The 59,053-nt window shown below is 32.2% G+C and overlaps 2 protein-coding genes across 2 annotated transcripts; one reads left to right on the top strand and one right to left on the bottom strand.

Moving 5' to 3' along the window:
• The first annotated feature begins 3,391 nt into the window (after nucleotides 1-3,391).
• Nucleotides 3,392-33,175, top strand: LOC124371528 (trimethylguanosine synthase-like). Its single transcript, XM_046829880.1, is given in 11 exon segments — nucleotides 3,392-3,860; nucleotides 7,610-7,730; nucleotides 10,458-11,251; nucleotides 13,287-13,520; nucleotides 18,061-18,366; nucleotides 18,959-19,193; nucleotides 22,448-22,823; nucleotides 24,049-24,180; nucleotides 27,381-27,597; nucleotides 27,599-27,677; nucleotides 32,671-33,175. Coding segments are annotated over 11 exon segments (2,724 nt in total). The 5' UTR covers nucleotides 3,392-3,744; the 3' UTR covers nucleotides 32,785-33,175.
• LOC124371529 lies at nucleotides 32,428-53,632 on the bottom strand. The gene is made up of 4 exons (XM_046829881.1): nucleotides 53,581-53,632; nucleotides 52,950-53,077; nucleotides 46,051-46,256; nucleotides 32,428-32,865 (listed from the first exon to the last, which is right to left on the bottom strand). The coding sequence occupies exons 1-3, from the start codon at nucleotides 53,630-53,632 to the stop codon at nucleotides 46,059-46,061; spliced, it is 378 nt and encodes a 125-aa protein (XP_046685837.1). The 3' UTR covers nucleotides 32,428-32,865; nucleotides 46,051-46,058.
• Between the last annotated feature and the right edge of the window lie 5,421 nt (nucleotides 53,633-59,053).

Genomic DNA, 59,053 nt, shown 5'->3' with positions numbered 1-59,053 from the left:
CATGAATGGAGACTGGAAAACTACAAAACAATCAAAATGTTTGTTATAGGTTACTAACTAGAACAACAAACAGGTTGTATTACGAATGCAATAGGAGTGGTGTTTTTAAATCTAAAGGTTTAAACAAACGGCATTTAAAAATAACAGGTTCGTGCAGAATAAATGCTTACTGTCCTGCTAAAATTAAATGTATTCATCAATACAAAATGGTAGAATTAATGTAGAGTACATGCCTCTTCATGTTGGTCATAAAAATGAACTGAAGCATACAAGGTTGACTACCGGAGAAAGAAAGTTTATTGCAAAAAAAATTAGCTTGTAAAACTCCCCACCATGATATACTTCAAATGGTCAGAAGTACCATAACCAACCAAGAGCTGCAAAGATTGCATCTAATAACAAGAAAGGACATCGCCAATATTGAAAGGGAATTTAATCTAACGTCTGAGGCGCAGAAACACCCCTTTGACCCAGTAAGTGTTGAATGCTGGTATCGTCAACTGAAGGACTCAAAAGATACAGCTTGTGTATTTTATAAACCACAAGGAGAAACATTGAATGACTATCCCGAATTAAAAAAAGACGATTTTGTTCTGAATTTATATGTCAGAAGGCCAAAAGGTATTGCTTAATAAATATGGAAAGAGACCATATGTATAGACGGTACACACGGTATCAATAAGCTGAATTTTCAGCTCTATACTATTTTAACGTTGGATGTCCAGCCGAGAAGGGTTCCCAACTGCTTTTATGTTTAGTAATAGGGGAGATGACAACATAATGTCTTTATTTTTTTTTAAAATAAAAGATGTTGTAGGTGTTGTACAGACAAATGTTTTTATGTCTGACATGGAAGAAACCTTTTTACAATGCCTGGGAAAAGGTCATGGGTCCAGCGCAAGTAAGATTATTTTGTACATGGCATGTACTAAGAGCGTGGAAAAAGAATTTTTAAACAAAATACAGTTAAAAGAAAAGAAAGATGCTACTTTTAAAATTTTGCAAACTTTGCTACAAGAAAGGGACATAAATACTTTTCATACCCTACTGGAAGGAGCCTTAAAAAAGTTTGATAGTGAACAAGATACTTCTGTCTTCGGCAACTATTTCAAAGATTATTACGTAAAAAACCACCGTTTTTAAGCTTTGGGCGTATTGTTACCGCATGAATGCTGGCATAAAACACAAATATGTTATAGAGAGCTTCAATAAAGTGTTGAAATATTTTTATTTGGAAGGAAAAAAAGTGCAAAGACTGGATAAAACCTTATTTGCTTTACTAAACCTGATTAGGGACAAACTTTTTGACAGCCTAATAAAATTGGAAAAAAGGTTAAAGTAGTTACAAAACTAAAAATTCTACGTAGGACGCCATAAAGAAAGTTATGGGATTGCCGACTTTAACATCATTGCATTGGAAAATGAATGGCAAGTGTTATCTTCTAAAGCACAAGAATTTTATTCAGTGAAAAAAAGTTAAAGAATGCAACTGTTGTGTACTTTTGTGCCTACATTGTAATTCCTGTTTTCATGAATACATTATGCTCGTGTATGGACAATAGTATAAAAAACAACATGTGCAAGCATATCCATTTGGTGGCTCGCTCACTCTGTAGCAAAACCGATGACTCACCTTTGGAAATGTATGAGACTGGGGAATTGAAAATAGACATCGATGATAATACAAATTTAAAAGAGGAAGTATTTAAAAGGAAATTTCATGTGACAAAATCAACACTCCTAATGACGAGGCCCGCACAAAGAGAATATACGACAAAAATGACATCCTGATGCAATATATGACAAGAAAAAAACAACTACTTCAGACCAAAAAGAATATATTGATAAACATTTTTACACAAATGTTAACTACACTAGAGGCAATGGCCACTACTGCGCAGATACAGTTTAAGGTAAGTCCAATCACTTTATGACCAGTTTTTAATTAAACCACTATATTTATTGTTTAGTAGTAAAATTTAAAATTGAATTAAATTTAAAAACAAGTAATAGTAGCTCAAAACTATGCCACGGAAAATTCTGTCAAATTTATCGAATTTATGTTTTAGGAAGAAGAGTGTAACAGGCAACCAGGTAATGGCAATATTACCAAACAAAGGAGTTATGTTTCCACGAAGAAGAAAAAAAAATCCTCGCAGAGAAGCCTCACAGAGGAGAAAAAGTTTGGAGATTTGCCTGGACTTAAGCCTTCTGAGTAACAATGGCAGACTTCAATAAAATTGTATAAAATTTGTATAATTGTATCATAAATCTGTACAGTAATATAATATAATTAGGATAATTTTTGTATTTATTAATTATGTCACGTGCTATGTTAGGTATTTAAGTCAGGTAGTTGTCATTGATTTTGTCATATTTCTATAATTATGTTTTTGGTTAAGTAATTATTAATTTATTTACTACAAATTAAGGACTCACATTATAATATGTTGCTTTTGTCCTATTAATTTGAATATATTCCAATATCACAAAAAGATAACTGGATATGGTTATAATTTATATTTATGGCATTTTATGTATACTGAATTAGCTTTAGACTTTGAAAATTATATAATGTGTTTTTTATTCAAATTTGTTTTATTAAAGCTTAGTTTAAATGGTAGATTTATCGTATTTGAATTTATTTGTTAATTTCATTTGCTTGAGTGTTGTTTTCTTTTGTTTTTCTAAGAAAGTTGGAGCCTCTACACAGGCAGTTCCTTGCCTTTTGAGGTCCTATTTTGTTTTCTTGAATTTTGTTTATTGATGTACCCTAGCTGTATTAAAATAAAAAAAAGACATGTTCATATTTCTTTAATAAAAAGTAACATTGTTTTATTTTTATTCTCATGTAAATTGTGTCTACAAACTAAGGAGCAATGTTTGTGTTTGTGCTTAAGGTATAAATGATGTTTATATAATTTTACTATTGTACATATTTTCAAGAAAATAAATAATTTTTCTATTCTATTCTAGATTATGACATTTTTATTCGTTGTGCACCATCTCACATTTTGTAAAGTATCTTTGGAGTTATAAAGAAAGTTCAATATTAATATAATTAATTCGATATAATTTCTATGTTTTGCAGATATGTTCGGATATAAAACGACTCATTAATTCGGATATAAAACGACTCATTAATTCGGATATAAAAACGACTCATTCATTCGGATATAAAAACGACTCATTAATTCGGATATAAAACGACTCATTAATTCGTAAGATAATAGAAATCAGAAACCGTTCCGAACTGAGGTCGCTATCAGCCGCATGTACAGGGTTTTGTCAGGAATGTTCGGGATTTATCGGTACTGCTCGGCTCTGCCCCCCACTCTTTCTCTCCGCCTGTCACGATCACCCCATTGAAAACAAACTGGAGGAGCTCGTGTGTTGTTGCTGCCGTTGTGCGGATAGGTTGACTGGTTACAAAAACAACAATTCCATGAAAAATCAGATTTTTGTTTGCGAAATTGCTATGTTTGTTCTCAAACGTATTTAATTGTTGAAATTATCCTAAAAGCAACATGATTTCTTTTTAATCTAGACTTGTGAGTTTAATATGAAACAATAATTTTACTATCAGGTCTTGTTTATTTGTGAAAAGTGATTTTTGTGTTGTTTAGTCAATTTTTGTGTGTATATCATCTAATAATTGGTCACTTTCAAGTGTTTAAGTACAACCTGAGTTTTTCGTAAGTATTAAATGAAATTGGGAAAGCCCTAGTATTTAACTTTGAAATCATGTTTGAAGACAACTTGTATGAGCCAATAGCTGAACTTTATCTAACACTTAATGGACAGCCTAGTTTTGAGGACATTTATTGTTTGTGCAGCAGAGTGTTCGTTGAAGGTGCAGAGTAAGTAGTCTAATTTAGGCCTGTAGGTTCCTATAGTTTTTTTTTACTGGTGCGATCTTTAGCTAAAGCCAAGGTTTGGTTATGTGCTTGTTATGTTACGCTACTACCTTAGTTTGTAAGACTCACTTCACTTTTTTTCTGAATTTTCTGAACAGAATATTTCCTTGTTTTACATCCTTGTGGGGTGTCACATGTTGATCTTTTGTGACCATAATTCAATCTTGGGCTGCAGTATAATAACTTAAGCGGCCACCAACAAATCAGATTATGATTATCGAATTATTTGAATCATCGATATACCTATTCATGATTATCCAAACTACTAAAAACAAAATCTTTGACAAAATAACATAATAGATATTTCAAAGAACAATATAGTTTGGCTTGTTTTCAATCTTGGAAATTAACATATAAGTTAAATATTAATATAGGCTAGCCTAATTTACAAATTAAAATATAATATATAATTATAACAAAACAATAATATTTGGGTAGGGTACGATAAGCGGACCCGGTTTTTTATATCGAAGAATATAATCATCAATACCTAATATTCGCATCTCAAATACTACTACTCTAACTTATATCAATCGATATAAAAGTATCTAGCCTATAGTCCTCAATAACAATCACATTTTAAATTAAAATATGAATTTAATATTTACAGTGATCAAACAAATTATAACCAAAATTAGGATAACTGAAGACCATATTTGCTCCTCTCACAGTTACAGTTGTTTCTTTCCCACAAATTTCGCATAATGGGGTTTTTCGGTCCAACATGTTGAAGCCACAAAAAACATGTTTTATCATCTTTCAAAGCAATGTTGAGTAGTTTTCTAAAATTGACTGCCATTTTTAATAATAAAATGTTACTTATGTAAATTTGTAATATTACCTTTCGTTTATTATTTGAAAGTGTTTACAGCTGTTGATATAGCTATTATTTAAGTTCATTGTTCAAAATAATTAATCAGTACCGATTGATTATATCGATGATTATGATTAAGTAATATCGTTTACCAATTTCGATATAAAAAACCGGGTTCGCTTATCGTACCCTACCCTAATTTATTTAATTAGCCTACCTAATGTATTTTCAAGGGTAAATGTGACTGCACACAAAGCAAACAAACAGAACAACAAAATATTACAAAATTAATTATTTATGAATATAGGCTACCCCCTAAAACCATGTTATTTGTCATTTCCACTCTCTTTAACCGTATATGTTATTGTACAGAAGAATGAACAGAATACATTAATAAGGTTGAAATTTTGATGGGTTACTCTGGCTGTCAACCTGACTGATACCTCTTAACTTAAAAAGTGTTTACATATATACATATGTCCTAAGTTTAACTATTAAAATAATTCATCAGTATCAGTTGATTATATTGTTATCATATATAGCTACAGTATAATAAACGGCTACCACCACAATCAAATTATAGATATTTATGATTATCTAAACTACAAAAACCAAAATAAACAGAATTACATTATGCCTATAGGAATTTAAAAGTATAGTATAAATAAGCTGTTTTTATATTTAATATAGTAATCATTTAATGATGAATAAATACCAATTAGGCTATGTGTTTATTAAATGGAAACAAAGTACGTAGTGTAGCATTTTTTACTATCTTGAAGGATAAACGTGTCTGACAGCTTGTGACACAAATAATGTATGTTATCACCATTATTGTACTTCTAAGCTTACTGTGGTCATCTGTAATAGTACAGATGGCCATACCACTACTCAAATATCATGCAAGGTAGGAATACGTCAGACCATGTATCGTATGAACAGGCTTTGCTGGAGTTTCACATTCTCTAGGAGGCAAAAGAGAAATAAAATTGTGTTACCCTCCTGAGTAATAGGCCAACACTCAGTCAAATTCAACGCTTAGACATGCACCATCATAGAACTTTTTGTCTATGTAGAAATGAAGTTTCATTCAAAATAAAGTTAACAAATGAAAGCTTTCTCGTGATAGCCTATCTTGCCTCATGATATATTCACATTCTGTTTATTAAGTTAAGTATCAAAGCAATGTTCAAATAATAAAAGTTTTGGTGAGCTAGGGAGTGAGCTGTTATCAAATTGTTCTAACAATATATAGTTTCCTCTCTATTATTATTTCTTTCAATTCTATGAATAAACATGTCACGTGTTGAAACCGCATATGATCGTACTCAGTTTGATTATAAATTGATTTACTAGATGCTATTTTTTCTAGTTGCCATGGTTAACAAAAATAACCAATGTAAAAATATTTGCTAACCAAGTCCCATCGAGTGACATGCACCATCATTGAACTCAGTGTTCCTCATATAAAATGAAACTTCATGCAAACTTTCAAGTTTATATGGGTGAAATCCTTTTTGGATATCATGAGGACAGACAGACAGAAATGAAATTTTCCAGCCTTTCAAGTGACAGGCTTCGCTAATGCTCAGCCATGAAATTATTTTATTTTGTTGAATTAGTTTTGAACAATATTGCTATTCAGTACATTACAAACAGCTGGCAATTATTAAAATTGTAAATCACTTTTATTAGAATGTATTTTTTTTATTCTATAACTCTGGTATAATTTCTAATTTATAATTTTGTTCCCTGATTTAATTGTGGTGGTAGCCATTTACTATAATGCAGCATTTTTTGTTAATATTAATATAAAAACCAGGTCCGCTTATCGTACTCTACTCTTAGTTGTCTTCGTATTGTTCAGTAAAGTTTCGGTTAAAAATTTACGTATTATAGGTCTAATTAAGGAAGACTAAGGAATCTCCTAAGTACATGTAAAGATTTTTTTATCTTGATGGTCTTTTCTCCCTTTTTGTCTTGCACTAACATTAACACTATTTGAGTCTGCCACTAGGCTACTTTGCACTAAACAATTTTAAAACTCATATGAATTGGACTTGTAATTATTTACCCTAATTAATTTTGTGTGATTTATGATAAGACTTCCACTCTATTGTCTTTAAATTGAAACATTTTTAGTGATGTGTCTTCTGCACCAGTGAATTTGTTGGATTTTCTCTTGGATTTTAAGTTGTCAGCGTATATTAATAAGGTTTGCTCTAGGTTGTCATGTGTATTTCATCTGGAAAATAAAGAACAATACAAGGACTAGCCAATTCATTAAAACTAGGGCACGATTTAAAAATAAATACAAACAGAATATGTAAGAAATTCTTCACTACAAAATAAAGTTGGAAACTTTAAATTTATAAATAAAATACCAATAGAAAAAATATCCTCTAAAAATGAAGTTCAACAAGATCCATCACCATTAAATAATAATAAAAAAAGTAACAGAAACCATTAAGAAACTTCGGAAATATAAATAATAAACCTGAAACAAATTTTTCAGACTTACAGTTAAAATATGATACCCTGTTAATAGAAAATAAGTTTTAAATATTCCCTCTGGCTCCGTCATAAGAAAGGTAGATTTTACATGAGGCTGTCAACTAGAAGATGCATTGTTAGTTTATGAACTTAAACCTGTGGTCAAAAAGTGATAGATGAGGCGAAACATTGGTAGTTAAGGGTGGAGCATATTAATCTGCAATGGTTACTTCTTTAATAGCTCATATCTAATAAAGATTTGGTCGATTTCTGACATAATTTTATTATGTAAATTATGACATAGTGTTGTCATATTGACACTAATTTACAGTTTTATTCTGTAGCTGTCAGTAAAAATGTTTTAAGACTCATTGTAATTTTGCAGAGGGAAGGGTGAACGACGAGAGACAGTGGGCGAGGAGGAGGTGTCAGAGACAGTGAGCACGGTTCGGTTTTGCAACTCTTCAAGTGAATCTCAACCTGTCCAGACACCCAAAAAAAGTCATGTAAGGAGTAATAGTTAACTCATATATAATAAAAAATATCATTTAAGAATTAGGAGTAATAACTCTTTTACTTCCAATTGTCCTGAAGTCAAAAGATGTATTTATTAATTTGTATAATCATTGTAAAACAGGTGATCATATAAATTACTGTAATCCTAAAATATTAGTTTAAAAAGCAATAGCAAAATGTCAATAATTCTTTACATAGAAAATAATAACTATTATATATTCGAAATAATAGATCGTTAATTAATATTTAAAAATATTAATAAAACTTTGGAATAATAAGTAGTGTTCTAGTAAAGTTTAAGATAAATCTAATTGTCAAATTTCTTAAAACTCAATTCACTGTCTCTCATTGTTTATTTAAGGTTTTAATTCCATTTTTCGTGTAAATTTAAAATTAAATATTTTATAACTAATGAACCAATAATTTGTATATTATGCCAAATTATAGCAAAATCCATCAGGATGAATCCTGCATGTCTACTTCATATAATATACTTTATCCCACAGTTTTTCAGTGATTTTTAAACAATCAAGTGTTCTATTAAGTGCTTTTAGCAAAAACAATATTTTATCCATAACATTCTTTATAAATTAAAGAATCAGCCTAAAAATATTGTTTTCTTAAAACTGTGAAGTTAGAAATTTATGCATAGATGGGTTTATAATTAAAATTAAAAAAGCCAAATGCTATACCAGTGTATCTTGAAGACATTCTATTATTTTGTTTCTATTTCTGAATCACTGTAAATCGTTCTTGTGATAGCTAACAACAACTATAGCAATCTTTTAGATTTTTCTGCTTTATTTGTTTGTTGAGCTCTACATTTATTTACTATGTATCGCACCATAGATATTTGTGTTGTACTATAGGATTTTATACAAAAAGTCTCTCTCCGATTTTAATTTATGAACCGATGACAATTTTCAGATCTCCTGTGAGTATATGTAATTTTTTGATGAATTTAAAAGTGGCCCCCTCTCTAAAAATGGACTCTCCAGTTATCCCGTATTGTGGTAGAGAGAAGGGGTAATTTTGAAATCCATAAAAAAAACATCCTCATTAATAAATGCATTGAGTCTGTTTCTTTTCCCAATATTGCCAAATAGCGTTGGGAATTGTAGCTGGCAAACTATTTATAAAAAAATGTGCACACATAATATTTGCTTAAAATCTAAGATGAAAGAATAAAAGACGTGTTTTTAATTATTCATTTTGAACTAGATTTTTTCAACCACCTAGCTATAAAATATATTTTAAATATCACTGTTTTAACTGAGTATAGGTGATCATAGAATTTACATTTGGGAGTGCCGATGGCCGAGTGGTCTAAGACGTTGGTCTTTGAGTCTGAGTTAGAGATAGCGCAGGTTCGAATCCTGTCTGTGACCGTTGCACTTTTTATCAGTACCATCAACCTTGTACTGTATCGACTCTCCCCCTTATTCTGTTTGATAAGATCCTCGCACAGGCCAGTGGCCCATGAGGACGGACAGAATAAGGCTTGCAAAGGGATCGGTCTCTCCTTTTTTTTTTTTTTAAAAAAAAGTATAAATCGTAATCATATGTAATAAGGTAAACTTAAACATGTTCATGGTATTTGATTAATTTATTCACAGGCAAAACTATAGAAATTGATGATTGCTGAATCCCATGACAATGCCATAATCTAAGGATGAAAAGGTAATGTTGTAAGTATTAGTACATATAGCAAGCATGCTGTGAACGGCTGCCATTTTCTGCTCAGTTGTCTGTTTGAGGTTAGGTTTGCCCCATTTTAGTCTTACTAATAAATACCTTTAATTTGATGTGCAAACCACAACCTATGCCTACATTTAAAAGTTTTTTTCTGACTCCTTGTGAGTTGTACCTGTAAGGAAGTAGTGGTCACTGGATATGTGTTAAATTAGATTTATGTACAAGAAGGTATCAATTTTTGTAGCTCTATCAAAAATTGCTTAAAAAAAAATACTAAACCATTCCGGGACTTTATTGACCCTTCAAAGAAAATATAATTTTTCAGTATGTATTAGTTAATCAAGCCTTTGTGTTTTAGGTTTATGATTAGTTTGAACTAATGTTGAAGTGTCTGTGTAAAAAAAACAGAAATACATTCTATATTATGTACAAATTATTAATACCTACCATTAACAAGAATGGCCAAATACAGTACCCAGTGGAACACCAATTTCTTATAATTTGAAACTCTGATTTTATTTATTGCTACTTTGATCATTGAACAACCATCAGTTTCCTAAATACCTGTATGAATTCATCAGCTCCAACTCCATATTTGGTTTCTGTAAACAAAGCAGTTATGTTTGATGGTTTATTGTTTATCAAATTGCACATGGTCAATATTGATGGTCTGATTAATAAAGCTTTGATATAAGAATTATTTTTACTGTTCTGCTAGAAGTGTGCACTTAATATACCAAGTCTTCTTCTCAAAATGTACATTTTTATATATATAAGTAATTTACAAAGAAGAGAAAATGTGTACTTCTGGTATTCATCCCAATAGTTATAGTCTCTCGGCTTTGTATTAGGTAAGAGATATTACCTATACATTGGTCTTACAAGAAAACTAACTCGGTGACTAATAGGCTAAACTGACTGTTAATGTGCCAAGTGCGGGTATACTTATATTGTGTAAGGATTTATATAAATTTAAGAAATGTTCTTTGTTAGCCATTTCTTCAAGTTAGTCGTTGTTACAGGAGGAGACTGTGAGCTGCTATTGTAGTGCGTCTCACTACTCTACAGACGAGCACGATAGTCTACGAGACAGTGGCACTCTACATCACAGCGACAGTGGGGCAGACCTGTCGGAGAGTTCCAGAGATCTGGATTGGGAGCGGTACTGGACTTTGCATGGAGAGAGACTCATTTGGGAGAGCTGGATAGCCAAGTACGGCTCTTATGTGGACCCTAGCTATCTCACGGAGAACAACGAGCAGGGTCCTGCAGAGGGGGAGGACGCTTCTTTTTGCTGCCAGGGTGATGGCCGAGCCACCGATCCTAACAGGAGAACCTCATTCACTGGTCTGTTGGACAGTGTAAGGCAAGGTGAGAGCAAACCTGTCTTGGATGACCATCGGAGATTTGTCGATGCCGTGAAACCTGCTGAAGAGTCGACCCCACAAATTCTAGTTGAGAATGTCCGAAGTGATATCGATGAACTTTTGTCTCGTCGGTTCTCAGATATTTCGGAAACAGCAAAATCACTCTCGGGCAGAAGTGAGGACTCGAATTTGGATGAAACAGACCGATTGCGACTAAATGTATTTAGCCGATGTTCGGGCAGCAGTGCTCCACTGTCAGCAACGACAGACTCCATGACCAATGTCACCCGGATCACACTGTCCTCATCCGATTCAAGTTGTGGTGTAGATGACTCATCCGCTAAGAGCAGCTCTGTTCTGTCTTCAGATTCTAACAGCTCTGTGGACCAGCAGTGGCAAAGTCTCTGGGCTGAACACTTCAATGAGCAGTATTACTTCCACTATAACAGGTGCTATAAACTGTTTAAGATCCTATTTGATCTCTGGTTAGCTTGTAGCTATTTTGTATGAGAGATTTGATTTCAAATCTCAAGAAAGAACAAACTAAGTTCAGATTACTATCCTTAAAAAATGATTGTTTTCTATATCCCCAAATTAGTGGTTATTTGCTCTATACTGGTATTGGCATACATCTTTTAGCCATTTGCTAAGATTGCTGTAAAACTACGTTATTACTAAAACTTCAATTAATATATGACTCAGTAATGTGATTGTTTCTAGGCCTATTTAAAACCTCAAATTATTGTTTTCTAGGTCAAAATCAACTATTTTACTCTACAAACAAGGATCTGCAAGTGACTCCTGTCAAAACTAGGCATTGACTTAGCCTATAACAGTTGTTCTACCACTTGGTCTATTACCACTTTGGAATTCACTATCTTAGGTGGCAACACTTTATCGCCATGATCTCTTCATTTGTTATAATGATGAATTCAAATATTTTGTTATTTAGCAATTGTATTTGATTACATTAACTGAGTGTTATCTTGGAAAAGAATTGAGTAGACTTGGACTCTTGGCGATGTTCCACAGCTTTCATTTTATCTCTCCATCTGACAACACCACTGACACACATTGTTAATCTTTATATCTAATCCATACAAAGCTCCTGTTGAATTTCAGTTGCTTTGAGATTTTTGCTAGTAAAAATCTTATAACTGAATGTGTGTAAGGGAATTTCCTCCAGTTGTCTCATTCAATTAGATTATTTACTGGAAACAGCAACAAATGGTGTTATCTTCTCACACTTGTAGTCTGATTTGTACAGTACTAATCTAATATGTGCATTAATACAGTAGCATTCAGGTCTCCCCACTACTTTTTACACTTCAAGAAAACGAAGGTTGTTTTCTGTACCTACAGTAAAGTCTTTTTGTAAATTAAATAATGATAAAATTTTATGCTATAGTACATAATCTTAAATTATAGTTCCATTCATTGTTGCTATAGTCATATTTATTATAATACAGTATTCATCACAATAATGTAGAATAATATTTGTAGTGAATGAAGATTGTTGGAGCATTGGAATATTTTGAATTAATACCACTAGTGAATTACAAAACAAATTCCAATATTAATTTAATTTTACAAGGCCTCTCGGAATCATTGATTAAATTAATGTTGGAATTTATTTGGTAATTCACTAGTAGTATTAATATTTGTAGTTGTTTGTTACAGTTGTAGTTATTACGGTAAAACCCCGATTAACTGAACTCAGATTAAGCAGGTTCCATGAATGATAAAATGTATATAAATATCTGATCGAAATAGTTTATATTCAACTGCAGACACTACTCAAACCCTCTGCCTCTACCTCTGGACAGAAGAGTGTGTGCGTCGCATTGCTGTAGCAAAAAAAAAGAAACTGGGGTTTTACTATATTATAGTTAAATAGAACTGTCAAATTTTTATAGTGAATACAAAGTTTGATGTACTACAAATTCAGTTACTTTTATTTTTTAAAACATTACAGTTTTATTCTATACAGATTTGTTTACCACACAACACAATTTACATTGTGTTAATTTTTACCATTGTGTTTTTTGAGATTAAGTATAAGAGAGGACTTTGTAGTACTAACTGCACCTCCAATGAAACCAAGTTTAATGTAGTTTAATTTCCATGTCAATTTATTAAAAAAATCCTAAACATTTACCCCATAATTAATGTCATGTAAAGGGTGTAAAAGGGGAGTCTACATTAACAGGTTTTTACAAAGTTTCTTCAGTGGATTTAATGAAAAGAAACTTGCAAAATACTTGTATTACAGATAATTACAATTAAAAGAGTATACTAAAAACAATATATACAGCTTATTTAGTGAGGAAAAGTTATGAATAACTATTTCAGTAGTACAAAATAAATGATAATGTTCATTCAGGCTACCTAAAAGAGAGTTATTATTATTTTTAGATTGATGAATTACATAAATTTCTATTTTATATTTGACTTTGCCTGTAAGTGTGGTGTTTGTTTCGGAAGATTCACAGAGAGACATAAGAAGAAGGACTGCAGTGAGGAGGTGAAGAGTGATTCAGGGCTTACAGCGGATGACATCAAAGTATCACACGAGTTAAATGACATCAAGGCCGAGCCACAACACCAGGAGTCTATCGACGACGTTGGCAGCATTGACAGTGTCTCTGAGAGTGAACAGTCCCAAGCGCATCTTGCAGAGGGAGACAAGTCCATCAAAAAAAGCGCCCAGAAACAGAGGTAAGTCCTTCTTCTTAGAATGGAAACTTATATAACCTCGATTAACCTTCTCCCGGTTGAATTATCGCAACATGCCTCTGGCACTACCGGTTTAAATTGATTGAACCTTTCTGTTGTGAGAAAACACAATCGTGTTTTTTTTTTTTAATTTTAACAACATTGTTCTAACAAAATTGTTATATATTATACATTATTGTAAATGTTATAAAATATTCTATACTATTTATAGTGGTATTTGAAAAGTTATTAAGCCTATAAGGTAAACTAAATCGAAATAAATACTCGTTTGTACAAGAAATTTTGTTGCCATCTTTAAATAAAAATAAAACTATCTCTTATATGACGCATATCCAGAAAGTAAATGTACTGAGGCTCTTACGGCCGGAGGAATTTTTTCCTACATGTTGGCTACACCGCCATGTAGCCTGATTCCACCCCTCACAAATAAATGATAAATAATAATAATAAATAAATGAATTTATTTCCAATTCGTAACAAACAAATATAAAAATACATATACATTGATTGGAAATTAACTGGCCACTGTATCAAGTTATGTGACCAGTTTTGATAAGAAAAATATTTTAGAGAACACATATAAAATAAAAATGAGTCTAGCATGTACTTAAAAAAAAAAAAAAAAAAATAGAAACAAAACAAAAAATAAAAAAAAGAAGTAAAAGAAAAAAAAAAAAACAGACAAATAAGAAAATAAATAAAAAAAAGAAAAAAAAAAAAAAAAAAAAATAAAAAAAATAAATAAAAAAAACAAAAACAAAAATACAAAGAAAAAAATAAATAAAAAAAAAAATAAAAAAAAAAAAAAAAAAAATTTCAAAAACGAAAGAAAGAAAAAAAAAAAAAAAAAAAAAACGAGAAAGAACATAAAAGAATAAAAAAAAAATAAAAAACAAGAAATAAAAAAAAAGAGAAAAAAAAAAAAAAAACAAAAGGGCAAAAAAAAAAAAAAAAAAAAAAAGGAAAGGAATAAAAAAAAAAAAAATAAAAAAAAAACAAAAAAAAAAAAAAAAAAAATAAAAAAAAAAAAAAAAAAAAGCAAAAAAAAAAAACGAATAAAAAAAAAAAAAAAAAAATAAACAAAAAAAAAAAAAAAGAAAAAAAAAAATAAACAAAACAAGAACAAAAAAAAACAAAAAAAAAAAAAAAAGAAGAAAAAATAACAAAAAAAAAAAAAAAAAAAAAAAAAAAAAAAAAAAGAAAAAAAAACCAAAGAACAGAAAAAACAAAAATAAAAAACAAAAAAAAAAAAAACATTCGCCACCTCTGCGTGTTGATTACATATTCTAAAATTAAATTTTATGGAATGTATTCAAAATAATCTTAAAAACTTTACAAACATAATTCCTTTAACGGTGTAGTATAAAACAAACAGGAGAGAAAGCATAAAAAAGAAAAAAAAAAATCAAAATAGGGGACAAAAACAAAACAGCAAATTATTGTCTATTACATTACGTCTAAGAGTAACCTATGTCTTGTGCATTGAAAGCCAAGTTAATTGATTTTTTACAAAAAGTTTTCTAAAATTAGCTGCATCTTTTTATATCAAGTGGAAGAAAATTAAAATATTTCGGACCTAAATAAGTAATTGAATGTTTTTTTAAAAAATGGTTTTGTTCACTTTTGGTAGTCTGTAATTTCTATTATGTGCGAATCTTGTTGCGTATATATAAATTATTGGTTCCTAAGTACCACTTTCTGACAAAAAACAATCTTCAATACTTTAAAAATGAATAGATGCTGAATAGGCAAAATCTTTAATTGGCTATAAAGAGGGAAAAGAGCTTCTTCTTTTTGCCTTCTTTAAAATTGATTCCTTAAGAAAAAGTTTTGTGTTGTTCTTAATCTGTTATTAAAAAAGTTTATAAGTTCACCCCAACTCAGTATGCCCTTACTGTAATCTGGAATTAATTAGTGCAAAATAAAGAGATCCTTAACCAATTCAATGCTACAAAAATTTCTTAAAAAATAAAATCTTTCTAATAGTGATGTAATTTTCTTATGTAGAATGGAAATAGGTTCTTCAAAAGTAAATTTTGTATCCAATGTAATTCCTAAATATTTGAAAGTGTTTGCTTTTTCTAAATGGTTGGCAATTACAAAAGGAATCATGTTGCAAGACTGCAGTATGGAATGTTTACAGGACACTGGCAATTCAAAATTTTGAAAACTGAAATTTAAAAATTTAGATTGTTTACATTAACTTGCATTTTGTTATGAAGGCACCATATTACGAATAATAATTAGGTCACTATTTATTTGTTCGCTAATAGTTAATTCATTCTCCTGTGAGTAAAAAAATGGCTATATCATCCGCAAAAGCTGTATTTTCACGTTAAAAATTCCAATGATTAAAAATCATTTATAAAATATTAAAAATTAAGACAGCAGATACACCAGATCCCTGCGGACCCACAGATTCAACCGTTTCTAGTTGAGCTGAAGGTATCTGTGAATTCTTTACTTGTTGTTTTCGATTTGTAATGGAGAGTCCTAAACCAATCCAAGCAAAATTACTCTAATTCGTGCATATTCTAACTTGCTTTAATAGAATTTCGTGGTCAACCAAATCAATTGCTTTCTTGAATATCTATAAAAAGTCCTCTGTACATTTTAATCTGGAATTCAAACTGCTTTAAATGTTTTCTGTTATGTAAGTTAAATGCGTTCTGTAGATTTTCCTTTACGAAATACCCAAATGGTCGTTTACGAAAAAAATTCAAATTGTCTAATATTTTAGCAGTCTTTTGACCATTATTTTTTCAAAGTGTTAGAGAAACAGAAAGCAAAATAAATGGGTCTTATATTGTCCAATTGAAAAGAATTTTTTTTCTTTTAAAATTGGAAACAACTGATACTTAAAACTTCAACTTTTCAGGGAAAAATGCCCTGTGCTATAAATCTAATGTTGATTAAAAACCAGTATTGGAGCGATTTCATCTATAATGAATTTTAACAAGCCTCAACACTAATTTATCAAAAACCTGTTGATTTTTGTATTCTTTTAAATTTTTCACTGGCATGTATTATTTCATTTAGATCAGTTGGTCTATCAAAAATGATTTGCAGATACTGAACGGACAATGTGGAAGAGTAACTGTGGGTGACAAAACAGAACTGTACAATGGTCGGTCGACCTGGACAGAGAGAAGGTTATTTGTTTTACTCGTCTACGATGACGCTTGGTTCTGCCGTGAATGTTCCGTTCTTGGCAATTCAATGCGCTCTACTTTTTTGTTGGAGGGTCACTCCTGTCAGACTATTAATTACTTTCTCACTGTTGTGATTACATTTCCACTGCAACCTTTCAATTTTTCTTGCATAAAAAGTATTTTTTGTGGAAAGAAACCTGAGTGCTGAGGTCTGAACAAAATTTGTTAAAGTAATTTTTTTTTAAAAACGTGGTCATTAAAGGTCTACTTTTACAAATTTTGAATAGTTTCTTTCTCTTTTTGAATTTTATTCCAAAATTTGTGTTAATCCAGGACTCAATGACTTAGCCTTTCAATAATTTGTGACAAAACTATTAAATGTTTTACTACAGCTATCTACAATTTTAATTACAAAATCATGGAATTTTACGATAACATAATATTACATCTCTTTCTGAATAAAACTTCTTCCCAACTAGAGTACTTTGAGACAACGAGACCAGTTTGAGATAAGTATTTTGATAACAGTTGTGACAGTATATTTGGTGCACAATATCAATCCAATCTCCCTCCCAAGTGCAAAATACACATTGTTACCTTGTTTGAGAGAAATAAACTTCGGTTGTGGTTTATAATGAAGTAAAAACTGCATAATTCCAAATGATTGAGTGGAGAAATTATCTCCATGGAGTTTGTAGTGTCTCAAAAACTCTTTTTTTTTCTTTTTTTTCCTTTCCTGAGGGAAGAGGACAGTTTGTCCCCGCGCTTAGTCCTAAAAAGGACCTTTGCGCCTCCCTTACTTTAATTTTGTGCCCTCAAAAACTCTTGCCTGGCCCACACTCGATTTAACTTGTCAGCTGTTTTGGGACCCACCACATGGACAGTTTTCAATATCTGACGTTTTACTGTATGAAATGGTTTCGTGTAGCAGAGTTCTGGAGATTTGCGGAAATATTGCAAAAAGTCTATTCATGGTCAATCTTGAATTATGGAGTGCATTATACATTTTTTCCCCGAATTTCAATCACAAAATTATAGGTCTTCCACTCTTCTAATCATCATGCTCAGATGTACAACTGTTTTTAAAATCGCGCCACCACTTTAGCATACTTGTATCTCGTTATAAACCTTAACCAGAGTTTTTCCCTTCTAAATGAGATAACGAATTACACCACGTATTTCGCACTTGATGGGAGATTGAATTGAACATTTTCACAAAACTTATTGTCGCATTGACAGTTCTCAACGTAATGATCTCGAACCGGTGTCATTGCGGATGACTATTTTAAATGTTACTTATTAATTTAAACATATCTGTTGTTGAAGATTGTGAATAAAGATCATTTATTAATTGAAAGTTTGCACGATAGGCTGCTCTCAGTAGGGTACTTGCTGCAGCAGCTGAAGGCCATGTCTGTTGAACCGACGGAGAGGATACAGGAGGAGGACGAGACTCTGAATTCCATGTCCCGACCTTCCACTATGGAGAGTGTCAGGAACACAGAGGCCGGGAAGATCAATGACCTGGAGAACCATGCTGAGGGTGAAGAACAAGGTAACATAGAGAACCCTGTTGAGGATGAAGAGCAAGACAACACAGAAAATCCTGTGGAGGATGAGGAACAAGATAATGCAGAGGACGATTCCGTCAATGTCAGGCACGGGGTGAAGAGAAGGTAAGACTTAAAACGTTAACAGTGGTATTGTTTGTCACTACAATAACACTAACAGCTGAGTGGACTGATGTACAATTTTTGATTTAAATTTAAATATTACTAAATGTTAATGAAAACACTATTTTTCCAAATTGTTTTTTTTTTGGACAAAGCCTTTCGAAACCAAAGGTTTCATCTTCAGGCAACTCCACAAATAAATATTTACATATTGTTTGTTACAATTAATATTAAAATAACATATGGTGTAAATATGCAAATACAAACATTTTGGAAATATTTCAGCCAGTATGAAAAATTAGATTTGGCTACAGTTTAATTTTTGAATAAATTGAGAAGAAAGAAGACTGGAATTTTCAATAGGCCTATATATATTTATATATTGTCATTTCAGATACCTGGCAGAATGCACAAGTTTAAAAGTCAAAGCCATTGAAATATTATTTGTTTTACAAAGAAAACTCCTAAGTGAATTATTATTGATTTTATTTAATTGTTCAGATATGTTGTAAAATTATAGTATAGATAAGTAATAAGTCTTGCTGCAAGCTGTACGTGGAGAGTCTGCTAAAAGGATGATGGTTTTCTGTTTAAGCCATGAGAGGGAGTCAGACGAGGGGTGCACAGAGAAAGTAAAGAGTGCATATCAACTGATGGGACTGATGTTTGACATGGAGAAGACGGAGAAGATCCGCAAGGCCTCCATCTGGTACAAGAAACGATTCAGCCAGATACGATTCCAGAACCGGATCCTGCGGCTGCAGAAACCCCCCAATAAACACATCTACTTTGATGACGATGATGAAGTCTGTAAAGACAGTGCTCCCCAGGTAATTCAGTACATATCTAATTATTGATATCAGAACAAAGGTACTTCAGAATTTGTCTAAAACATGGCAAAGAGTCCAAAGTAACAGATGTTCTGGACTAGCTTAGCAGTGTGCAGGCTTGGGGTAAAAAGATTCCTATACTCAATACATATTGAACTGTAGTGAAATATATATATATATATATATATATATATATATATATATATCCAAATTATCTGGATATTTTTTCATGGACATCACTGACCTTAGAGAGTAAAAATGCTGCCCAGGTCACCTTATGTGACCTGAGTAAAGCATTTGACACAGTCAACCATGTAATTTTATTGAGTAAGTTGGAGTATTATGGTTTATATGGCAAAGATTTGGAAATTTTGAAGTCATATCTTTCAGAGCGTAAGCAATTGGTCGACCACAATGGCAGTTTGTCTGAAGTTTTAGAATTTAAGTTAGGAGTACCTCAGGGGTCTGTTTTAGGGCCTATACTCTTTCTAGTTTTAATTAATGACCTAAGCAATAATTTGTCCTGTTACTCTACAATATATGCAGATGATACAACATTGTTATCTTATCATAATGATATGGATCAGCTAAAAATAATTTCAGAAAACACATTGTTAGAGGCAACTCATTGGTTTGAAACTAATGGACTATTCCTAAATAAAGAAAAAACACAGCATCTGTTGGTAACCTTAAAAACAGAAGATCTCTTAGATTCATTAAGTACAGTGAAGCTTTTAGGTGTAAATATTGATTCTAATCTGTCATGGAAAACTCATATAGCCTATATTTGTAAGAGATTGTCTAGAGTAATTTATTTACTTGCAAACCTTAAAAATAAAGTGTCTCCAAGATATTTAAGAATGGCCTATTTTTCATTTTTTGAAAGTATTATAAGATATTGTTTGATTGTGTGGGGTAATGGAATAGGCATTCAAAAGGTTCTTATTGTACAAAAAAAAGCTATACGAATCATAACTGGCTCTAATCCGCATGATCACTGTCGACCTCTTTTTAGGCAATTAAACATTTTAACTGTTGTAAATTTGTATATTTTTGATGTATTAATGGTAATAAAGAAAAATCTGCATCTTTATAAAAGAAATGCCATACACTCTCATAATACACGAAACCAAGAAAGAATTGAGCTGCCTAGATTAAGACTTACAAAATCAATGAATTACCATAAAAACATGGGAATAAGGCTTTTCAATAAGTTACCAGTGTCTTGGAAAAATTTAAACCATCGTAAATTTTCAGAGAGATTACATGAATGGCTTGTAAATAATCCACTGTACAACCTAGAAGAATATTTTAAATTTAATTTTAACACTTAGTCTAGATTGTGTATAGGCTAGTGAGTACTATTGCTTAATAGAATTAAGTTTTTAAAAACACTCTTGTGACAAATTAGTCAACTAATAGTTTCTAGTATTGACGATGTCTATTGCTTGTTATGTGACTTGCCGAAGGATAAATAAATGTCTTTAATGTACGAGGTGTGTCCAAAAAGTATCTGACCTTGACGTCTGGCATGAACTGACATTACTCTGTGGCAACGGCAATCTGGTCTCCTTCAAAGTACAGTACTCCCCTCCACAAGCCACTACCTTATTCCAACGCTCCTCCTACTTCCGGAAACACTCCTTAAATTCATTTTGCGGAATGGCAAAACAAGTCCTTCATCGCATTTTGTTTTATTTGTTCAACATCGTCAAATCTTTTTCAATTCAAAGGAATTTTTAATTTCGGAAATAGCCAGAAGTCACATGGAGCTATGTCAGGACTGTAGGGAGGCTGTCGTAGGCTGGTTGATGTCGTGTTTGACCAAAAAACGCCGAATAAGATTTGAGGAATGAGCTAGCGCGTTGTCGTGGTGCAGGATCCAGTCACGGCTTGTCCACAGTTCAGGTGGTTTCGTTCGCACTGCATCTCGTAGCCGCCTTAGGACCTCAAGATAATACTCCTTATTCACTGTCTGGCCTCTTGGAGCATATTCGTGATGAACAACGCCGTCCTGGTAAAAAAAAAACTGTCAGCATTGTCTTGACATTGCTTCGACTTTGTCTTGCTTTTTTCGGCCGTTGCCCTTTGCGAGTTTTTGAAGATTGAGCCTTTGTTTCAGGGTCGTAGCCATAAACCCATGACTCATCACCAGTAATAACTTTTTTAAATAGCCCTGGGTCAATTTTTATCAAATTCAGATTGTCCTGTGTGATATCAAGTCGACAGTTCTTTTGGTCTTCTGTCAGCAGCCGAGGAGCAAATTTTGGCGAAACATGGTTCATTTTAAAATCTTTGTGTAAAATGTTACAAACTGACGATTTTGGTATTCCTAAATCTTTTTCCAGCTCTCGGACAGTCAATCGACGGTTTTCATTAATTGCTGCACGAACACGTTCAACATTTTCAGCGTTTCTGGCCGTTTAAGTCCTGCCAGATCGGTCATCACTCTCCACTGATATGCGGCCATTTTTAAACCGCCTAAACCACTCTTTTATTTGTGTATCGCCCATAGACACGTCACCATAAACTTTCCGTATCATAGTAATCATCTCTGATGCTGAATGGCCAAGTTTTTGGCAATATTTAATGCAGATGTGCTGCTCAACACGTTCAGTAATATTGAAATGCGGCGTACACACACGGCAGTACTGTACGGAACAGAGTGTTGTGACTCACTGAGTTACTGGATCGTATTCAATGCCTAATATGGGCAGGAGTAGGCTCGCCCCTCCCCTCCAATAACCGGTTCGAGCCGGTCGGTTACGCCGCGGCCGCCTAATGGTCGGAGGTCGGATACTTTTTGGACAGACGTTGTATATAATTATGTACTGAAAAAAGTGAGTTCTTCATAATCCTTTAATATTTCGAATAATTTATATTTTTTATCTAAAATACATTGTAAAGTATACAAACAAGAAATAAAAAGTAAACATCTAACTTTTAGTATCAGTTGAATTATTCCAATATCAATGGCACTGTTAATTAAAATTAAAATTTATACTCTCATTTTTATACTCCTTGGAACATTATGCAAAAAATCAGGGAACTGGCCTTATATATTATAATACAAATTATTAAAAAATGTGTTGTACTCAAGTTAAAATTAAACTTTAACAAGATTGTAGTTTTGGACATTAAAATTTAGAAATTTATATATATTATATATATAAAAAATCTCCAGAGATGTCCATGAAAGGATATCCGATAATTTGGATTGATATAGATTGATATAATTGTACTGTAATAAACAGGCTGACAATGCGGCCCCTGATTTGGATACCTCGGGTGAGCTGTACCATGATGCTGCAATTTCCCCATCAACCCAAGGCCCCGCTGAACCCCAAAGACTGGAAATGGAGGAGTTCTCAGAGAAGGATGACTCAACTGATGATGAGGATCAGGACGTATTTTTCTCGGCAGAGGAGGACAATGTGTCAGCTGCGGGTCTTGAGCGGCGGGAGAGCAGAGGACGAGCGCAACCCAAACGAAGAAGGAAGAGACAGCTGAAAAAGAAGTATGTAGTGAATTATCCAGAAGAAATGATAGCCAACCCTAGGATCAAGAAGTTCTGGCGTCGGAGGTACTCATTGTTCTCCAGGTTCGACGAAGGAATTAGGTTGGATACAGGTGAGTTTTCATTGTGGATTATGACTTAAATGATCTTGAAGAAACAATTTTAGTAAATATCATCTATTTATTGTATATTATGGTAGAAATCATGTTTAAAACTCTTTTCTTCAATCAAAATAAACATTTGAACAGAGCTGATATTGTATAAATTAAAATTATACTCAAGCCATAATAATATTTTTTTATTATATTTGATTCTCCAATTAACAATTTTAATTGTAACATTAATTTTATTTGAGTTTATTCGTAGTTTCTTAATTTTACTTAATGTGAAATAAATATTTTTGAGTCTTATGCATATTACAGTTTAATTATCTTAATATGAAAATAAAGTACAACTCATTAGATTTTTAATTTGTTTTTAGATTATATATATATATAATATAAACCTGATAAAAATAATTTATTTTCCTCCTATTTAATAATCCAAAAGGCAATTTTATTGGTATTTAAAATTTGACACATTAACGTTATTGTTATTTAAATTATACAATTTAAAGATTGTACACTTAGGTCTTTTATTATTCCAAAGAAACACTATGTCTAAAACGCTAAAATACACAAGAAAGTAATCATACTCTTCCGTAGTTCTGTTAGAGCATCAGATCGCATGTCATCCTCTAATTTTATAGCTCAACAAGTTTTATAACTCTGAAGCAATAAATATAGGGGTTTAACAGTGCAATACTATTGTTTATAGGCCTTAACTTGTTCGGGTTAATTCATTGTTTCTATTTTAACTAATATCAATAATTATTAGTTAAAATAGTATACATACAAAAAATAAAATAAAAACAATGTATTATTAGAACCATTGACAAATGTTACAGTGAAAAATATCTTCCTTAAAGGAAATAAAATTGTCAAAGTTACATGTTAAGTTGTTACATCAACTACTTGTTAAGCCTTACAAGTTATTAAAAACAATTGTTAGTTTGTACATGCAGAATTTTTCAACGGGTATTCCAATTATGAAAGATTTTTATATTTACATACTTCTCATTAAAAGTAAACTAACTCCAATTTAAAAACATATATTTGTTTGAACCATCAATAGATTTTTTCTTTATTCTCTCACTGAAGCGTTTGGACTAGATTCTTAGTGTAGTAAAACATATCAGAGGAACTGCATTGTAAAATACTAAGAGTCAGTGGACTGGTTTAGTAGGTAACCAGAAATGTACTGCGGAAAGAGTGCCTGATAAGTTGATCATTGTTACAGAGAGTTGGTACTCTGTGACCCCAGAGAAGATCGCCACAAACATAGCTGAGCGTTGTCGCTGTGACTTGGTTGTGGACGCGTTTTGTGGTGCTGGAGGCAACGCCATACAACTGGCCTTTACGTGTGAACGAGGTGTGTAACCCTTGAGCTGACAGTCACTTTTTTATGCTGTCACACATTTTAACTATTTTTAGCTTTCTGTGAAACTGTGAGGTACTAGTGGAGATTAAGTCAGTTTATTTGACTTATTAGACACAATATTTTCAGAAAATTGAAAGGAGTAAACCAATACAACGGAGTATCAAAGGATCGGACAGACATAATTAACACGCGAGAGATCGCGCCCGCGGCAGTTTGCCGCGCTTTTTTTATTTCTTTATATTTTCGTTTGCAGTGATGCCCCAGGATAACAGGGTCTCGTTTTATCCCTCCCAGTACATCCCTGCGTCTGACCTTGACAACCGTTAGTCTGTCGCTGGCTTTGTTTGCGAGTGGTGGAATTTTTGTTGTAGCTCTACACCTGCCGCGGCAATATGCCTTCGCGCGATCTCTCCCGTAGTGCATTCTGTTAAATCTGCGAATATTGGAAATTTTTCTAAATTTTCAATATTTTAATGTTCTTGTGTTTTTTGTAATGTTTTCGAATACATACACACTTCTTCAGTTAGCTTAGACGATAATGTCCACTGAAACAAAAATAGTAAACTTGTACTAATTTAGGGGTTTTTATATTTTAACTTTTTATGAAACTTAGAAAGAAATTTTAATTTTTCGTTAACATTTATAATTTTTCTTTGATATAAAATAGGTTTCTTCATTTGCACATTATATTTTATTGAATTAGTAATCTTTTGAATAAATATTGATTTATTATTATATTATAACGTTTTTGAGGCAATTTGTTTTGTTTTAAGGAAATATACATATTATAAAATTTATTTCTTCCTCATAATAAAATACTTTATTGTAATAAAATGTTTCATTTAAAAGCCTAATTTATATTATTGCGGCAAATTGCTCACACGCGACCTTTTCGTACCAAAAAGTCACCAATTCCGAACGAGATATACAGTGTATCATAATAATATTTCTCTTTGTTAGAACTTAAGTACCCAATTACTTTTATTAGTATATACTGAAAGACAGTAATAGATACAACACACAGTTTTTTTATTGAAACTTTTCTCACCAAATTAAAGCTGCAATTTGAGTAAAAGACGAGCGTGAGCAATTTGCCGTCGCGCGACCTCTCGCGTCCAGGAAGTGAGTGCGATCTCTCGCGTGTTAAAGTCTTTACTGAAGTACTGTAACTTTCTCCCTTGTAACTTTGCTACCTCTGACCTTTTGTTCCCAAAATCAGTTGAGTTCTTTATTGACTTGGACAAGATGAGGAACCCATGTACCAAATCTGTACGATTTTTCTATTAAGAATTATTGCACAGATGGACAGAAAAAGATATGATTTTTGAAGGACCACTCAAATTTTTAATATTAGTATAAAAGTCTAGTTGGTTTTTATGTTTTTAAATAATTAGAATTGTTTTGTAAATACTTAGCATTTATAAAAATAATTTATGACCTTAGTAAGTGCATATCAAGTTGGAAAGCTTTATTTAAATACCAAAATAGACAAAATAACCAGAATTTTGATACTAATCAAGTAAATTTTTTGTTATAATATACAATATTTTAGATAAAAATGTTATTATTGAGGAAATGTTTCAATGAGCCAATTTTATTGAAATTAATAACAAAGAGATGTATATTATGTAATATACTATGCAAATCATTGAAGTAATATATATATATATATATATATATATATATATATATATATACATAAAACCTGTATTATTTATTTAGACAGTAATAAAAGCCAAAAATTGCATTAGGTTAATTAGTGTGCTCTGTAAAATGGTTATTCATAACTACGTGGTCTATCCTATAAAAAAATAGATTACTTTTTTATATAAACAAAAAACAAAGTACAAAAGAAATTGTATTATATACATTTAAAAGTGACACTAAAATACTATTTTTAAACATAGTCACTGTACAAGTTTAGACACTTATCATAGCGGTGAACTAGTATCAAATTTCAGCGTTTTAAAATTCTGCTGCCTGAGATTTCAGCCAGGTATTCAGTCACACCCTCCTGCAGTCCTACGTCATCATCAAAGCGCTGTGCCGCAAGCCAGGTCTTAATTGCTGGTATCAGGTGGTAGTGCAAGGTCTGAACTGTAAGGCGAATGTGGAAACACCTTCCACTTAAAAGCATCCAGGACTTTTCGAGTCGGGTTTGCCATGTGTGGTTGGGTGTTGTCAAGGAAAAACAAAATATTCTAACTTAACTTTCCTCTAATCTTGTTCTATACTGCTCTTAACTTTTGCATACCTTCTTTCCTGGCCCATCAAACAATTGCCATAATCTTCCATGCCGACAATGTATGCAAGTATTTCCTTTCCTTGGCTTTTTGGGGAGTGTGTGTGCCCCCCATTCCATAAACTCTAATTTGGTTTCACAATTCACGTGTTTTACCCAACTCTTGTTTCCAGTAATGATTTGATCAAGTAGCGAGTCACCATCTTTTTCGTAAGAGTCCAAAAATGTTAATGAAGCAGCCATATGCTGATTTTTATGTGTTTCTGTTAAGATTTTTGATACTCATCTTGCACAAAATTTATGGTAATCTAACTTCTGCGTAAGAAGTTCGCGTAACAAACTTTAGAAATTTGAGGAAAATTTAAGTGGGAGCTTTGTTATTGTGAATCAGCGGTCTTCTTTAATCTTCTCATCAACTTTAGGGACAATTTCATTGATCACAATACTTGGCTATCCACTTCGTTCGGCACATGTACATTAGTTTGGCCATTTTTAAAACTAATTCATCCCTCCACCTTCAGTAATGACGTTGTTCCCATCAACTTCTCAGAGTTGGCGATAAATCTCAATTGGTTTATTGTGCTTAGCCAACATAAACCGTATTACCGACAGCACATCACAACTCATGGGATGTTCACTTGCATCAATAATTTAAACTGCTAGTGTAAAACAACTAGAAGCAATAGTAACCTCTCACTAGCAGCTTTAAAATTAAATGTAATCTACTTTCTGGATAGTCCTCGTATAAGAAGGTGGGAGAAGTTCAAAAATCCAATTAAAATAAATGAATTGTTATAGCAATACATTTTTTTTTTAATAAATAAAAAAAATATGATTTTTTTAATTTGTGCTTTCTGCTGTATATGTAGTAATTTCAACCTCAAGTATCAAGCACTTGTGTGCTTTGTCACAAGTATTTAGTATTTGACATAATCTGGTGTTATCACAGTGATTGCGGTGGATATAGACCCTCAGAAGATAGAGTTGGCCAGACACAATGCTCGAGTCTACGGTGTGGAGGACCGGATAGAGTTTGTGGTGGGAGACTATCTAAAACTGGCACCCACTCTGGTGGCAGACGTCGTGTTTCTGTCCCCTCCCTGGGGCGGACCCTCCTACAGTCGTCAGTCTGTATTCCCTCTGGCCTCGCTACAGCCGGTGTCGGGCCAGGAAACTGCTAGATCTCACTCTTGGAGTCACTGACAACATCGCCTTTTACCTTCCGCGGAATGTGAACACTCAGGAGGTAAGTCAAGCTAATCCTTCTCCTGTACAGGTTGGAATAGGCTATGTAATGATAATGTTCTGGTAAATTTTAGATAAAGTCCAGACTGAAATATTGACTTAAGTTCATTCATCAAGACAAAATTTAAAAGAAACCATCAAGATTCATATAAATAGATTATCAAATTCTTAAACAATAAATTCATATATTTCGCTATTAGTTTTCAGAAATCAAATGAGAGGATATAAATTTCATAACTCATGCTAGGTTATGCACTGTTGCCAACTGTTCCTCAATCATACAATATAAATGATCACTAATGGCAACCTATATTTTAAGTTCTTAGAATGTAAATTCTTGTTCTCCCACATTGTCAAAGCCATATATATATAAATAGGAATTTATTACAGTGTATTATTCTGATTTTACTTGTGACTGTCTATATTGCTCTATTTAGGTGAGCTTTGTGGTTTTATTTTAATTTCTGGTAAAACTCTCTAGCTAAGAACCTTTCCTCCATCTCTTTTTATCTCTGAGTATAAGAATATAATTTACTTGAAAATCAATTTCCTAATTCATTTCTTAAGTGCTAAACAAAAAATGAAACCCAATTGGTTGTTGACAGTATTTATGTAAAGACTCATTGAATAACACTGAATTAAAAAAAATATTATCATTTATCATTTTTGCTTGTTTTAATAATTTTCTTGTAATTAAGGCAAGGCACTATAAATGAATGTGTGTGTCAGTTATTACTATTTGTAACTGTTGCCATAGTCACAACATTTGACACTATATTAATCAATGTTACACCTATAACTTGATCAAGGTAACCTACCCTCATGTTTATAATAATGTATAAATTAAAATAATTGTACAAAATACAGAATTGTATATTGCAGACAAATAGCTTAAGGTAAACCATGTACACAAATAATCGAATTTTTGAACATCTTTTTTTTATTTTCCTATAAAATTCTCTGTGTTTTTCTGAACAATTTGATATATAATACATATACATTAGTCAAATAATAAGCTAGGAAAAATAGAAATACATTGTTCAGTCAGTGACAATTATTCTACTTTTCGAGTATGCACTAAGTGCCCAGTAGCATGATTTTATATAGTAAGCTGTAAGACAGGTGAACAGTTGTATTCTGTAGCCTTTGGATTTGTCTGTCTATTCCATCTGTCAGCATTATTTAGAACAGCTGATTGTTCAAGTGACAATACTTTTGTAATATTGTTTGTTTACGTAAACAGTGTTTGTATTTAGTGAGCTAACTGCAGTGTTTAGTGTATTTACAATGCCTAGAATAAGAAAGTTTGGAAGAAATAAGTATAAAGGGAACCAGTTTGATTCACAATCAAAATCAACAACACCTAACATATCCAATGTTAGTAGTTCTCCAGTTTCTAACCCTGTCTCAAATGTAGGCTCTAGGCCTAGTTCTCCTGATGATGGTGAGGTAAGATGTTTTGATCTTTCTGCTTCTGAGAATAAGCTTCGATATGTGAAACTGTGTGGCAATAAATGTGATTACCTACCAGATAAAAATACCAAAGGGAATTTCATTATTGACTTGGAGGTGTTGAACAATAACCTATCATTATTTGTAAAATGCAGTGAATGTGATGGCACAAATTGTGTTGAAATCGTTGAGAAACCTATACATAGGAAAGGTCTAGCTGTTATGTTGGTTTTGTTTATGCAGTATCTGTGGATCTGAAAAGCCTTTTTACAGTAGTAAGATAACACCAAAAAATGTATTTGACATCAATGTGCGCTGTGTTTATGCCCATCGTTCTATAGGAAAAGGTAAAGCAGCAGCGGAAACATTGTGCGCTGTAATGGACCTGCCACGACCACCTACCAGATTTCAGAAATATAATAAAATAATTAGTGATTCAATTGAAGAAGTAGCGGAAAATATAATGATTGAAGCTGCTCGTGAAGCAATAGCAGAAAATGACGATGACCAAAATATAGCTGCATGTTTCGATGGGACATGGCAGAAACGAGGGCATAAATCACTGAATGGCGTGTTTACCGTTACAAGTATGGACACTGGCAAGGTATTAGATGCTGTTTGTTTATCTAAATACTGTTGCTGTAGTATCAAAAAGAGATTGTCTGATACACATGATGAACAATGTACCAAGAATTTTGAGGGTTAGCTGGAGCAAAACAAGATTTTGAAAGGTCCCATACTCGAGGTTTACGCTATGTAAAATATTTGGGTGATGGTGATAGTAGTGCTTTTCAGTCTGTTATTGAGTCCAAACCATATGGTGACGATGTAATAATAAGCAAATTGGAATGTGTTGGACACATACAAAAAAGAATGGGGAGTAGATTGCGAAGGCTCAAGACAAAAATGCGAGGTGAGAAGTTATCGGACGGAAAACCTCTGGGTGGAAAAGGAAGATTGACAGATCAGGTGATTGATAGCTTACAAGTGTACTATGGTAAGGCTATTCAAGACAACACTGATAGTGTAGAAAATATGAGAACAGCAGTTTGGGCCACTTACTTTCACAAGATCTCCACTGACGACCTACCCCAACATGAACTGTGTCAAAAGGGCGTACAGTCCTGGTGCAAATACCAAAGGTCAAAAATTACTGGTGAAAGGTACAACCACAAGCACAATGTACCAGAAGCTGTGATGAATGTAATAAAACCTATATTTCGAGACCTCACATCATCAGAGTTATTGAAAAAATGTGTTCATGGCCGAACCCAAAACTGCAACGAATCGTTAAATAACGTGATTTGGACCAGAATACCAAAAAACAATTTTGTAACCTTATCTACACTAAAAGTAGGTGTATGGGATGCCATAATAACATTCAATACAGGAGCCCTAGGAAAAGTTCAAGTGTTACAGAAACTTTGCAATGAAGCTGGTAGAAACTGTGTTATAGGCCTACAACATATCGACCAAATAAGGATTTTGGAGGCTAAATATGCCAATAAAATTAACAGTAAGACCAAGAGGAAAGCCAAAAGAAACCTAAAAAGGAACAAAGAAGACAAAGAAGATGAATCAACTGTGCAATATGGTGCTGGAAACTTTTAGTTTATAAGGAACCACATAAAGACAGTTTTTTGCCTCTAGCGAAAAATCAACTTTTTTTATAGGTAGGTACCATTTTTTCCTAAACTAATAGTTTGATTTACCTGATTTTTTTTTACAGAGTTACTGGATACAATTTCAAAACAATGTTAACCTAGTTTTATAACCAAATTAGTCCACAGTTATTAATAAAAAATATATAAATTTATAAAAGTGAAATTTTTTTAAAGTTTTTAAAACAAATTCTTTTACAAAAAATTATTATTATTTTGAATTAGTAATAGGTTAACATTGTAGATACATATATAAATTATGACAGGAAAAAATTTCATTGCTCTACTATTTATAGTTTGTTTTTAAATGGTACCCAAAGTTGTCCAATTTAACATTGGCGGGATAGGGCGTACATGGTTACCTTAAGAAAATTGAAATATTTATTTTGATTTTGCATAAAATTCCAACTTTGACACTCCTTACAATAGAATATTTGATTTTAACATAAATCTTAATTACAAATTATGGCTATAATATCATAAGCAACAGGAAATGTAATTCATTTTGAGATATTATAAAAACTCCAATTTTTATATGGAAATGTTCAAGTAAAAAATAGTATACTCACAAATACTGTTTTAACCCTTTTAACCCCGACGTCCGTACTATACGGACGTCATAAAAATGGCGTCAACTCCCGACGTCCGTATAGTGCGGACGTGTACTTTTTACTATTTTACTGGCCACCTATTTCACCAAATGCTTTGAAATTTCACAGACTTGTGCACAAAGGTATTTTGCATCGAAATAAATTAGTTTGTAATGGTTTGAATTCGTATTTTGTCAGTCTGTGACTGAGCAATTGCAGTTCGTCTTGACTGACTGCTCACGCTTGTTGCAGACAGCTGTATATCACGTGGTTGTGAATATTCCGTTTTCTTCACAGTTTTAGGTTAAAGCAGTGTAAAGTACGGCAGTTAAAGTTTAGTTCATTATTTGTTTGATTTTAAAATGAGTAAAAGACATCGTTCAAAGTCTCCCGTAAGTGAAAATACACTAATTAGTAACCTAGTTGCCAGAAAGGAATTCACCCCAATTGTTTTGGTGACCACAAGTGCTAAAACATTTTGTAGTGATGTACATATTGTTTTAAAACTTTTTTAAATTTAGATTATGAACAGTTTTAGTTATTTTGTCAGAAATAACTTTGGTTTTGTGTTTATTTTAATTACTGTGAATTTCAAAGGTCTTGTTACATTGCCTTGCCCAGAAATGGCAAAAAGAAAAATGTACACGGCTTTACAAAAATTTATGTTACTCCACTTGTAAATAAGGTAGGCCTATAATTTTTGTTTCCTTTTATTAAGGATTAAATATATCATAAAGTAAATGGGTGTTTTTGTGTCAAATATTTTTTTATCTGTATGGTTTCTATGATCAAACTTGAAATTTTTTCATTTTTATTTATTTTTTATATATGTATATGTATGTAAAAAAAAATACTTTCAAAATAATAATTTTATTTGTATATTTCTGTAAGTTACATGTATAAAGAAGTAAAACAAAAAAAGAATTACCTAAATATCTTAAAAAATAACTGAGTTATGAATATTTTACAAAACCCTTACATTTTGTCTGAAAATGGCTTGGGATTTCTGGCACATCACTTGATTTAATGGCCGGGGTTAAAAGGGTTAACAAGGAATAGAGTTGTACTTAAAGTCAAATGTATGCTTAAATAGCTAACAAAATGTATAGTTGTAGAAAAAATCAATAAAGACACAACATAATTAGATCTTTAGATAAATTTTTTTCCCAAAACTACTAAAATGTATTGTAACACTTTCATCCATTTACCCTCCAATTATTTAATTATTACTATTATATAAAACGCTTATTTTGTTTCTGTAATTGACTAGATAATTGCTTTTGTTGTGCAGTTGGTAGAGTGTGCTGGTCCGGGTGGTTGTGTGGAGGTGGTACAGAATTTCCTGGACAGGGAGTTGGTAGCAGTGACTGCGTATTTCGGCGAACTGGTCAACTCCTTAGAGTAATGACGGTCCAGTTAGACACAATTCCCACCCCCTCTTCCTTTGTTGTGTTCATTAGAGAATCGAGTTGCGATGCAATATCTACTGTAAACATTAAGTAATCATAGTAAGTGGAGTGTTACAAGTAAAATATCAGTCATACTGCAGAAATAGGAAAATGTTATTTTGTTAGCTATAGTTCTTTTACTGCTAATTCTGGACACTTCAACAATGACAAGAACTGGCTTGGACAAGTACCAAGTGGTATTTATTCAACTTTTATTTATTTTAACTTTTCGTCTCAAGACATTTTGTTTATACATAATAAAATGTTGAGACCTCTATCAAATGGTAGCTTTAGCAATGCATATTTGCTACATAAGGAATGAATCAAACATAAAAAATTCTGAGTTGATGTATTTGTTTTATTGGGAACATTTTTCAATCGCTTTTGTATGTTAAATTGATTTCTAGGCACATAAAAAGATTTTAAGAAGAAACCCTGGATCCTAATACTGAGGAGCATAATATTGGCAGGGGTGAGGAAGGTCATCATGGATTTAACCCATTGGCCTAGTAGTTATTCTGGTGCTGCATGGACCTGAACTAGCAATTAATTTTGCTGAAAGTGTAAAGGTTTCGTATCATTTTTATAGAAACCTAGCTAATTAAGTTATTACCATGGTTATTTTACCATCATGTTTCTAAGAAACTAGGCTACATTTTACAACTATAAAATTAATTTTTATTTAGTTTTAAATTTACTAATAATGTTAATTATAACAAGAATGTTGGGTTTTTATTTTTTAAAAATTTAGTTTTAATTTTTTTCACTATTAAAATGATTTATTATCTAAAAACTGAATATATATATATATATATATATATATATATATATATATATTATTGTTCAGTAACTCTTTGTCATGAAAAATAAATTATATTAAAATTTTTATTTGAACATTTATTATTAAAAAAAAAATTATTTTCCATCAGTTTGCACGGGTAGCAGATGTTTTAGCATTCACACGCAATTTGCATATAAAAACAGAACTACACTAAAAAAATACACTGTAAAAATAAAATAAATAAAAATAAAACTTCACAAACAAACGACGACGTTGTTTCTATTTTGCAGGCTAGCCTTTAGCCTTGCATCAAAATCAAATTTTACCGAATATCACAAATAAATATTTAAATGGATTTTATAAAACTACTGTAATAAACTTTCAATAATACTGTCAGAAGTGCTAGCCGTAATTGTAGGCGTAACATGATCCTAGTATCAACACAAAATAAGCACTGGTAATAGATTACAATTATTGAAAAAAGTAATATTTTTCTGCCATAGTTGGCAAACCTGAACTCACCAACAACTCAAAAGGTCTGCAGAAAGCGTATTGGCATACCATCTAACGGGAAAAACTATAAATATTTTAAATAGTACATCGCAACGTCACCAGATCGTGCTGCGCACGTGAGTCCAGGTTCGGTCCATGCATCACTGCACGTGGTATTTAGTACGTGAGTCTAGGCCAATGGGTTAAAACGTAATCTGGCTCTAACTCCACTGACGCCCATGCTGGCAGACACATTTTTGGCTGGTTTGCTAAAGGTTTCAATCTGTTGTGAAATAAAATAAAAGTGTTAAATGTACACTTTTATGGATATTTTTAAACACAAAAGCGAACAACTTGAATACAAAAACACAACAAAATTTCTTGACTTGTGTGTACAAAAAAACTTTTGAAAATTATTTGCTACTAATTTTATATAGTAATATAATTCTTTCAACTGGCTTTTACTCCTAGCATGCCACATTGAACAGTGTATAACTTTCTCAGAGCCATATTTTATACGAAACTTTCAGTTAAAGATAAATACTTTTATGTTGGTAATATGAAAAAGCATAAGACAATATGTGTAACACTGTTTCTACTATTATCCACATACCAGTCAAAGTTTGAAAATTGAAGTTTTAAGTTCTTAGAAAACTAGATAATAGAATATTTTAATCCCAAAATAAAAATGTAATAAATAATAAAAAAAATTACTTTATGAGTTTAAAACAAACCACAATATGACTAATTCCAGAAGGAGTATTTGAAAACAAATATCTTAGACGCAGGTGCTGACTCAATGAGTTTGCGTAGGGAGACGTCCTTGTTTTTGTAACAGGCAAAAAACTAGTGACCCTCCTCATAAAAAATGTGATTCCTGTCACCTCCTCATTACATTACTAATAAGGTTTGTATAAAGAAAAGAAGAATGTTTTATCACACCAAGTGAAGTTAGGGATAAGGAGCCCTCTCTGAAACTTTAAGAAATAACTTTTTTCTCTTAACACTATTGTATGCACAAAGGTTACACAAATTTTGGGCTCACAAACAGTTAATAGGAGAATGAAGAACAAATGCACAATACTTTATCTATCAATGAAAAACAATTCAAAATATTGTATAGCAAAGTATATTATTATATTGAACATTGTGTTTTTAATCCAGGAAACAAACAAAACACTAATCATGTTCTATTAGGTTAAGATGTATCCATAGTAAGTTTTGGTTATAAAGTAATTTTTAAAATTTTAATTAAAGAGGTATCAAAAGATACTTTAACATGTTGAGTGTGACATACGCCGTAGTGTGCTTGCTTTCTTATTGCAATACTAATCATCACTCAAGATAGAGCTGCAGTGAAGGTGTTAAAGTGTTTGTATTAATGTATTTTTTCATTTTGTTTTTTTTTAGAACCAATTATTCCTTTTTAATACTTACTATACATATGTCAATGATTTTTATGAATACATATCATAATTCAAGAACACTTTTATTCATGTTAAGTTAGAGAAAAACATACGAATATAACAATATAAAATTCTGTGATTATATTTTGAGAAGTTTTAATACTTCATACAACACATGAATTGAAAAACAAATATTCCTGATGGCACAGTGGATAGAAAGGTAAATTTTAAATATGGATCATGTTGAAGTATCATATTCTGTATTATTAATATAGCATGTTGATTTATACAGTGATCACTTTATTAGTTGACATATTAATATAATACTTTCAAGAACTTAATTACTTCATAATCTTGAAACCTTATTGGTACTGTATAATAGTTACTGTATAAGCATATCAGTGGTTAAAAAAAATGTGGACTTTGTTTGGTTACAATAATTATGTACAACAAATTTTTGGCCTTTTAAGAGCATTCTTCTAGCATGGTGGCAATGCTGATTGCACAACTATATTCGCTTTACCATTTTCAGATGACAAAATTTATTTAAAATTTCAGTACCTAAATTTGGTTATTTAGTTGATTGGATTCTTCATACGCTGGTACATACTTCAACTAAACTGATGTATCAAACAGTGTGGTGTAATTGTTCCAGAAATAAGGACGATACATTGAGTGAACATCAGTTTACATACTAACAACAAGGACTCAAAGTGAGTCGTGGTAACCATTAAGAACATATAGCAATCAACTCGTAATGAGTTAATAACCAGTTGAATAGCCAAACAAATACTATTTTCTAGTGTATTTAGGGTGTAAGCATTCTTTTTAAAAACAAACATGAACATTTTCTTACAATTTATTATAAAATATTAACACACTAAATTACAAAGATTCTCTTTTTTATCAGATGAGAGAACATTACAATGTATTCACAGTAAAGCCTTATTTAGAACTTACCCACAAATAACTACACAAGTCTTGTTACTGCTGCTTCTATAGTTACTGAGGCTTTAGATTTAATTGTCCGACCACTCTGAAATTTTTGTCTTACACTAAAAACTACCTGTGCAAACATTGTGGTTTTCTTCTACCAATTTTTGAGTTCAAACGGGCGGTTCACTAACCTAAGGTAGCTAATGATTGTTAAATAATATGAATTTTTGAGAACAGTTCCGTATGAATATGTGAAGAGAAACTGGAGTTATTATGAAATTTTAAAAAACAAGTAAATCTAAAATCCAGCATTTGGACCAAAACAGCTGTTACTACACAATTTAGTAGCTTAATCTATTAATTATTTGTACAGCCTAGTTCTATTTGTTTTACACACGCAACACAAAATAATAATTAAAAACATACAAGCATAAAATACAGTAACGCAAACTTATAACAGCTGGGGACTGCAATAGCTGAATTGAAAATAAATGCATAGATCCATAATAGCCAATGTTAAGTTGTGTCTTGGTTCTTTTGTAGTCAAAATCCTTCAAATACGTTAATTTCCCGCCTTAATTTTTTCAGGAAATGCCATGTTATGAATTTATGTAGTAGAAAAGCCATTATGAGTAGACCGTTGAGTCATTGGCTCTTTTCACATATTGTAAAAGTAATGTCTCTGATAAGGGAAGAAACCGAAGTTTAAAGTAAAATCTGAATCATGCAGATATGATTATTTTTCATACTAAAAAATGAAATACTTTATTTTTTTAGTTTTTCCAAAATACTCTAGATTTATTCTCTTCCTATCATAAAACTTCTTTTTGTCATGTTGTTGCATCAGCCTTTCTACAGTCAATTAGTAGAGTAGCCAAGGTCTATAGTAGCTAGTCAGTGACTATACAGTGTAGTAGTCCTGCCCTATCCTACCCTATCTCATTGTGGGCAATGTAAATAATGTAAGTTGTTTATTGTACATCTATTTATCTGGTGTTTGGTATTTTTGTCTTGCTCCTTTCATGCTTAAATTATTGACCTCATATTGTAAGAAAAGCTGAAAGATTAAAAAAATGTTTTAGGATTAATTTTTACTAGTGAATGTTAACTTTTATTAGATATAATGTGATATCCCGTTTGATTTTAGGGTTTCAAGTAGGCATAGTATTTATTTGAGTAATTACTCTTTTGAAGACTGATTTAAACACGGACATGTTATAAACATATGCAGATAATTAAGTAGTTTAAACAATTTTCACATTTGGTAATTTTTATTTGCATTTTTCTAGCTGGTACATTCTGATTTTTCTTTTAAGTCATTTTTATTTCAAGAATATGAGTTCCTAACTGATGTGTCAAATTTTTCTGTAGTAACTAGGTTTTCTACGAACTCTCTATGGAAAGTTCCCTGAGTTAATATAAACAAGACAATTCCAGCTATGAATTATTCTGCTTTGTTGAACATCTGTAGTTTTTGATTGTATATGCATAATTCATCAATATTTTTAGTTACAATATTGTCATTTTCCATTACTTTAATTTATAAGTATCAAACTTAGTGCAATAAAGTTAAAAATACTTTTACTCCTTATAAAAAGGTGGTCATTTGGAAATTTGGAGTCCACATCCTAAAAACTTAAGTAGAGCACAAAGGTTTTAAGACTTATACAAAATGTACATGTTGTAATAGCTTTCATAGCTGTCATGACTTTGGGAAAAAAAGTTCCAGCAAACTAAATCAGATGAGCAGAATGGGGGAGGCAATCAGAGGTGTGTTTCTTTGTAATAAATGTGTTTGACAAGATGGATGTAAGATGGGACATTGTCATGGTGGAGGATACTTTTACAATTGGGCCTTTTTCTCTATATGCAGTGGACTCATTAAAAGTTGCTATGCATTATAGACATGTTGGTTTTGTTGCTTATACAAATAAACACTATTCTGAAGCTAGAACTCCAGTTTACCAGAATAATTGTACAATATCTCCAATGTTAGTCTCTGTTTCGTGTTCCTACAGTCACTTTTAGTAATCTAAACCACTCAAAAACTTGTGTACAATATATATATAAATATATATATATATATATATATATATATATATATATATATATATATATACATTAAATTGTATAAATGCCAATTGCCTTATTTAATTTCAATAAACATTGAATCGCAAAAAGTACTTATATATTTTATATATATATATATATATATATATATATATATATATAAACATATAAAAACACAAACCTAGTGTGTGTATATTGAAGACCAGTAAATAAATAATGTCTCAATTTGTCATTTTTCATCCAATACCAGCATGTAAGATATAGAACTGTTTGTATTTTCTGGTATTAACTTTTGTGTGTTTCTTGACATTATTTTCTGTTATGTTGGTTTTTGTAAAATTTCATATTCAAGTTTTAAAAATACTGCCATTAACATAGGCAGACTTTCTGGAATCTAAGTGGGGTCACCTTTAGGAACCTAAACCACTCAAAATATTGTGTAGTATATATATAAAATTTTGGGTGTGTTGCAAAATGAAAAGGAGTTTCATGCTGATTTTTAACACTCCAGTGGGCGCGCGGAGTACAGGTGTCCTCCAGTGATTTTGTTTTGTGTGACTACAAGGGTTGGCAACACTCGTGACCTTGAGCGACCACATACCTTTCCCCCCACTCACGCTCCACCCGCCAGTGCATTGTCAGCGTCTATGCTCGCTAGTTGTCGCTGTGACCACGTGTTTATTTGCACGGTACAGTAGTGGAGGACAGTTGTCCTCCGCGCGCCCAGTGACGTTACATTTTTTTGACATATTGGTGTAGTATTTTATTTTTAATCTCGTATTGTTGAAACAATAATGGCCAGTGAAAGTGACCGTGAACAGTTACGCCGTTGGCTAGATGAGACTGAGGATACCGAGAGTGTTCTAGGTATAGAGGACGAAGATGAAGGTGAAGAAGACCACGTTGAATACCACACAGAGAATAGAGATGATGTAATCAATGTTGAAGATAACCCGGATGATGTTCCCGACGAAGCCGAGGAAATGGAAGTGATTGAAGAAGCAGTCCCTCCTGGACCTTTCGTGAACCCAGAGTTTTATTTGGGAAGAGATCGGACGTCAAGATGGTACGTAGAACCTCAAGTTGCTCAGACTTCTCGTACACCAAGGTATAACATTATACCAGTTTTTCATCGCCCAGGACCTCAAGGGTCAGCGAAAAATGCTATAACTCCAGAAGCTGCCTTACAGTGTCTTATTGATGATGAAATAGTGAAAAAAATTGTTGATTACACCAACATTTACATAATGAAAATTCAACCTCAGTTTGACAGAGAAAGGGATGCTAGGCCCACTGATTGCCGAGAAATTCGTGCGTTGATTGGTATAATATACCTTGCTGGGGTTTTGAAGGCTGGCAGAAGAAACGTATTTGAAATGTGGGATAATTCACAAGGAAAGGGAGTAGAGGCTGTTTATCTAACCATGAGCGCCAAGAGGTTTTCGATTTCTTTTACGTTGTCTGAGATTTGATAACGTCCACAACAGAGATGAAAGAAAATCTGTTGACAACCTTGCTGCTTTTCGTGAAGTATTTGAGATGTTCGTGTTCAATTGCAAAAATGCATACAAACCAACTGACTACCTTACCATTGACGAACAGCTAGTTGGATTCAGAGGAAACTGTACCTTTCGGGTTTACATGCCTAGTAAACCTGCTAAATACGGGATAAAAATCTTTGCTATGGTTTCTACAACAAACTTCTATACTACAAATCTTGAAGTGTATGTACGGAAGCAACCAGTAGGCCCTTTTAGAATAAGCAGCAAGACATCTGACTTAGTTTTGAGATTGGTGCAGCCTATTTCAGGAACCAATAGAAATATTACCTGTGACAATTGGTTCGCATCTGTACCCTTGGCAATAAAGCTACGGGAAGAAGAAAAAATAACAATGATAGCTACTCTGAGAAAGAACAAAGCTGAAGTTCCCCCAAACTTTTTAACCCTGATAACTCAAGAGAAGTCAAAAGCAGTTTGTTTGGCTTTCAAAAAAACTGCACATTAGTATCGTACGTGCCGAAGAAGAAGAAGGCTGTGTTAGCAATATCAACTATGCATGGAAACATGGCTATCGATCCAAATACAGGTGATGAGCGAAAACCCATGATCATTACATCCTACAACGAAACAAAGTACGGCGTGGACATTCTAGACAAAATGTGTCGTCAATACGACACTTCGAGGAACTCACGAAGATGGCCATTAACACTCTTCTTTCATATCCTGAATGTAGGAGGAGTGAATGCTCTTGTAATATATAAAACAAATAAAAAACTTGACCATGTGAGCCGTTGTGATTTTTTTGAAAGAAATGGCCTTCAACCTAATTAGACCACAAATTGAACATCGCATCAGTTTGGAGATGATACCACAGGAAATAAAAACAAGAGGAAGGATCCTGCTGAAACTGGACAGAGAACTTCCACCTCAACCAGCAGCCCGAGGAGTCGCTGGGAAAGGAAGATGCTACCTCTGCGGCCGAGCCAGGAATAAGACCTCAAGGAAAAAGTGTGTCAAATGTCTTGGGTGGGTGTGTGCTGACCATATGAGACAAGTTTGTGAAAGGTGCATTGAATAAGCTATTTTTTCCAAAGTTTCAACATTCTGTTTGCGTTTTTTATGCTGTACTAAGATAAACCTTTTTTTTGTTTATACTATGAAAACAATTTGTATTTTAAAACTAGAAAGTATTATAAACCTTGAATTTTTATTTTTTCTAAAAACATAAAACTTATATACTTATAGGCATTTTTGTAACGTTTATAGCATAACCTACTACACTTATTCACGTTTTTGTTTGATTTACCATAATTGTATATTTCCTACTTAAATTGTTTTGTAGAATACACTTTTTTATAGAAAATGTGATTCATATATTTCTTCTCAACCCAAAAACAAGAAAAACATGATCGCTAAATATACATTTTCATAGGTTAAAGTCACATAACAAAGTGGAGGACACCTGTCCTCCGCGCGCCCACTCGCGGGACGGCAAACCACGCGCCCACTGGAGTGTTAATCATAAACTTCTCAGGCTCAGTACTGAAGAATTTCAATTTTTAAAACATGAATTAATTTAAACAAGCATTAATAGTGGGCAACTGGGAATACGACAATATTAATAGTGGAGTGGGGGGGGGATGGTCAAAAAATTCCACTTTCACTCCTGTTTTTGTTTTGTCTGTTACAGTATTAACAGTTCATTTAATTTACCCTTATCATGTTCATTACATCCTTTTTTTACTCTTATATGATCCCATTGACTTCACAAAGTTTCTGTGGAGAGTTCGTGGTAGTACATTTTTATATGTTAACATATTACATCCATACAAATTTGATTGTTTCCACTAATTATTCTCAACCAAAGTTTTGTTAACCTCGAGCAAAGTTTGACAATATTAATTACATATTGTTACACCAACGTCAAGCAATATCTTACAGATTTTACTTTAGAGTATCTGCAATTGTTGGGAATTTGTTCTCTATAATATTGTTCTAATTTTAATTATACATTTTACAGCTTGGCTACATAATGATAGTAAAGAATACTAATAATAAAATTATGTTGATAGTAAAGAGTATAGTGCAATAATGTTTATCTTTTACTTTACACACTATTTGTTTTTTATTCCAGAATTTTCTCAATTTGGTGTATTGATATTTGTTATGTTAATTTTCATATAGCCTATAAGTTTGATCAGTTCTAATTCATAGTTAATTACAATGTTTAAAAAAAATATTTTAGAGTGTGAACATAATAGCTATATTAAGTCTTATATGTGTTTGATATTTTAGGTATATTTCTATAATCGTAAATCAGTTTCAAGTGACAAAAATATTTAAATAGCTATTAAAAATCAATTTTAATTTTAGCTAAATGTGTGTTTTCATCTTTGAAGCCTTCATAATCTTACTTTAATTTATTAAAACTACTTAAAATGAGAGAAATTAATAATTTTATTACTAATTAAATTTTGTGTTTATTACCATTCCACAGATAATTTTAAGTTTATATTAACAGTAAAATAAGTACTGTCATAGTGTCTAAGTAGTAATGATGTTTTATGCTTAAAAATACCTAAGAACAAGATCTCTCACGCGTCTGATCTTATTTCCTAATGTATTGTGTTAGATAAGATTTTGTGTGTTTTTAGAACTATATTTTGTTTTGTATACTACTGTGTAATTTTATATTTGAAGTTTTTTTGTAAATAAAAGTAGTTTATTGATTAAACAATTTCTTCACCCTTAACCCAGCCTTTACAAAACTTGGGTCATTTAAACATTGATAGTAGTAAATCTGTTCATTTGGAAAAACACGTGGGCTTAAAGTTTTGGTTTGTAAAAAATGTAGTAAAATGGAGATAAAAGTAAAATTTTGAGTAGTAACCTCTTTGCATGCCACCAACTTTATAACATCTTGTTAGAGGTAGAAAAATAGTAAAAGTTTTAAGTAGAGAGACTTTAGAGAAGTTTAATCCATCTAATTAAACATGCATTTGAATTTTACCTTTGTTCAAATGGAACCCATTTTAGATACAATGGTCAGAAATTAGCTTTCTTCTGTATAGAATTGTTGTATAGCAAAATACATTGTATTTAAATTCTTTATTAAATAAGATTATTTAAAGTTCATTTATTTACAAAATAAAAATTAATTTAATTTTAATGTTTCAAAAATTAGTTAGAGTTAGAGATTGGGTATAAAATATAACACTTTTTCTTGTTAATGTAAAATCTTTCTAAGTATTGAGGATAACAATCTAATGCTGACCACCATAGTTTATATTTTGAAAATAAGTTTTAATCTGTTTTATGCAATTAAGAAGAACAAAATATTTGGGCACTTCAAAATCTATTGTAACACAGTTTTTTTAAATGGTAAAAAAGCTGGTTGAAATAACGGTTTTTGTGTTGAAATTTCTGAAAGAAAAGTTTGCATCCTAGGTGAACATTTATTGGACAGGAAAACGTTCACATTTCATCAATGATAGCATATAAATTGGTGAATTATGGAAAATGTGCAATATTAATGTCGCAACTTGCATGTTCTCTATCTTTTTAGAAATATCTAATGAGTAGAGGGCAACTGGGGAAACTACAGAAATGTAGGACAAGTTGAAAGGTTTTTTTTTAAAATAACACCAGTATTTAAGGTTTTAGTTCAAATACAAAAAATAGTAAAGCTATTTTAACAGAGCCTCTTTTTGGTATACTATTAGCTCTTTAGGCATTTTGAAATAAGTCCATATTTATCATGGAATTATTTTATAATCATGCAGATTATTTAAAAAAATCAATCAACTGTGGATTATTATTAGTATGTTATCCATCAACTGAAATAAAATAACTGATATCACATTCAAGTGTACATTCTTTTCTGGTTTATACTCTTCACTAACGAATTAATAAGATTATTAATAAGACAATTTTATTAAATCTTACTATGCTGAACAGAACCATTCTTCTGTACAACATTTTTGTTGTATAACGGTGTTACAACCAGTACTTGAATATGTAACAAAATTACTATTGCAATAATCAGTATAGAATAATTTATTCCAAATAAGTGTTTTGAGTATTAAATTTAATATCATAGATTATTTCAAGGGGAGTGGCCTTCTCCAAAGTAGAACATGTATTATTTTGTTTGATCACAGTCTGTATTAAAATCACTCTTTCTTAAAGCCAACAAAACACAAATGCTGCATCTTATCTGTCGTAACTTTGGTTGTACACGTAATATCGCATTGTATAAACTTTTGAAAGGACGGACTTTTTTGTTCGTTGTAATTCTTTTCTTTCAGAATTTGAAAAAATTAGCATGATAGTAACCAATAGCAAATACTCTGGGATTAAAGAAATTAAAAGGCGTTGTTCAACAGATAAGGGATGGGTGTTCTTGCTCCAAATGGCATGTGTATCTAATCTATAAGTTAGATAATTTTATAAACTTTATTCTAGTTGACCATTATTTAAATTTATGGGTTTATATTTATATTTTACTTTACATTCTAATGTATGTTTTTTGGGCATATTTGATCAAACTATGACTTTTTCAATACATTTTTTATGACAATGAAAGGGATGACAATAAAAGATTCTTGATTCTTGAATATGCGTAGGGTTTCCATCCAGTCTTTCAGGGGTATCTTCAGTGATGTGATTATTGGGCAACCAATAGTTAAGGGTTTTACCAAAAAATTGATGGCTGTGATAATTCAAGTAAAATTTGGCCAGTTACCATGAATATTTTATTTTATATAATTTTAAACAATTAAATAGCCATTTGAGTATGAATAGTTTTCTATTCTTACAAGTACAGAAATGATCTTCCCCAGATGTCTTGGGTTGCTTGGAATATATAGTTATCGACAACTATAATTTTAGGACAAGTGTTTACTAAAATAAATATTAACACAATACTCACTTTTGTAAAGACAGTTTTGTACTAAAATTCCCATAGCATAAGTACTGTAGAGTCCCGCTAATCGGAACTAATTGGGACCGTACATCGTTCGGATTCACTGGAATTCAGAATAAATGGATTTGAATAGTATCGACATATCAACGTTGATCAGCTCTTGAACAAGTGAAAGTCGGAAGTAAAGGGAAGTTTAATAACACTCAGACGGGCAAAATGCTCAATATTTTCGCAGCAATATTTTTTTATTTATTATAGTACTTTTTCCGAACTCTGTTCAGAATAGGCGGATCTTCGGTATAGCAGGTTCGGAATATCGGGACTTACTGTAATTTATAAATATTAAAAACAAAACTAGACTAATGACCTTGAGGTACTCTGTACTAAAATGAACTAAGCTCACTAAAGGAATTATTTATTTACTTTGACATATTACACTCTATTATAAAGGCAATCTTAAAACCAATTATAAATATTTCCTCAAAACTCCCCAAGTTGTATATTATTTTGTTAATCGAATATGATATCCTGTGTTGAAAGCTTTTCATATATCTTAAATCAGCCCACTTACAGTTTTCCGTAAGTTAATGTTACCAGAAATATTTTTTGTAATAAATTAAATCATTTCAGTCCCTGTTCTCATATTAGATCTAAAATCAAACTAATTTGGATTAAAAATGTATTATAAATATTCTAATAGCCTTTTTAGCATATTTTCTCATTATATTAGAGAAAGTAGAATGGGCAAAAATTACTACAATCATTTGATTAGTCCTTTTTAAAAACTGGGATAACCACAGCCTGGTCCGTACTTAGATCGGTTTTTTTCGTACAATTTTGCCGGGGCCTGGCTTTCAGGGGGTACGCCACACGTCTATTTGAAGGGACTATGTCGAATAACAGTGCAGTGGTGAGGCATGACAGGGATCGACCAAATATCTTTTCCGGGGGCCGGCGAAGCTAAGTACAGCCCTGAGCTGTATTTAATTTATATGAAAATTTTTATCTTTTTCCTGAAAGTGCCCAGATGTAATCTATATGCCTGTGTTATTATTGGTATTAATGTGTGCTAAATTAAGAACACAACATTTTCAAAAAGTTTAATCTATTACCATTACAATCAGCCTGGTGGGCGAGTCTCTCCAGCATATCTGGGTCCCTGACGCCAACAGTTTGGCTGAGTTGAAGCGAAGTCATACATGTGGCTGCACTGGTAATGTTCCTCACACCAGGATTCCATCCCACAGTAGAGAGTGTTCAGTTTGCCGATGTCGAAATCCGAGAGTTTGCCATCACTGCGACCCAATGTTAGATTTTTCTTTAACATCAATCATATACATAAAAAACATCGCTGAGCATCAACCAGTCACATTACATTAGAAAATTTGAAATATAGATATTCCAACAACAGAATTATTGCATATCATATTAAGAGAAGAATTTCAATCACAGATGCTATACAGGAAAATGGAACATACGAAAGTATACATGAAAGGCGAAATGAAAAAACTAGGTGGTATACATAAAGTGTTATTTCTACGGAATTGTGCTCACCTATGCACACACTCCTATTAAATGTAACACAATCCATGACAGCTATTAATTTATTGTATAGGATCTGAGATCTAAGTTATATTGTACACAACTTGGGTTTTCTTGAAATCAATAAATGAATATTTCTTAAGAAAGAAATCGGTCATCAGCCACGTTAGTTATGGTGAAAGTCGAAATGGGAAGATATCAAGAGTTAAAAACATAAAATGATAACTCTATTCTCAGTTTTTATTTTTCCTAGCTGGACATATACAAAGTAGAGTTTAACACAAATACTTATATTAGTGTCAAGAGAACTAAATAAAGGAACTGGAAGTCGTTTAAGTGTAAATAGGAGAGTTCATTCAAATATTATTTCCATCTACAGAACTACATCTGCATTATTTAACCTTAAAGTCAGAGAGCAGATCAGTGTCTAATGATAGCATGAGACAGAGTACTTATATAAAACAAAACGATTTACGGAATTTGTTAACAAGTCAGGAGCCAAAAGCTAATTTGTTTGATATAATCACACAACCTGGTTTCTCTGAAATTGGAAGAGAAATCTCACCTAATAAGAAAGGAATTGATTGTCAGCCACGCTAGTTTTGGTAGAAAATATCAAAATGGTTAAAAATGTGAAATATATTTCTTAAAATAATATTTTACTGTGATGAGTCAGAGTTCAAACGGAGCGGACGTATCGCAGTGCGGATCTCTTTTCTGTGTTCCCGTGTATTAGTGGCTATCGTTACTTATCCTCGTGTCCCGCGCTATTGTATACTATCAGTTGATAATCTGAGACTTTCTTATATATTTCTTAAATATGTCTAACTGCCAAGTGTGCTTGTCTAGTTTCAAAAAAAGTCAATCAAAATTAACGTGCAGTGACTGTGCAAAATTATTTCACGCAAAATGTGTTAAAATGGCCCAAGCGGATTTAGCTTATTTAGAGGAGCAAAACGCCGTTTGGAGGTGCGGCCAAGCGCGGCGGAAGAGTATGAGATTGGAAACTAGTGCGCAAGAAGGTACGATAACGCTAGAGGACTTTATAAGGCGCTGAGTGAAATACGAGATGAGCAAAGAAAAATGTAAGTGATTTTAATGAGTCTTACGGTTTACTGCATAGTAAACTTGAAGAGAACACTGAAACTGCAGATCGGGATTGGAAAAAATGAAAAATTTGTAAAAGTGATTGATGAACTAAAATCTGAAAATAAAGTTTTAAAAGAAAAGGTACTTAATCTGGAAAAAGAGGTAGACGACTTAGAACAGTATTCGCGGAGGAATTGTGTTGAGCTGCAAGGTATTCCTGAAGCTAATAATGAATCGGTAGTGCAAATTGTAAAAGACGTCGGGAAGGCCTTAAATGTAAACATTGCTGATGGCATGATAGACGTGTGTCATCGCGTCGGCAGTAAGGACAATCCATCTCGACCACGCGGCATTATCGTTAAATTCGTTCGCCGTACCGATAAAGAACTTTTAATAAATAAAAGACGAGAGAATAGGCAAGAATTTTCTACGAGGCATATTGGACTAGCAGTTGATAAACCGATATTCGTGAACGAGTCTCTATCTCCAGCTAGAAGACGACTCCATGGACAGGCTCGAGAGGTGAAGAAGACACGCAATATTAAATAACTGTGGCTTCGAGGCGGCAACATCCTCATGCGCGTCAGCGACGGCTCGCCGGCGATCGAGATCAAATCTGCAGCCGACTTAGAAAAACTGTAAACTGTTCTGACGACAAAAGCGGTTTTTATCTTCGGAAAATGGCTGGTATAATTAAGCTACATTTTGAGTTTAGCATAGTTATCTTTTATTTTTGTAATTTTAGCAAATTAAAACATTCAGATGGTATAAATAATTTATTGTTGCTTCAAAAGATTTTCATAAGAGTGTAGTAGGTGATAATTGTATTTATGTGTTTTTGTAAATTATAGGAAATTTTTAATATGGAAGGAAATAGTTGTTATATAATACATCAAAATATTCGTAGCTTGCGAAAAAATTTTGATCGTTTTGTAGCTGAGCTGAGCGTAATGGACGAGTATCCAGAAATAATAATTTTAAGTGAAATTTGGATTATTAAGGATGAAGCCATGTTTTATAGGCTACCTAATTTATGACTTGACCGTATGTTCAAATGAAAGATATCGTTTTGGTGGGGTAGCGGTTTATAAAAAGAATTCTGTAATTATTACATGCAGTGAACAGTTAAAATTAAAATCAGATGATATTTTAATACTACAAGTGTGTTTTTCAGGCAATGACTTTATTTTATTTACTGTTTATCGTTTACATAGTTGTACAATTAATACTTTATTAATGAATTTAATACATGTTTAAACAAAAATGATAAATCTTTAAAAAACTGTATTGTGATGGGTGTTATAAATATTGATTTATTAAAGATAGATGATAATGATGTTGGCAACTCTATAAATTAATGATGGCTCGTTATGGGTTTGAAGCTCTTGTAACTCAACCGACAAGAGTAACTGCTACGACACGATCGTGTATCGATCATGTCTACTTGAGGATTTCATGTAGAGACAAGCGACCGTGTGCGGTGGAGGCCGATGTGGCCGACCACTACATGACGTCGTTGCGGCTACGGTCGGCCGGGCGCCCCGCAGCCGAGCCCGCCGCTGCTACTCGTACTGTTATAAGTTACGATAAGCTGGACGATATGTTGGCTAATATGGACTGGACTGACATCTATAGGCAGAATAACGCTTCTGTGGCGTATGATTTATTTGAAACTAAAATACAATCTTGCATTGAACAATGTAAAGTAGTATATAAATTAAATAATAGAAATCGCAAATTAAAGCCTTGGTTGAATGATTACATTTTGTAATCAAACAAGAAAAAGAAATTGGGTATATACAAAATTAAACATAGGTCGTTAAATAATAGATTTAGGTTATATTATAATTCTTTTGAGAACAGCTTGGAGCAAAAAATTTAGTTAGCTAAACTATTATAGAAATAAACTGGAAAACAATATTGGTAATCATAAAGCTACTTGGAATACTATTAAGAATATGACTGGTCAGAACATAAAGAATGATATATTTTGTTTGAAAATTAATAATACAATGATTTCAGACCCCGAAATACTTGCTGATGAATTTAATGATTTCTTTCTGTCGGTAACTAATCACATAATAGAGGATAACTCATTGCCGAATGGTTTGGAGAACTGCTAATACAAAAATAATTTTATTCTAGTTCAAGAGAAGTCATCAATGTTGTTAGGGCCGGTGTGTTGTGATGACATTGTGAGAGTATTTAATTAAGTCTCTGAAAAATGGAAAATCGCCTAGGATTGATGGTTTGAACTCTTTTTAATTAAGCATATCTGCTCAAGGATAGCTTAAGTTTTTACGTTCATTACCAATTTAAGTTTTAGCACGGGAATTTTCCCTGAGAGTCTTAAAAGGGCTGTTGTAATACCAATTTATAAAGGTAATTCGCCCAACATTTGTTCAAACTTCTCAACCCGATTTAATTGATTTAAACATTTTCCAAAATAATAGGAAAAGTAATGAAAGAAAAACTTATTAGCTTATTAAATAGGATACAGTTTTTTAGCATAAATCAGTATGGGTTTTAGAGTGGGGATGAATACAGAACGGGCTCTTTTAGACTTTGTTAGCAAATTAAATGAAGGTATTAATTCAGTGGTAAGTGTGTGAGTGGACTTTTCCTAGATATACAGAAGGCATTTGATACAGTCAACCATGCCATTTTATTAGAGAAATTATATAATTGTGGGGTTCGTGGGGTAGCTCATGCTTGGTTTTCCAGCTACTTACAAAACAGAAGGCAATGTGTTACAATCAAGGGTGTTTTAAGTAAAATGGGTGTAGTCAGGCACGGAGTCCCCCAGGGATCGGTCTTGGGAGCAACTTTGTTTCTTGTATTTAGCAATGATCTTTGTAATACTTGATTAAATGGCCAAATCACCGCATTTGCGGATGACACGGCCCTCTGCTATTTAAATAAGACGTGGGAAGAATCGGAAAGAAAAATTTTAACTTATCTGGAAACTTTAAAATGGTGGTTTTAAGAGAATAAATTGGTTCTCAACACACAAAAAAAACTAACTGCATTAATTTTAATTTAAGGGGGTTCATTGAATTTAATAATCAAATTATATATAAAATGTTTAGTTGTTTAAATACGTTTAATACCTGTGTAAATTGTTCGGAAATCAGTCCAACCAAAGAAGTAAAATATTTGGGTGTAATTCTAGATAGCGAATTGAGCTGAAAAAACGCATATAATTAAACTAAAATCAAAACTCATAACAGGAATTAGACTTTTTTTATCACTTTCGGGACGTATGCCCAATCCAAACTCTGCGTTGTTTATATTTTGCCTTAGTAAATAGTAGAATGTGCTATAATTTCTTGGGGTGGAACGTATAGATCCACAATAAAACCTGTGGAAAAACATTCAAAAATGGCATGTTAAATTAATTCTAAAGAGAAGATTAAGAGAACCATCTCATCCATGTTGTATGAATATTTTTGCCGTTACGTTGTATTTATATATTTAAGGTTTTAAAAGCTTTTTATTTGATTAGTGGAAATTTACCATCAAATGTTAACTCTTTTTAGACAAGGTCTTAGAAATGCTAGTAATTTTAGAGTTTCTAAACCTAATGTATCTTTTTATACAAAAACATTTAATTATACAGGACCAAGACTTTTTAATAGGTTGCCGCAAAATATAAAAAATATTACAAAATTAAATAAAATCCTTAGAAGTGTTAAAACTTGGCTTTTAAGTATGGACAGAAGCAACGTTGAGTATCTGTTAACTATTATTCAAAAGTAATTTGTTTTTCTCTTATAGTGTATGCTTCTGTGGTACGTAAATATGATAGTGTACTAAGTTTCTTTAAAATAGGCGTGCTTCAGTGTATAAAATAAAACCTTTATTATTTTGGTTTGGCGGTTTGTGGCAATGTTTAAACATATATTTTCTTTAAAATAAGTATATTCTGTTTATTTTTAAATTCACAAAGGGTAAGTTTAAGTTTCCTTAATTCTGTTTGGTAAGCCATACAAAGTGTAACAATAACTTAATTTATGGGATTAGAAGATATAAATAGTTATATTGTCTGCAACCGCAAATGAACTTTTATCTAAATAAACTTATCTGACGGAATCCCTCATCAGGCTTTGCCTTTGGGACCCTATTTTCCTAATAGAATTGTATTTTATTTGTCATAATAGAATTTTATATTAGGCTATGTCAGTATACATTTGTAATACTCATATGATTTTGTCTTGCTACTAATATATTTGTGTTTTGTTAGGAAATAAATCATTCATTTATTTATATTTGAAGGAAACTAGATTTATCGGGACATTTTCCATAGCTCAGTGATACATAAAATCAGTAACACTTTGTTTTGAGATCTGCAATCTGATATTTTCCTCAGGTGAATAACTATTCTAATACACAACTATAATCTAGGAAATTATATTTGTACAAATCATAGCAGAGCGTGTAACACATTTAAGTCATGAGTCACATCAACCGTATTTTGTGCCAACTCAATGCACAGTATCTTTAAAACATGCTCTTAATAAAAACAAGACATTAAAAACTAAAGAACAGAAGTCATAATAGGTCTGCACTCACCGACCAACCAACAGAGAACTGACCAGCGGCCAAATTCAAAAAATCTGTTCAGTCTATTTTGAGATTAACCCTGATGCTAGTTAGAATGAATAGGTAAAAATTAAGAATGGAGAAACACTATTCAAATTCTACAGTAAAATAGTGGTAAAATGTGAGTGCTCAAAGATAAGTTTCATTCAACATTTAGTTTACTAATAATTAGTTGTTGTTACCAGATCCAGAATATTAATTTAATGTCACCACAAAAACTTGTATTAAAGATTAATGCCATTTATAACTATAGTTTGATCATTGTGCTATGCACCCATGATTGTATAAATTGAGAAAGGTGTTAAAATTGTACTAATGCGAAAAAGAGAAAACAATTGTCACAAAAATTTGTTTTGTTTTCAGAAATCCTAGTGTTAAAATATAATTAATATAACACTGTTACAACAAAGTTACAAGGCACCTAAAGGCAGTTGTGTATCCAAAAAAAGTTTTGCCTTTGTTGGAATTAGTTACATTCTATTTTGTAATACAAAAATTTAAAACATGAGATATTAGTTTGTATTAGAAAAAAGGTTGGCTAAATTTAGAATAAAATGAGACATAATGTTTGACTTATCAAAGGATTTGAAGTTAGTGATATACCAGAATATGCTTCAACCTGATTTGTCATGTGTATACCTAATACTTTGATATTTACTTATTAGATTATAATTTATTAACATGATTTTAATTACATTCAATACTGCAGATTGATTTAAATATAAAAAAACCTTGTGGCATTTCTAAAGATGTAAATTGATTATGACTTTCTACTTACTCCTGCATGTGCGTAGAAGATTCTGAGTGCATCATCGTGGGCATAGTGAGTCACACTGAGAGCATCGTAAGGGAACTCTGATAGAAAGCTGCGTCCGGGCAGTTTCTCTACACCACTTCGGTAAGCAACTGTATAACATGAAATTATAATACATTTTATTTATTTAAGGACACCAATTAATGTGTGATTTCTTATTGCATTTCTGATATACTGCTTGCCACAGCAGTGTATCATGTTACGTAACATTTTCATGACAGAAGGAAACAATTTCAAATAATCTTTATTTTTATTTGTACATTAAGATACACTAAATAGTGTCACAACAGACTAGATACAACAATTTAAAACACACATAGATTTACAGATACAAAAGATGTGACACACATAGATTACAAAAGGGTGTCACAAACTTCATTTTTTAAATAAAAAATAAAAAATGCCAGCTAGTGGCTAAACAAAACATTTCTTGACCTATGTTTATATGACATTTTTTATTTGAAATGACTATCACCCACAGAAGTTTGTGAACACTTTTTACATCCGACTGGTTAGTCTAACACTGAAGACTATTCGTAGATTAGCATTACAATCACGAGTTGAAGGTACTAATATTTAGTCTGTTCTTACTTACAGTTGGGTGCCACATACACAAAACAGTCTCTGTCCGGGTCGCTCATGCTCATGCTGGAATCCCATTACGTGCATCATTTCGTGTAGTAATGTGTTCCTCATATCCGCTCGTGTCCTGGCGTAATTCTTCATGCAGTAGTGGCCTATTCTAATAAACTGTTGGTTGCCTTGTCTGGCCTAATACAGGTGAAAATTTGGTATTAGTATTTTTTCACACATATTTTTAAAATTCAGAGTTTTGGGACTGTTAAGAACTAGGTTTTGGTTCTTGGTTAAGAGCTAAAATTATTTACGGACTTTCCCTTGACGTCTTTATCTGACAGCTGATATATAAAGTAATAGCAGATAGGTAACTACAAATGTAATAGCAATAGCAGATAAGTTGCCCTAAAAATGTATAATTAATTATTCGTTCTACACCAAATGAAGTCAACTTCCAGTTTTTGTTAAGCCCCATTATCTGCCCCCGAAACTGAAACTTTTCCTAGGAAGTTAGGCGAGTTTATTATTCAAAATCAGATCCTGTAGAATTTGTATTAGTTACGGGATAGGTTCTATGTTGAGGATTGCTTTTCGTTCGTATTTATTCTAGCAGGATTTGTTACTTAAGAATATAACTGCATTTATGAATACACGTTTATGAATACCGGGGAAGGCCTTTTTTAAACGAATTACCAACTAAGTACCACATAACATACTAGTACAAGTTGCAAGGACGCCTATTCTATCTACCACTTACCACCTGAGCGCCGCAATAGGTTCTATTGGCAGAATCGCCCCGAAAATAGAGGAAAGTGACCCAACTAGTGATCGTGTCATCGAAGTCGAAGGGTGTTTTTGGTAACCACATAACGCACAGGTTGTCAATGTTGTTTATGTAGTCTACAGCACCCTTGATCCCATCTCGCATTCGAGGTGCTGAAAAGTAAAGTTTCTCTTAGTCTATTATTCCTTATCCTTGTTGGAAAGTATAGTTTCCATGATCAAGGTGTCTTGACTATCCACTACAAGAGGACGATAGACTAGATATACGAAGACAATGGATGGTACGATTTGGTGAGATAAGGAAGATTCATATGGCTGAGGTCGGGAGAAAGACAACAAACCTAGATTACACTTGATTTTGTAGTCTAGGTGGTTGATATCGGACCGACGCAAATAGTTGGTTTTCAGCTTCGTCGCCGACTATTTTGGATCTCTTCAGATGGACGTTAACTCCAGATTCCAAGAGTTACGTCTGTGACAGTGTCGGAATTCAGACGCTGCACTAAACAGAAGGTGAAATGGAGCTGAATTCAACATTCGCATTGTTTTAGTATTGTACCAGAACCCCAAAATTTTAGTTTAGACTTCTCTCTTTACAAAATTTATTATAATTAAGTATAAAACTTAAAGAAAATATTTATTAACACTTCCGAAAAAAAAACAATATTGTAGTATTCTGGTATTAGATTATATTACATACATTAAAAATCGGATTTAGTAAAGCATCGTGAACGTGATAGTCCAAGTTGCATGTGTAAGCATACAACCTGATTTTCGTGAAATTTATAGTGAAATTTGTAAAAAAAGAAACTGACAGACAGCCACGTTAGTTTTGGGGGGGGGGGGGGGGTCGAAATGGGATGATACAAAAGGGTTAAATATATGAAAGGACATTTTTTCTCAGGTAAATGTTTATCTTAGCTTGACACACTTCGTCCCAAACTGCAGGACACATATTACACATGTAACATCAGCATCAGCGAACCACATCCTACTGACCAACCATTTGATAGAATATTGTGACTTTGGTCTCTTTAGATAGTTTCTGACGGTGATATTACTATTATATAAGTATCCGAAGGTAAGTTTTAAGTATATTAAGCTGAAAAATATGAGAACACAGTAGATTTATATAAAGTATTTGGTTTTTTTCATAAGAAACTCCATTTTGAATATAAATTATGATGAATAATCAGTATGCTATTAACAGATAATTTGTATTTGGTAACAATCCATTAACAATATAAAAACACTAAAAATCTAAGTTTCTGAAGTAAAACATTTAATGTGTTCGAGACGAGTTTTCCTGCTTATAACACAGTTTAAAATCGGAGCTTCAGATGCACGACGTTCAGATCTACTAGTGTGCCTTCTTAATCAATGTATTTAATATTGAAATACAATAACAAGTAAAAAAAAATAGCAAATTGGTTAGTGTGAACTGTATATTATTTTTACTGTTATTTAATTTTCAACTGCAGCTTGATTAGTAAACAGTCATAGGCTGTTGATATGTCTCTTCCTATATTAATATCTGTTGCCCCTTGAAACTTTGTGGTTGTGGGCTATCGATCAGCAAACCAATGAAACCGTAATTATAAACATTTTCACAAAATACTAAAAAAGTAAAATTAAATAAACTCAGACAATAGAAATCACCAATCCCTTAAAAATAATCCGGCTTTTCAAACTCAGTGCCAGTGCAAGTGGTCTCTCTAGGATGGCCTCATATGAATTCTCGTCAGATTTGACCGCCCTCACCCGGCTTTTTCAAAACGACAGCAAACCATGGACTTTTTTACATTTATGGAAATGTTATAAGTTGCGCTTCAACTACTATCTAAAGACTTTAGTCAAGTTGTACACAAATAAAATACACGAAGAATGAAACTTCTTTTGCAAATTATCAAACAATTTTGCAATTGTCAACATTTTTCTAATCATCTCTTAAACTATTAAGTTTAAATAGAGTAACTATTCAAATTTGTAATATAACTGTAAAATAAATCAAGAATGTAACTATAAAAATAAATATTAAAAGATTATACTTCTAAAATGCTTATTTATAAATATGTGGAGTGTAAACCAAAAGCCTCCAAACACTTTAAGGGTAAGTGGAGGGGGAAGCAAGAGGGGTAGGGGTGGGGACTTCTAGCTAGACATTTGTCTACATGGTAGAAGTCGATGGAAGAAATATTAGCTTCATAATAATTTTTTCCGTCATAGCCTGTTTTTATGGAATACATTGATTGGACTAATGTTGACAAAAGTCTGCGACACAATCCCCCGAATGGATGGACCTATTCTCTTTCAGTCAAGTTGCCTTTTGACTATAGGTACTTGTGTGAAAACTCCTTGAATGGCCTATTTAAAACTGTCTTTAACTTAGGCACACATAAGTGTCCACACAATCAAGGACGAAACCAGGAAAAAATACTATGGGAGTGGGGAGGTCAAAAACAAAATTGAAGGGTCTCCCCCGGAAATATTGAAATTTTGGAAATTTTCAAATTTAAAGAATAGTGAAATTTTTGCACAAAGTTTTTACGTCTTTGAATAGGTTGTGATAGCGAACTGATATTCATAACTGTGGAGGCACTGCTTAGGAGGCCGTGTAGGATTTAATAATTGAACTTGATTAGACTTTTTATGTAGTAATGAAAATTATAAAAAAGATACTTGTCTGCAAAAATAATCAGAATAAATAGTATACAAATCCACACCGAAAAAACTGATAATAATATGTAAAAGGGTGTTTATATAAAAGTAAACATTTTTTTGTACTTCTGAGCTTGATCGTATTTAGGTACTTGTTCTGGAGAAACTGATATTTCCCACTAGTGGACAGAAAGTAAGGCAAGTGCAGTCAACCGCTCATTTCCCATTTTGTTCCTTAGAAAGGACTTGACGTGTTTCGATGTTGAGAACGATCTTTCAGCAATACACTTCAGTAATACAGAATTATTTATATAATAATAATCGTTTTACTAAAAAAGTTATCCTATGCACACAATTATTGACATTGATGCGTAAATAACCCATAGCAATTTATTTTGTATTTTTAATTGCAGTTGTCCAGTATCAGGAGGAAAAATAAGATTACGGGAAAAACTGGTTGTAGTAACTAAATGCCCAAGCCTATTCGTATAATGCCTAGGCCCTAATTCCCAGAAGCTCTGTTAAATTATGTTGAACGTCTTGCTTCATTTAACCCTTTCGCTGCCAACGCCCTACGGTAGAAATGAATTTCATCAACCAGTAAGAAGTGGTGGCTTATGTTGACTTACGGACATGAGGGTCAATGTCATACCACACAACCCCGTGAGGCAACATGTTCTTCTTGAATATTATGCGGTAGTAAGTATCGTTCCATCCGAAACTGTTACTGTGCTGCTGGCTGCCCTTGGTCTGAAAACACAAACACGACAGTTTAATGATTGTGCACGATGAAGGGATAAACAATAAAACGTATTTTAATTATTCAAATCAGCGAATTCCTGCAGGAAGTTAATCACATTGTCAATTTTTTATTTAGAGTTCAAGCATTTTTTAACTACGCTCACACCTAAAATATACTTGCTAAACCTACCTATCAAGTCCAATCGATGAAACACTGTAATAAAATTTAAAGTGATATTATTTATTTCGCTTGAACACGAATTTAGGTTTTAATTTAATCTAAATAATTTCAGTTCAGTAATATACTTTATGTACTTGATTTTGTTTTTCAAAGAAACAATCACAACATTTAGTTACTCGTAAAGAACAGTGTCGAATTCCAATAGATCATAGGATGAACATATTAATATTGAAATTTAAATAATCCAGATAATAAAGAAAGATAAATGCAAGTGGATCGAAGCTAAGAGTTGGAGAGCTAAATCGTTTCTTTAAGGAGAGATGAACTTGTGTGCAAATTTAAACTGCATCCATTTCATGCGTCTAGACATTTGGTGATCATTATAAATGAGCAGTAAGTTGGGTTTCATACAGTTTCCATACTAAATATGGGTTACCTGCTTGCACTTCTGTTATTTTTAGAGGAGAGGGTACACAAGAAAACATGCCATGAGAGTTAACACAAGACTCCGCATAACTTACTCGATTTGTTTGATACTACAAAGAATGGTTATCGACTATTTGATAGTGCTCATTGAGATCAAGTTGAGCGACAAGTCTCCATCCAATGGTAAAAAATAATCCATTGTTGTTCTTTGACTTTATTTAAAACTAATGGGTGAAGCATAATTAATTTACAATTGTTTGAAACACGTTATGCCTAATAATGAGATTATTCTCATTAAAGCTATAAAATAAATCGGAAAAAAATGTCGTTCACTTATTGCTTTTTGTAAATAAAATTACATGTATTAGTTTTTGGTTTATTCCTTCAAAATAATAAGTGTCAATCAAACTAAAACGGTATTGGTGTTTTTAGTTCTAAACAAAATTTTTATTTAAAATATGCCCATTTAAAGCTGCTAAGTTATATAAATTATTTTGATGAAGGTAAGGAATGTTTCTGAAATCCTACCACAACATTAATTTAATTTGTAATTATTTTCAGTAAAATCTTTTAGATATGAAAGTGTCATCTAAAATAATATAACAATTACTATGTTCTATATGTTTAACATATAACGTGTCAAAAATGATGTAACATTTGCCTTCACAATATAATATTTGAAAATTATATTGTTCAAACCTGC

This window comes from Homalodisca vitripennis, unplaced genomic scaffold (genome assembly GCF_021130785.1).
Source record: "Homalodisca vitripennis isolate AUS2020 unplaced genomic scaffold, UT_GWSS_2.1 ScUCBcl_1555;HRSCAF=5328, whole genome shotgun sequence".
In the NCBI taxonomy this organism is placed as follows: Eukaryota; Metazoa; Arthropoda; class Insecta; order Hemiptera; family Cicadellidae; genus Homalodisca; species Homalodisca vitripennis.
Note: the sequence above shows the minus strand (reverse complement) of the source record. Positions and strands in the feature narration are given on the sequence as shown.

Bases quoted from the DNA above. Each gene is read 5' to 3' on its own strand.
- LOC124371529 (XM_046829881.1), bottom strand. From the start codon at position 53,632: ATGAGCATGAGCGACCCGGACAGAGACTGTTTTGTGTATGTGGCACCC. The intron at 53,078-53,580 runs GTAAGTAAGAAC...CATGTTATACAG, and splicing joins TGTGTATGTGGCACCCAACT to TTGCTTACCGAAGTGGTGTA. The intron at 46,257-52,949 runs GTAAGTAGAAAG...TTGATGTTAAAG, and splicing joins TCTTCTACGCACATGCAGGA to AAAAATCTAACATTGGGTCG.